General features: G+C 48.0%; 1 protein-coding gene across 1 annotated transcript; it reads left to right on the top strand.

Moving 5' to 3' along the window:
• Positions 1–16,254: 16,254 nt before the first annotated feature.
• LOC137359990 (probable G-protein coupled receptor 139) lies at positions 16,255–37,783 on the top strand. Its single transcript, XM_068025585.1, has 2 exons — positions 16,255–16,435; positions 36,885–37,783. The coding sequence occupies exons 1-2, from the start codon at positions 16,255–16,257 to the stop codon at positions 37,781–37,783; spliced, it is 1,080 nt and encodes a 359-aa protein (XP_067881686.1).
• Positions 37,784–72,089: the final 34,306 nt, after the last annotated feature.

Raw genomic sequence — 72,089 nt, 5'->3', positions numbered from 1 at the left:
TCTGACGAAGGGAGAACAGCATGTCAATAGTCGATCTCTCTGCACGAAAGCCACACTGTGCCTCAGGGTAGACGCGCTCGGCCAGCTTCTGGAGCCTGTTCAGAGTGACTCGAGCAAAGACTTTCCCCACTATGCTGAGCAGGGAGATTCCACGGTAGTTGTTGCAGTCACCGCGGTCACCTTTGTTTTTATAGAGGGTGATGATGTTGGCATCGCGCATGTCCTGGGGTACTGCTCCCTCGTCCCAGCACAGGCATAGCAGTTCATGTAGTGCTGAGAGTATAGCAGGCTTGGCACTCTTGATTATTTCAGGGGTAATGCTGTCCTTCCCAGGGGCTTTTCCGCTGGCTAGGGAATCAATGGCATCACTGAGTTCATATTTGGTTGGCTGTATGTCCAGCTCATCCATGACTGGTAGAGGCTGGGCTGCATTGAGGGCAGTCTCAGTGACAGCATTCTCCCTGGAGTACAGTTCTAGGTAGTGCTCAACCCAGCGGTCCATCTGTTTGCGTTGGTCACTGATTCATCACTAATACACAGGGGATAATCCGGTTAATTGTTACATTAGATGTCATCACTAATACACAGGGTATAATATACCAGTTTATTGCTAAATTAGATGTCATCGCTAACACACAGGGGACAATCTGGTTAATTGTTAAATTAGATGTCATCACTAATACACAAGGGATAATAGTCCGATCATTTTTTAAGTTAGATGTCATTACTAATACACCGGATATAATATTCCGGTTAATTGTTTAAATAGATGTAATCACTAATACACAGGGCATAATATTCCGTTTAATTGTTAATTTAGATGTCATCACAATAACACAGGGTGCAGTATTCTGGTTAATTGCTAAATTGGATGTCATCACTAATACACAGAGTATAATCTGTTTAATTGTTAAATTAGATGTCATCACTCATACACAAGGGTAATATTTTGGTTAATTGTTGCATTGGACATGATCACTAATACACAGGATATAATCTGTATAATTGTTAAATTACTGTAGGATTACTGCAAGGTTAGTATAAATGGGTAGTTCAAGATGGCTCCTGGGCTGGAAGCTCCCTCGGAAGCTCCCTTGCTGTTCAACTCTATCCATGGCCATCTGCTCCCATCCCTAACGTTTTCTCCCCCAATCTGCCCTCTTAAACTGTTTAAATTCCCCTGGCTCTTTAAATCAGTTCATTTTAGCCCGATCAAAAGGCTAACAGTTAGTTTAGTGTATGTTACCTGGGCCCACTGCCCTCCCCCAGCCACACCTGCTCTTTGTTTTCTCAATGAAATTGATCCGGATGAAACTGACGAGCACAGCTGTCGTTAGTTCAATCTCCGTTCCTGCTGTCTTCACCGCCCAGAGTGTCTGCAGCCACGGCGTGCGTTAAGTCCATTGAGGTGAAGAAGGAACAGCGGGACCCGAGAGAAGTCCTGAGAAAAGGTGCCCCGAACACCAAAAAAATCCACGAAAGGCCCCCCCGGCCGCAACCTCAAAGCGCCCGCAGGAGATGGCTCGGAGAGCATCTGCAGTGCACTGTCAGCAATGCTGCATGCCTTTATTTAAACCACTGCAAAAAAAAACCCTTAGCAAATGTAATCGCCTCTCAGTCTGCCAAATGATGCTTCACCTCCCGAAGGACGTGGATGAGCTTTCCGGACGTCGATGGAGGGCACCGAGGAAATGGCTTATTACCTGCACCAGCTTCCCCCCCTCCCCCCTTTACCCCTTTTCCACCCCCGTCCCCTTCACTGCTCCACCCTCTCAGCTCACCCCCTCACAACCCCGTCCCAGCCCGCCCCCCCTCGCACCATCTTCACCCTGCTTCCCCTTCCCCTGCATCCCCCCAAACCCTCCCTCCACCCCTCCCCCTTGCATCCCCTCCTCCCACCGGCACCATCCTACACCTGTGTAGGGACCCCAACAACCCCACTGCCTTGTGGGCGTCTCGGGAGAGACCAAGGCTAAGGGAGTAAACCCTAACAGATAATCCGGAGCGGAACCCCGTAGGCGGTCATGTGTCACCTTTGGCATGTTTCCGGCAGTTCCTGCAGCCAAACTGGTGCCAAACGTCGTGTCCTGCACTCCTTTGGACCCCACCAGAAAGGCCGAGAGGGGGGTTTTGACGACCGGGCAACTCTCAACCTCCATAAATTTGCCCAGGCATGCGCCATGGAGAGGTCACTCCTTAGTTGCCTCACAGCGACTAAAACAACATGGAAGGCAGCAGTTACGGGTTATAAGTCCAGATAAATTAGCGTAGAAACTGGGCGCCACGGGTTGCCTTTGTTGGTGGGAGAGGTCATTGCACCTCACTGGACAGCTACCGCCCGCCTCAAACCGGGCAGCACCCGGTCAATAAGGTTCTGTCCCGCCACAGTCTGCCTGCTTCAATGGGTGCTTGGAGCTCAGGGTCATTGCCCGAAAGGTGGACTGATACACCGCACCAAACAACATGAAAAAAGGAAAGAAGGTACCAGCCCTTCGCTTTGCAAGCTGGAACGTCAGAACTATGTGTCCTGGCCTGTCGGAAGACCTTACACAAATCAACGATTCTCGGAAGACCGCCATCATTAACAACGAGCTCAGTAGATTCAATGTGGACATTGCAGCACTTCAGGAGACTCGCCTCCCCGCGAGTGGCTCTCTAGCAGAGCAAGACTACACCTTCTTCTGGCAGGGCTGGGATCCTGAAGAACCAAGATAGCATGGAGTGGGCTTCGCCATCAGAAACTCCTTGCTCAGCATGATAGAGCCTCCATCAAATGGCTCGGAACGCATACTGTCCATCCGACTGCTCACCACCTCTGGTCCAGTACACCTACTCAGCATCTATGCTCCAACACTCTGCTCCCCACATGAAGCTAAAGACCAGTTCTATGAACAACTCCATAACATCATTAGCAGCATCCCCAACACCGAACACCTATTCCTGCTGGGGGACTTTAATGCCAGGGTTGGGGCCGACCATGACTCATGGCCCTCCTGCCTTGGGCGCTATGGCGTTGGAAGGATGAATGAGAACGGGCAGAGACTGCTTGAGTTGTGTACCTATCATAGCCTCTGCATCACCAACTCGTTCTTTCACACTAAACCTTGTCACCAGGTTTCATGGAGGCACCCAAGATCGCGTCGTTGGCACCAGCTAGACCTCATTGTCACAAGGCGAGCCGCCTTAAACAGTGTTCAAATCACACGCAGCTTCCACAGTGCGGACTGCGACACCGACCACTCCCTGGTGTGCAGCAAGGTTAGACTCAGACCAAAGCAGTTGCATCATTCCAAGCAGAAGGGCCACCCGTGCATCAACACGAGCAGAATTTCTCACCCACAGCTGTTACAAAAATTTCTAAATTCACTTGTAACAGCCCTTCAAAACACTCCCACAGGGGATGCTGAGACCAAGTGGGCCCACATCAGAGAAGCCATCTATGAGTCAGCTTTGACCACCTACGGCAAAAGTGCGAAGAGAAATGCAGACTGGTTTCAATCTCATTAATGAAGAGCTGGAACCTGTCATAGCCGCTAAGCGCATTGCAGTGTTGAACTACAAGAAAGCCCCCAGCGATTTAACATCCGCAGCACTTAAAGCAGCCAGAAGTAATGCACAAAAACAGCTGGGCGTTGCGCAAACGACTACTGGCAACACCTATGAAGTCATATTCAGCTGGCCTCAGACACCGGAAACATCAGAGGAATGTATGATGGCATGAAGAGAGCTCTTGGGCCAACCATCAAGAAGATCGCCCCTCTCAAATCGAAATCGGGGGACATAATCACTGACCAACGCAAACAGATGGATCGCAGGGTTGAGCTCTACCTGGAACTGTTCTCCAGGGAGAATGCTGTCACTGAGACTGCCCTCAATGCAGCCCAGCCTCTACCAGTCATGGATGAGCTGGACATACAGCCAACCAAATCGGAACTCAGTGATGCCATTGATTCTCTCGCCAGCGGAAAAGCCCCTGGGAAGGACAGCATTACCCCTGAAATAATCAAGAGTGCCAAGCCTGCTATACTCTCAGCACTCCATGAACTGCCATGCCTGTGCTGGGACGAGGGAGCAGTACCCCAGGTAATGCGCGATGCCAATATCATCACCCTCTATAAAAACAAATGTGACCGCGGTGACTGCAACAACTACCGTGGAATCTCCCTGCTCAGCATAGTGGGGAAAGTCTTTGCTCGAGTCGCTCTGAATAGGCTCCAGAAGCTGGCCGAGCGCGTCTACCCTGAGGCACAGTGTGGCTTTCGTGCAGAGAGATCGACCATTGACATGCTGTTCTCCCTTCGTCAGATACAGGAGAAATGCCATGAACAACAGATGCCCCTCTACATTGCTTTCATTGATCTCACCAAAGCTTTTGACCTCGTCAGCAGACGTGGTCTCTTCAGACTACTAGAAAAGATCGGATGTCCACCAAAGCTACTAAGTATCATCACCTCATTCCATGACAATATTAAAGGCACAATTCAACATGGTGGCTCCTCGTCAGAGCCCTTTGCTATCCTGAGTGGTGTGAAACAGGGCTGTGTTCTCGCACCCACACTTTTTGGGATTTTCTTCTCCCTGCTGCTTTCACATGCGTTCAAATACTCTGAAGAAGGAATTTTCCTCCACACAATATCAGGGGGCAGGTTGTTCAACCTTGCCCGTCTAAGAGCGAAGTCCAAAGTACGGAAGTCCGCATCAGAGAACTCCTCTTTGCTGACGATGCTGCTTTAACATCTCACACTGAAGAGTGCCTGCAGAGTCTCATCGACAGGTTTGCGGCTGCCTGCAATGCATTTGGCCTAACCATCAGCCTCAAGAAAACGAACATCATGCGGCAGGACGTCAGAAATGCTCCATCCATCAATATTGGCGACCACGATCTGGATTGGTTCAAGAGTTCACCTACCTAGGCTCAACTATCACCAGTAACCTGTTCTAGATGCAGAAATCAACAAGCGCATGGGTAAGGCTTCCACTGCTATGTCCAGACTGGCCAAGAGAGTGTGGGAAAATGGCGCACTGACACGGAACACAAAAGTCCGAGTGTATCAGGCCTGTGTCCTCAGTACCTTGCTCTATGGCAGCGAGGCCTGGACAACGTATGCCAGCCAAGAGCGACGTCTCAATTCATTCCATCTTCGCTGCCTTTGGAGAATACTTGGCATCAGGTGGCATGACTATATCTCCAACACAGAAGTCCTTGAAGCGGCCAACACCCCCAGCTTATACACACTACTGAGTCAGCGGCGCTTGAGATGGCTTGGCCATGTGAGCCGCATGGAAGATGGCAGGATCCCCAAAGACACATTGTACAGCGATCTCGCCACTGGTATCAGACCCACCGGCCGTCCATGTCTCCGCTATAAAGACGTCTGCAAACGCGACATGAAATCGTGTGACATCGATCACAAGTCGTGGGAGTCAGTTGCCAGCATTCGCCAGAGCTGGCGGGCAGCCATAAAGACAGGAATAAATTGTGGCGAGTCGAAGAGACTTAGTAGTTGGCAGGAAACAAGACAGAGGCGCAAGGGGAGAGCCAACTGTGCAACAGCTCCGACAAACAAATTTCTCTGCAGCACCTGTGGAAGAGCCTGTCACTCAAGAATTGGCCTTTGTAGCCACTCCAGGCGCTGCTTCACAAACCACTGACCACCTCCAGGCGCGTATCCATTGTCTCTCGAGATAAGGCAGCCCTAAAGAAAGAAAAAAAAGAAAGAATAACTGAAATATTAAAGGATCTTACAATCTACCCCTGGGTTTCCTTTGGGCAGAGAAGTAAGCCCCTAATTTGTGTTATTGAATGACATACTCAAAAGTCATTTTAAATAAAATTGCATTGGAAATGCAATTCATAAGAATTTCCAGGCTTAAAACCAGTCTGCAAAATAAAACATGTGCTCCCACAATTTAAAATGATTTATTTTAATCATAACATTGACAAGATGGTTTTAAAATGTCACACGTAAGTTTTAATGCACAGCAAGTATTTATATTAGGATTTTCACATAAGCAGACATGACAAGTGGCACCAAGACTGCCAAAGCTAAACAATACAATCCAGCCCGACCCCACCCAACCCAGAATGTATGACACAGAATATAGACCAGAACCGATCCGAAACCGACACATGTATTCGTGGTTGATTGGGTTCGGTTCGGCTAACAAGGCCGAAGCTGTCCAGAAAAAGCACATTTTGTGATGTTCCTGTGGGGTGAAATGTGTTCAGTGTATGACCCTGAGCTGTCCCAGTTAGGGGACAGTTTGTGATGTCCCTGTCAGGTGCAATTTGCTAACTGTCTGGGCCTGAGCTGCCCTGGGTAGGGTATAGTTTGTTATGTCCCTGTGGGGTGCAGTGTGTTGACTGTCTGACCCTGGGCTGTCCCAGGGAAAGGACTATTTGCGATGTACCTGTGCAGTGTAAAGTGTTCAATGACTGGCCGTGAGCTGTCCCAGCGAGAGTATAGTTTGTGATGTCCCTGAAGGGTGAAATGCATTCAGAAGATGAAGTTGAGCAGACCCAGCGATGGGACGAATTGTGATGTTCCTGTGGGGTGCAGTGTGTTCAGTGTCTGACCCTGAGCTATCCCCAAGGAGGAGAAGATTTGTGATGGCCCTCTGGGATGTAATGTGTTTAGTGTCTGATCCTGAGCAGCCCTGTGAGGGGACATTATGTGATAGCCATGTGATTCGCATTGTGTTCATCATCTGACCCTGAGCGGTCCCAGGGAGGTTGGAGTTTGTGGTTTCCCTGTGTGGTGCAGTCTGTTAACTGTCTGACTCTGAGCTACCCCAGGGAAGGGACAGTTTGTGGTGTCCCTGTGGGGTGCAGTCTGTTATCTGTCTGACTCTGAGCTATCCCAGGGAAGGGACAGTTTGTGATTTCCCTGTGGGTACAGTGTGTTCAGTATCTCAGCCAGAGCTGTCCCAGGGAGTGGCCAGTTTGTGATGCCCCTGTGGGGTACAGTGTCTTCAGTATCAGACACTGAGCTTTCCCAGGAAAGGGACAGTTTGTGATGCCCCTGTGGGGGACAGTGTCTTCAGTATCAGACACTGAGCTGTCCCAGGAAAGGGACAGTTTGTGATGTTCCTTTGGGATGCAATATATTCAGTACCTTACCGTGAGAAGACCCAAGGAGGGGGCATTTTGTGTTGTCACTATGAGGTGCAGTGCGTTCAGTATCTGACACTGAGCGCGCCTCCGAGGAGGGGGAAATGGCGATGTCGCTGTGGGGTGCACTGTTTTCCGTGTCTGTCCCTGAGCTGTCCCAGGGAGTGGACATATTATGAAGTCCCTTTGGGTTTGCAGTGTGTTCAGTGTGTGATTCTTAGATCTCCCATGGAGGGGACAGTTTGTAATGTCTCCGTGGGGTGCAGTGTGTTCAATGTCTGGCCCTGAGCTGTCGCAGAGAAGCTCTGTATGAGGTGTTCCTGTGTGGTGAAGTGTGTTCAGTGTCTGATCGTAAGCTGTGACAGGGACGGGGACAGCTTGTGATCTCCATGTGGAGTGCAGCGTGTTCAGTATCAGTTCCTGAGCAGTCCCGGGAGGGGTCAGTTAGTGATTTCCCTGCGTGGTTCAATGTGTTCACTGTCTGACCCTGAGCTGCATCGGGGAGGGGACATTTTGTCATGTCTCTCTGGGGTGCAGTGTGTTCAGTTTCGGGCACTGAAGTGCCCAAGGGAGGTGACAGATTATACGGTTTCTGTGGGGTGCAGTGTGTCTAATGACTGACCCTGTGCTTCCCCTGGGAGGGGACAGTTTTTGATGTTCCTGTGAGGTTCACTGTGTTCAGTGTCTGACCCTGAGCCGTACCAGTGAGGGGATAGTTTGTGATTTCCCTGTGGGCTGCAGTGACTTCAGTATCAGATCATGAGCTTTCCCTGGAAGTGGGCAGTTGGTGATGTCCCTGCGGGGTGCACTGTGCTCAATATCAGAACCTGAGATGTCCCAGGGAGGGCACATTTTGTGATTTCCCCGTGGCTTGCAGTGAGAGGTCAGATTGTGAGGTCCATGTGGGGTGCTGTGTGGTCAGTGTCTTACCTGGAGCTGTCCCTGGGAGGCGACAGTTTGTTATATCACTGTGGGTTGCAATGTGTTCAGTGTCTCATCCTGATCTGCCCCAGGGAGGGGACAGTTTGTGATATCCCTGTGAGGTACAGTGTGTTCAATGTCTGACCCTCAGCTGCCTCATGGAGGGGACAGATTGTGATGTCCCTGTGGGGTGCCCTGTGTTCAGGGTCTAACCATAAACTATCCCAGGGAGGGGACACATTGTGTTAAGCTTATGGGGTGCATTGTGTTCAGTGTCTGTCCCTGAGCTGCTCCAGGGAGGGGATAGTTTGTTTTAACCCTGTGGGGTGCTGTGTGTTCAGTGTCTGACCCTGAACAGCCCCAGGGAGGGGACAGTTTGTTTTAACCCTGCGGGGTGCAGTGTGTTCAGTGTCTGTCCCTGAGCTGCTCCAGGGAGGGGATAGTTTGTTTTAACCCTGTGGGGTGCTGTGTGTTCAGTGTCTGACCCTGAACAGCCCCAGGGAGTGGAAAGCTTGTTTTAACCCTGCGGGGTGCAGTGTGTTCAGTGTCTTATCCTGAGGCGTCAAGGAGGGGACATTTTGTGACGTCCCTGTGGAGTGTAGTGTGTTTCCCGTCTGACCCTGAGTTTTCCCAACAAGGGCACAATTGGTGATGTCCCTTTGCGGTGCATTGTGTTCAGTGTCTGACCAGGAGCTGTCCCAGGGAACAGACATATTGTGAGGTCCATGTGGGCTGCAGTGTGTTCCGTATCTGACAATGAGCTCTCCCAGGTCGGGGAGAGTTTGTGAGGCCCCTGTGGGGTGCAGTGAGTTCAATGTCTGACCCTCAGCTGTCTCAGGGAGGGTACAGATTGTGATGTCCCTGTGGGGTTCAGTGGGTTCAGTAACTGTCCCTGAGCTGTCCTAGGGAGGGGACAATTTGTGTTGTCCCCGTGGGGTGCAGCGTGCTCACTGTCTGACCCTAAGCTGTCCCGGTGAGGATGCGGTTTTTGAAGTCCCTGTGGCATGCAGCAGGTTTAGTATCTGTCCCTGAGCTGTCCCAGGAAGGGGAACGTTTGTGATGTCCCTGTAGGATGTAGTGTGTTCAGTGTTTGACCCTGAGTTGTCCCTCAGAAGGGACATTTCCCTGGGAGTGTTCGGTGTTGACACTGTGTCAAAATTGGAAGCACATTTTCTGGCTAATCCAGAGGGAGTGCTGTATTGTAGCTGCCTTGGGATTGCTCAGTGTTGAAGCTGGGTATTAAATGTAGGTACAGTGTCAGAGTAATGTGGAATGAGCTCACTGTTTTACCTTCCCTGGCAGTGATCTGAACTGTCGCAAATGTGGGGGTATGCCATTAGGTTACATAGGCCGACCTTTGTATTCTCACTGTCTTGCTTCTGTTTGATGCTGTCATTTTGTTCAATGTGGAGTCACACCGTTCAGCTTATTTTGAGGGAGCATTGCATTGTACCTGCCCTGGGGGAGCTCGATGCTAAAAGCGGGCATAAAGTGGATATATAGTGTTAAGTTTAGTTTAGTTCAGTTTAGAGATACAACACTGAAACAGGCCCTTCGGCCCACCGAGTCTGTGCCGACCATCAACCACCCACTTATACTAATCGTACACTAATTCCATATTCCTACCACATCTCCACCTATCCCTATATTTCCCTACCACCTACCTATACTAGGGGCAATTTATAATGGCCAATTAACCTATCAACCAGCAAGTCTTTGGCATGTGAGAGGAAACCGGAGCACCCGGAGGAAACCCACGCAGACACAGGGAGAACTTGCAAACTCCACACAGGCAGTACCCGGAATTGAACCCGGGTCGCTGGAGCTGTGAGGCTGCGGTGCTAACCACTGCACCACTGTGCCGCCCGTTAAGGTAATGTTGAGTGTGCTCTGTTCAGTACCTGCCCTGGGAGAGCTCGATACTGGCACTGCGTATCACGTTCAGGCAGGAACATAGGAACGGGAGAGGGCCATTCAACTCCTGGATACATTACACCACTCATTGAGTTCATGGCTGACTTGTATCCTAACTCCATTCACCTGTCTTGGCTGCATTGTACCCACTACTTTGTTTGGTGAAAATCTATCAGCAGCATATTTATATTATTTCTTGAGCTCGTTTCTACTGCTTTTGTGGGAGACAGTTCCACATTTAAAGCACAATTTGTGTGAAGGACTGTTTCCGATTTCCTCTCCTTCGTTGACTCGCTGTGATTATACGAATATGTCCCCTTATTTTTGACTCTCAGCACAGCTGATTAAAGTTTCTATCTGCAGTCTCAATACTTTCAAAGCCCTAAAACCTCACTCAGTTGGCATCACCTTTGCACCTTTGACATTCCAGAGAATACGAGCTACAAGGCTAATTTCTGTAGACTGGCCGCACAATTTAACCCTTGATGCCCTCATAATATTCGGGGGAATTAGCGTTGCACTCCTGTGATGGTCAATAAACATTTTCTAAGGTGCCCAGGATCTACACACAGGCCTCCAAGTGTGATCTAACCAGTGTTTTGTATTGCTGCAGGAAAATATCCTCACCTTTATATTTTCTTGCCATATGTAAATGTACTAGGGCAGAGAGAATGTAATTTCAAACAACTGACAGGAGGAGTTGGCGCCACAAATACCCCATCCTCAAAGATGGAGGAGCCCGGCGCATCAGTTCAAAAGATACGGCTCAAGCATTGGCAACAATCTTCAGTCAGAAATGCCGAGTGGATGATCCTTTTCGGCCTCCTCCTGGAATCTCCAGCAACACAGATGCCAGTTTCACCCAAATCGAGTCACTCCGTGTGACATCAAGAAACGACTGAAGGCATTGGATATTGCAAAGACTATGGACCCTGACAACATTCCAGTAAATGTACTGAAGACCTGTGCTCCAGAACTTGCTTCATCCCGAGCCAAGCTGTTCCAGTACAGCTGCAGTACACTGGCAGCGACTCGGCATTTTGGAAAATTACCCAGGTATATTCCTGTGCACAGAAATAAACAGGACAAATCCATGCTGGTCAATTACCACCCTATCAATCTACTGTCGATCATTAGTAAATTGATGGAAGGTGTCATCGAGAGTGCCATCAAGCGGTACTTGCTCAGCAATAAACTGCTCAGTGACACTCAGTTTGGGTTCCACCAGGGTCACTCAGCTCCTAATCTCATTCCAGCCTTGGTTCAAACATGGACAAAAGTGCTGAACTCCAAAGGTGAGGTGAGAGACACTGACCTCGAAATCAAGACAGCATTTGACCGAGTTGGCATCAAGGAGCCCGAGAAAAACTGGAGTCAATGGGAAAAAGGTAGAAAACTCTCTGCTGGTTGCAGTTGTGGTTGTTGGATGTCAGTCATCTCAGTCACAGGAAATCACTGCAGGAGTTACTCAAGCTAGTGTCTTAGACACAACCATCTTCAGCTGCTTCATCAATGAGCATTCCTCCGTTATAAGGTCAGAAGTGGGCATATTCCTTGATCATTGTGATATGTTCAGCACCATTCGTGACTCCTCAGTTACTGAAGCAGCTCAAGTCCCGATGCAGCAAGAGCTGGGCAGCATCCAGGTTTTGGTTGATTTTCAGCAATTAACATTTGCCCCACACAAATGCCAGGCAATGACTATTTCAAACAAGACAGAATCTAACCATCTGCTCTTGATGTTCAATGGTAGGATCAACACTATCAACATCCTGGCGATAACCATGGGCCAGAAAGGGAACTGGAGCAGCCACATAAATACTGTGACTGAAAGAAGAGGACAGAGTCTGGGAATTCTGTGGCGACTAACTCACCTCCTGACTCCCCAAAGCAAGTCCATCATCTACAAGGCACAAGTCAGGAGTGTGATGCAAGACTCTCCACTTGCTTGGACGGGTCCAGTTGCAGCAGCACTCAAAAATTTGACACCATCCAGGACATAGAAGCCCGCTTGATTGGCACCCCATTCACCACATTCAACATTTACTCACTTCAACACTGATGCACAGTGGCAGCAGTGTTTACCATCTAGAAGAAGCATGCAGCAACTTACCAAGGCTCCTTCGGTAGCAGTTTCCACACCTGCGACCTTTACCACATAGAAGGGCAAGGGCAGCAGATGTATGGGGACACCGACACCTGCAAGTTCTCCTCCAATTCACACACCATCCTGACTTGGAACTATATTGCAATTCTTCACTGTCACCAGGTCTAATTCCTGGAATTCCCTTACCAAAAATACTGTGAGCGGACCTAGACCCCACGGACAGCAGATGTTCCAGGAGGCAGCTCACCACAACCTTCTCAAAGCCAGTCAACCATGCTATCTGCATCAAACTTCGCTATTGCTTCATCAACAAAACTCAATCAAGGTTGCCTAACATTATTTGACATTACTACATCCATGCTGCTTGTCATTTTCCAAGCCACACAATTTTTGCCACAGATTATAGAATCTGAATTTTACAGCACGTGTCACCGAGATTAAACTAACAGACCTGTAACTACTGCGTTTAACTCCATCTCTTCTTGTTATGCAACATGTATAGCCAACCAGCTCTCTAAAACCATTCCTTTATCCAAGGTAGAATGACAGATTCTGTCCAGTGCTTTTGCTATTTGTATCTTTCCTTTCCTAAGCAACCCACATACATTCCATCTGGAGTAATTGGTGTACTGTAGTGAGGTGGAATGAGGCGGATAAGTAGTGGTATTATCACTGCACTAGTAACCCAGAGACACAGTGTGTTGATCTGGAGACATGGGTTCGAATCCCACGACAGCAGAAGGTGGAATTGGATTGTAATTAACAAACCTGGAATTAAAAGCTATTCTAATGATGGCCATGAAACCATTGTCGATTGTTGTGAAAACTCATCTGGTTCACTAACGTCCTTTCGGGAAGGCAATCTGCTGTCCTTACCTGGTCTGGCCTACATGTGAGTCCAGACCCACAGCTGTGTGGTTAAATCTTACATGCCCTCTGAAAAGGTACAGCAAGCCAATCAGTTGTACCGAACCACTACGAAGACAATAAAAAGGAATGAAATCGGGATGCCCCACCCAGCATCGACCAAGGCACAGGAAACGACAACGGCAAACCCAGCACTGACGACCTTGCAAAGTCCTCCTTACGAACATCTGGGGGCTTGTGCCAACGTTGCGAGAGCTGTCCCACAGACTAGTCAAACAACAGCCTGACATAGTCATACTCACGGAATCATACCTTACAGACAATGTCCCAGAAACTGCAATCACTGTCCCTGGGGATGCCTTGTCACACCGAAAGGTCAGACCCAGCAGAGGTGGTGGGACTGTGGTCAACAGTAGGGAGGAAGCTGTTCTTGGAGTCCTGAACATCGACTCTGGGCCCCATGAATTCTCATGGCATCAGGTCAAACATGGACAAGGTAACCTCCTACTGATTACCACCTACCGCCATCCCTCAGCTGATGGGTCTGTATTTCTGCATGTTGAACACCACTTGGAGGAGGCACTGAGGGTGGCAAGTGCACAAAATGTACTCTGTGTGGGGGACTTCAATGTCTATCACCAAGTGCAGGACCACTACTGTCCGAGCTGGCCGAGTCCTAAAGGTCATAGCTGCTAAACTGGCTCTGCAGCAGGTGGTGAGGGAACGAACTAAAGGGAAAAACATACTTGACCTTGTCCTCAACAATCTGCCTGCCGCAGATGCTTCTGTTCATGAATGTATTGGTAGGAGTGACCACCGCACAGTCCTTATGGAGACGAAGTCCCGCCTTCACATTGAGGATAGCGCCCATCGTGTTTGTGGCACTATCACCGTGCTAAATGGGATAGATTTCGAACAGATCTAGCAATGCAAAACTGGGCATCCATGAGGAGCTGTGGGCCATTATCAGCAGCTGAATTGTACTCAACGACGATCTGTAACCTCATGGCAAACTGGCATATCCCCCACTCCAGTATTACTATCACGCCAGGAGTACAACACTGGTTCAATGAAGATTGCAGAAGGGCATGCCAGGAGACACACCAGACATTCCTCAAAATGAGTTGTCAACTGGGTGAATCTACAACACAGGACGATTTGCGTGCCAAACTGCATAAGCAGCTTGCAGTAGTCACAGCTCAGCGATCCCATAATCAAAGGATCAGATCGAAGCTCTGCAGTCCTGCCAGATTCAGCCGTGAATGGTGGTGGACAATTAAACAACTAAATGGAGAAGGTTGCTCCACAAATATCCGCATCCACAATGATGGGGGAGCCCAGAACATCAGTGCGAAAGATAAGGCAGAAGCATTTGCAACAACTTTCAGCCAGAAGTGCCGAGTTGATTACCACCTACAGCATTGCAGATGTCAGACTTCAGCCAATTCGATTCACTCCGCATGATATCAAGAAATGACTGAAGGCAATGGATACTGCAAAAGGCTATGGGTCCTGACAATTTTCCAGTAATGGTACTGAGGACCTGTGCTCCAGAACTTGTCGCACTCTAGCCAAGCTATTCCAGTGTAGCTACAACACTGGCATCTACGCAGCAATGTTGAAAATTTCCCAGGTATGTCCTGCACACAAAAAGAAGGACAAGTCCAATCCAGCCAATTACCGCCCCATCAGTCTACACTCAATCATCAGCAAAGTGATGGAAGGTGTCATCTACAGTGCCATCAAGCATCACTTCCTTAGCAATAACCTACTCAGTGATACACAGTTTGGGTTCTGACAAGGCCACTCAGCACGTGATCTCATTACAGCCTTGGTTCAAACATGGACAAAAGTGCTGAACTCAAGAGGTGAGGTGAGAGTGCCTGCCCTTGACATCCAGGCATCATTTGACTGAGTATTCCATGAAGGAGCACTAGCTAAACTGGAGTCAATGGAAATCACGGAGAAAGGTCTCTGCTGTTTGGAGTCATTCCTAAAACAAAGAAAAATGGTTGTGGTTGTTCGAGATCAATCATCTGAGCTCCAGGACATCACTGCAGGAGTTCCTCAGGGTAGTGTCCTGGGCCCAAACATCTTCAGCTGCTTCATCAATGACCTTCTTTCAATCAACGTCAGAAGTCGGGATGTTCGCTGATGATTGCGCAATGTTCAGCACCATTCGTGACTCCTCAGATACTGAAACAGTCCGTGTAGAAATGCAGTAAGACTTGGACCCTATCCAGGCTTGGGCTGACAAGTGCCAAGTAACAATTGAGCCACACAAGTGCCAGGCAGTGACCATCTCCAACAAGAGAGAATCTAACCATCTCCCCTTGACATTCGATGGCATTATGATCATGGAATCCCCCACTATCAACATCCCAGGGGCTACCATTGACCAGAAACTGAACTGGATTAGCCATATAAATTCCGCAGGTGAAAAAGCAGGTCAGAGGCTCGGAATACCGAGGCGAGTAACTCACCTCCTGACTCCCCAAAGCCTGTCCACCATCTACAAGGCACAAGTTAGGTGTGTGAGGGAACGCTCTCCACTTGCCTGGATGGGTGCAGTTCCAACATCACTCAAGACGCTTGACACCACACAGGACAAAGCAGCCCAATTGATTGGCACCCCATCTACAAACATTCACTCCCTCCACCACAGATGCACAGTGGCAGCAATGTGTACCATCTGCAACATGCAGTGCAGCAACACACCAAGGCTCCTTAGACAGCACCTTCCAAACCCCGACCTCTACCAACTGGAAGGACAAGAGCAGCAGATGCAGGGGAACACCACCACCTGCAAGTTCCCCTCCAAGTCACACGCCATCCTGACTTGGAACTGTATCACCATTCCTTCAGTGTTGCAGGATCAAAATCCTGGAACTCCCTTCCTAAGAGCACTGGGGTGTAACTATCTCACATGGACAGCAGCGGTTCAAGATGGCAGTTAACCACCACCTTCTCAAGGGAAATTAGGGATGGGTAATAAATGCTGGTATAGCCAGTAACGCCCACATCCCATGAATGAATAAACGGTACATAATGCTTTGGATTAAAAGGGGTTAATTGAACCTGTTTGTTCAGTGACTGTGATTAATGTTAGTCTCAATGAAAACTAATTGTGTCACTAGAGAACCTTCATCTCATTTCAATAACTGACTGCTTTCAATGTGTCATCCCAAAGTGTCAGCGGGAGCATCACCGTCGGTACTAACAAGGATCAGCAGCTCCAGAGAGAGGAGTGGATCGGTCAGAATCTGAGAACATAGATTGGAACGCAACAACAATGGGTCAGAATTTAATAAGAATCGATTCGAATATTACAACAATGAGTCAGAATCTGAGAATAATAAATTGGAATGTTACTACATTGGACAGGAGTTTATCCGATTGGTTTGCCTTTTTTACTGCGCATTATGATTGGATAATATTACCTGATCAGATTTTTTGGGCACTGAAGATAATTCAATTCTTTTACTATCCCATCCTCGCTATTGTTGGTGTCACTGGTAAGTCTCTCTCACCGAATCTAATTATTACAGACTTTATGTCCTTTTAATTTCCTGTCTCATCTTTGCTGTTGTCAGGGTTCCTGTTCAGCCTATGTGTCCAGCTATTCAATGTAGTCGTGCTATTGTTATTTAAGTATTAGCAAGGTGGAAGTCATTGTTTTTAGTCCCCATCACAAATTCTCTTTCCACCGACTGCCATGCCCCTGTCATACCTGACACTGAAACAGACTGTTCATTACCTCACTTATGCCTTTGACCCCGAGCTGAGTTCCAATATGTATCCTGTCCTTCAAAAATCCTGCCAGCTGTCACCACCGGCATATCTTTCCCTGCCTTAGCAAATCTGCTTCTTAAACTACCATCCATGGCTTTGTTAAATCCAGACCCGACTATTCTAATGCTGCCCTGACAAGACTCCCGGTTACAAAACTTCATAAACCACAGCCAGTCGGAAACTCTGCTGCACATATCCCAACTTACACCAAATCCCACTCAGCCAACACTCATGTGCTCACTGACCTACGTTGGTTGCTGATCTGATAAAAGCACAGTATTAAAATTCTTATTCTTGGGTTAAAATCCCTGCATGACCCCACTCTTCCAAGTAGTTCCACTTCTGTTACCCATATTCCTGCAAAATGTTTCCCTCAAACAATTATCCTATTCACTTTTATAAGTGATTTATTTTCTCCCTCCGTATCTCTTGTTGACCTTAATTCTGGACTCCGTAGATCCACTGGTGCCAAGGCTATGACGATTATATATTTTTATATTGTGGGGATGCACTGACAGCCACTTATGACTTCTCGTGCATGCTGTTGCATGGTGCACTCGGCGTTCTGGCAGCATTGGCACACGTCTTTCAAACCTGGTCTGTGCATGTCCTCTGACCACCTGTGCTACTCACTTTCAGGCAAACATGTTTTCAGCAGCACAGGAACTCGCTCTAGTTTTATTCAAAATGACCAGTCATCCAAATTGCATGTGAGGGATTTTAAAAGACTTCTGCTAATGTAAAGTTATGGGCGGTGCTATGGATGGTTTTCTGGAGGTTGTGTTGTAAGTTGCTGCAGACATTCAGGGAGGGCAGGAGATTTGGTGACTCAACTCTGGGCGAGGTATGGGGACTATAGTTACAGTGTCTCTGAGTCTGTAACATGACCAAGAAATGGTGCAGAAGCTGCAGAGAAGAGAAGCTCTGTAAAGAGAGGGGACAGGTGGAGAGGGGTTGGGGATGTGCCATGCCACCCCGGGATTAGCAGCAACACCTTTCTTTTTTTATTTTCTTTATTCATTCAAGAGATGTTGCATCACACACCAGTAATGGCGCTAGCTGCCTGTGCACAGATGCTGAAGCCATTTTTTAAAAAGCTGCTAGCCCTACCAGCTTATTTAAATATTTAAATACAGAGTTAATAAAAGTAAAATAAATTCATTTCCTTTGTCCCTCTCCCAACACCAATGACAACTAAATAAATTATTTACCGCTTTTCTCCAAAACGGTTAACCATATAACCTTCCGCCCAACACCCCCCCCCACCGCCTCCCCTCCCCCAGCCCCATCATCCGCCAGTATGCACAAACCTGCATCTACAACCCCTCTCATCGTCATACGACATCCATGACGCTAATTTGGCACCGTACCCCCAATTTCACTCTGAGAAATTTGCCTCCTCCCCCCGCCCGACCAATGAGGCACCTCATCCTCTCAGACGGGGATCTAAAGGTGCGGGACTACAGGCCACTGGGCCGGAGATAGAGAGCTCAATCCAGATGAGATATAAGTATACGTAAATCTATTAAGTATTTTAGTTTGCATATGCTGATTGTGATCCCTTCACTGAGAGATGGAGAGGTGCCAGTGAGCCTTACTACAGCTGGGATAATCAGTCTGGGACCAGCTAGCGCCGAGGTCTGTGGTAGGTCTCATCTGGGGACATCTTCAGGCCCCACCTCATATCCACGCTATGGATAAGGAAATATAGGGCTCCTTGAAATTCAGCCGTTGTTTTCAGTTGCTGTTCCAAACTCCATTCTCTAGCTACCGATTCCATCCCTCTTCCTGGCATCTGTGTGTGACTGTTCATAACCTTGGTCTCATATTTGACCCCAAGATGAGTTTAGGACCACATATATGCACAGTCACTAAAATGGCCTATTTCTACCTCTGTAACATCGCCTGACTTCGCCTCTGTGCTCAAAACCTTCATTCATTCCTTCATTCCCTTTCGGCTTGACCATTCCAATGTCCTCCTGCTGATCTCCCACAGTCTACAGCCTGTAAACTGCAGGCCATCCAAAACTTTGCTGCTGACGTGTTAACTCACAGTAACTCCCGTTCCCCTATCACTCCTGTGCTTGCTGACCTACATTGGCCATCGATTAAGAAACAGTTTGATTTTAAAATTTGCATCACCATTTTTAAATTCCTCCATAGCTTCACCACTGGATTTTATGGTACCCCCGAAGTGAGGTCAGAGGCGGGACCGACGGGTGATTGTGGTGGAGGGCCGATGGTCACCCCATCGTCAAGTGATCTTTCTGGGGACGAGATAGGCCGACGATGACATTACCGCCCAGCGGCCAAATGAGGCACTTTAATGGCCACTAAAGGGCCGCTTTCTGCCATCGCTTGGATCTAACCTATGGAGGGGGTACCTCTGCTATGTGGGGAGGGTATCTTGAAAAGTGTGGAACCCTCCATCGGGCTTGGGGCCTTTCCCTCTCCATGGGCAAACTGTGGCCAACGCAGCACCCTGACTGTGAAACAATGAACCTCCCAGGACACCCCTCCACCTGGACTTTAGGACCACCAGTTCCCCTCAGCAGGAGCTTCCGGACCTGTACCGTTGACCCCGTCTCAATCACGTGGGTCCACATTCTAGTGCAGGGCCTAGGTCCATGATCTCTGCAGTGCTGACAGTGACCAGACCTCCTGGCGACACTGCCTCACTAACCTGGAGTCCAGGGTGCAGCGCTGGGCCTGGGTCGAGACCTCTGCAGTACTGAAAGAGACAACCCCTCCTGGTAACCCCACTGCACACAACTTAAGTCAAGATTCCAGCACAGTGACTGCACCCAAGGCCTCTGCAGTACTGACATTGTTCACTCCTCCAGGTGAACGCACTGCACTCACCTTGAGTCCAGGTTCCAGCACTGTGACTGGGTCCAAGACCTCAGCAGGACTGACAGTGACCATGCTTCCTGGTAACTCTGCCTCCCTCACTGCGGTCCCAGGTTCCAGTACTGTGACTGGGTCCAAGACCTCTGCAGTCCAGTCAGTGACCACCCCTCCCGGTGACCCCAATGCACTCACCTTGGGTCCAGGTTTCAGTGGTGTGACTGGCACAAAAACCTCAGCAGTACTGACAGTGACAGCCCCTCCCGGTGACCCCACTGCCCTCACCCTGTGTCCGCTGTGAGGGGGTCCAAGACCTCTGCAGTACTGACAGTGACCTCCCCTCCTGGTGATGCCAATGCACTCACCTTGGGCCCAGGTTCCAGTACTGTGAGTGAGTTCAAGACCTCTGTAGTACTGACAGTGACCACCACTCCCAATGAACCCACTGCACTCCCCTTGGGCCCAGGTTCCAGCACTGTGACTGGGTCCAAGACCTCTGTAGTACTGACAGTGACCACCACTCCCGGTGAACCCACTGCACTCACCTTGGGCCCGGGTTCCAGCACTGTGACAGGGTCCAAGACCTCTGCAGTACAGACAGTGACTAGCCTTCCGGATGATCCCACTGCACACACATTGGTCCCAGTTTCCAGCACTGTGACCGCGTCCAAGACCTCTGCAGAACTGAAATTGACCACCCCTTCCGGTGAAATTACCATTTCTGCTGATCTGCTGGCCCTCTGATTGGCCAGCAGCTCTAGGAGGCAGGAATGCCATCGTCAAAGGGAAAGGGATTCCAGGCTCAGGTCACTGAGACAGCGGGCTGAATCCTGAAGTCCTGAAATCAGGAACAGCCTCTGCGCACTGCGAATTGAGTCAATTGTTTATGGATAGGCATAGGTACTATATTTTAAAGCGGTTACCCGCTCAACTAAATCAAAATTGCATATTGTCCGACCACAACAATGCAAGTTGACACTTTTCCCTCCGCCTGCATTTCTTTGTAAATGCACTTTTTCACCTTTACCACCTTGGTGGCGCCAGTTTTCCCTGGACGGGAAAGTTGAGGCACGTGAGTTCCAACCATCACACTGAACATCTGAAACTGCAGTCATATCGCTACAGTTTTCATTTTAACTCAGGCAAACAATTTATTTAAATATGTGAAGTCGGGTCCTGTCACAGAGCGGTGGAGGGTTTGTCAACAAGGTTCGCCACCACTGTGAATATCGGGCCTGGTAAACCCGGCATTTCCTGGCGGGCTGCTGCCACACTAAACATCCATGCAATCTGCCACGGAGCACAATGTCGATAAAAGAACAAGATCCAAGTCAGAAAATCAACACAGGACTCTCTGGTGGACAGGCTGGATGGCACAAAAACGCCAAAGTGAGGATCCCCTCCTCTCTGGCCCGGTGCTGGGAATCCCGCCTCCTGCACATGTCCTTTTCCCATCTCTGTAATCTCCTCCTGCCTCACAATACACTAAGATATCTATTTTCATCTAATGGTGGCCTCTCGTACAACCCTAATTTTAGTGTCTTCGCCATTGGTGGCCATACCTTCAGTTGCCTGGGCCCTAAGATCTGTAATACCTTCTCCAAACGTCTCCAACTCGGTTTCCACATTTAAGCCATTCCTTAAATCCAGCTTTTCTCCATCTTACCTCCAATCTCCTTGTGTGACTTGGCGTCTTACTTTTGTTATATAATGCACCTGTGACGCATCTTGGGATCTTTTAATACATTAAAGGCGCAATATAAATGCATATTGTTGTTGCTTCGACACAGTCTACCCCCCTGTCTATGTCCTCTTGAATTCCATTGCCGTCTTCATCGCCCGTCACTATACTTCCACACTTCATGATTTCTGCAAATTTCAACATTGTGGTCTGATATCTGAAGTCTAAGTCATTAATGTATATCAGAAACATCAGTGATCCTCATACTGAAACCTGGGGAACAGCACAGTAAACATCCCTCCAGTCTGAAAAGCAGCAGCGTTCCTGGTACTGAACCCTCTAGAACAGCACTGTATACCTTCCCACAATCTGAAAAACAACAGCAGTGCTCCGAGTGCTGACCCCTGGGGAACAGCACTAGATACCTCGTTCCAGTCTGAAAAGGACAACAGTGATCCTCGTACTGAAACCTGGGGAACAGCACAGTAAACATCCCTCCAGTCTGAAAAGCAGCAGCGGTCCTGGGACTGAACCCTCCAGAACAGCGCGGTATACCTTCCCACAATCTGAAAAACAACAGCAGTGCTCCGAGTGCTGAACCCTGGGGAACAGCACTAGATACCTCATTCCAGTCTGAAAAGGACAACAGTGATCATAGTACTGAAACCTTGGGAACAGCACTGTGTACCTCCCTCCAGTCTGAAAAACAGCAGTGGTCCCAGTACTGAACCCTGGGGAACAGCACTGTATACCTCGCCCAAAGTGAAAAACAGCAGTGGTCCTTGTACAGAATTCTGGGGAACAGGACTGTAAACCTCACTCCAGTCTGAAAAACAGTATTGATCATAGCACTGAACCCTGGGATCAGCACTGTATACGTCCCTCCAATCGGAAAAACAGTAGTGATCCTAGTACTGAACCCTGGGGAACAGCACGGTATACCTCACTCCAGTCTGAAAAACAGCAGTTATGATAGTACTGAATCCTGGGGAATAGCAGTGTATACCTCACTCCAGTCTGAAAAACAGTAGTGATCCTAGTACTGAACCCTGGGGAACAGCAATGTAAACCTCCTTCCAGCCTGAAAAACAACAGTGGCCCGAGTAGTGAACCTTGGGGAACAGCACTGCATACCTCACTCCAGTCTGCAAAAAACAGCGCAGCTCCAAGTACTGAACACTGGGGAACAGCACTTTACATCTCACCCAGTGTCTGACAAACAGCATTTGGAACAGTATTGAGCACTGGGGAAGAGTGCTGTATACCTCCCTCCAGTCTGAAAAACAGCAGTGATCCGAGTACTGAAGCCTGGGGAACAGCACTGTCTACCTAACTCCAGTCTGAAAAACAGCAGTGATCCTGGTACTGAACCCTGGGGAACAGCACTATATACCTCCCTCTAGTCGAAAAACAGCGCTGGTCCTAGTACTGAACACTGGTAAACAGCACTGTACACCTCCCTCCAGTCCGAAAAACAGCAGTGATCCTAGTACTGTACCCTGGGGAACAGCAACGTGTACCTCCCTCCAGTCTGTAAAACAGCAGTGAACCTAGTACTGAACCCTGGGGAACAGCACAGTAAACCTCCCTCCAGTCTGAAAAACTGCAGTGAAGCAAGTGCTGAACCCTGGTGAATAGCACTGGATAGCGAACTCCATTCTGAAAGACAGCAGTGGTCCAAGTACTGAACCTTGGGGAACAGCACTGTACACTTACCACCGGTCCGAAAAACAACAGTGGCCCGAGTATTGAACCCTGGGGAACAGCACTGTATACCTCGTTCCAGTCTGCAAAAAACAGCGCTGGTCCTCGTACTGAACCCTGGGGAACAGCACTGTATACCTCACTCGAGTCTGAAAAACAGCAGTGATCCAAACACTGAAACCTGCGGAACAGCATTGGATAGCTCCCTCCAGTCTGAAAAGCAGCAGTGATCCTAGTACTGAACCCTGGGGAACAGCACTGTGTACCTCCCACCAGTCTGAAAAGGACAGCAGTGATCCTAGTACTGAAAACTGGGGAACAGCACTGTCTACCTCCCTCCAGTCTGGAAAACAGCAGTGATCAAAGTACTGAACACTGGGGAACAGCACTGTATACCTCCCTCCAGTGTGAAAAACAGCAGTGATCCTCGTAAAGAACCCTGGGGAACAGCACTGTATACCTCGACCAAACTGAAAAATAGCAGTGGTCCTTGTACCGAATTCTGGGGAACAGGCCTGTAAACCTCACTCCAGTCTGAAAAACTGTAATGATCCGAGTACTAAACCCTGGGGAACAGCACTGTATACTTCCCTCCGGTCCGAAAAACAGTAGTGATCCTAGTATTGAACCCTGGGGAACAGCACTGGATACCTCACTCCAGTCTGCAATAAACAGCGCTGGTCCTAGTACTGAACCGTGGGGAACTGCACGTTACACCTCCCTCCAGTCTGACAAACAGCAGTTGTAACAGTATTGAACCCTGGGGTAGAGTACCGTTTCCCTCCTTCTGGTCTGAAAAACAGCGCTGGTCCTACTACTGAACCCTGGGGAACAGCACTGTATACTTCACTCCGGTCCAATAAACAGTAGTGATCCTAGTACTGAACCCTGGGGAACAGCACTGCAAACCTACTTCCAGTCTGAAAAACAGAAGTGATCCCAGTACTGAAACCTGGGGAACAGCACTGTATACCTCCCTCCAGTCTGAAAAGGACAGCAGTGATCCTAGTACTGAAAACTGGGGAACAGCACTGTCTACCTCCCTCCAGTCTGGAAAACAGCAGTGATCAAAGTACTGAACACTGGGGAACAGCACTGTATACCTCCCTCCAGTGTGAAAAACAGCAGTGATCCTCGTAAAGAACCCTGGGGAACAGCACTGTATACCTCGACCAAACTGAAAAATAGCAGTGGTCCTTGTACCGAATTCTGGGGAACAGGCCTGTAAACCTCACTCCAGTCTGAAAAACTGTAATGATCCGAGTACTAAACCCTGGGGAACAGCACTGTATACTTCCCTCCGGTCCGAAAAACAGTAGTGATCCTAGTATTGAACCCTGGGGAACAGCACTGGATACCTCACTCCAGTCTGCAATAAACAGCGCTGGTCCTAGTACTGAACCGTGGGGAACTGCACGTTACACCTCCCTCCAGTCTGACAAACAGCAGTTGTAACAGTATTGAACCCTGGGGCAGAGTACCGTTTCCCTCCTTCTGGTCTGAAAAACAGCGCTGGTCCTACTACTGAACCCTGGGGAACAGCACTGTATACTTCACTCCGGTCCAATAAACAGTAGTGATCCTAGTACTGAACCCTGGGGAACAGCACTGCAAACCTACTTCCAGTCTGAAAAACAGAAGTGATCCCAGTACTGAAACCTGGGGAACAGCACTGTATACCTCCCTCCAGTCGGAAAACAACAGCAGTGATCCTAGCCACAACAAAAACAAGAAATGCTGGAATCACTCAGTAGGTCTGGCAGCATCTGTGGAAAGAGATGCTGCCAGACCTGCTGAGTGATCCCAGTACTGAACCCTGGGGAACAGCACAGGAAACCTACTTCCAGTCTGAAAAACAGCGGTGATACTGGTACAGAACCCTGCAGAACAACACTGTATACCCCGCTCCAGTCTGAAGAGCAGCAGCTGTCCTATTATTGCACGCTTGGGATCAACACTGTGTACCTTCCCGAAATCTAGGAAAAACAGCAGTGCTCCTCGTGCTGAACCCTGGGGAACAGCACTGGATACCACCCTCCACTCTGAAAAACAGCAGTGGTCATAGTACTCAAAACTGTGGAACAGCACTGTGTACCTCACTCCAGTCTGAAAAACAGCAGTGATTCTAGTGCTGAACCCTGGGGAACAGCACTGTATACCTCACTCCAGTCTGAAAAACAACAGTGAACCTAATACTGAACCCTGAAGAGAGCACTGTTTCCGTCACTCCAGTCCGAAAAACAGTCTTGATCCTAGTACTGAACCCTGGGGAAGAGTACTGTATACCTCCTCCAAAATGAAATACTGCAGTGAACCAAATACTGAACCCTGGGGAAGAGCACTGTATACCTCACACCAGTCCGAAAAACAGTATTGATCTAATTAGTGAACACTGGGGAACAGCACTGCATACCTGATTCCATTTAGAAAAAAAAACAGCAGTGTTCCAAACACTGAACATTGGGGTGCAACAATGTATACCTCCCTCCATTCTGAGAAATTAACAGCAGGGTTCCTTGTACTGAACAATGGGTGTTAGCACTGTATACCTCACCCCAGACAGAAAAGCAGCAGTGATCCGAGTACTGAACCCTGGGGAACAGCACTGTATACCTCCCTCCAGTCTGAATAACAGCAGTGATCCTAGTACTGAAACCGGGGGAACAGCACTATATACCTCCCTCCAGTCTGAAAAACAGTAGTGATCCTCGTACAGAACCCTCGGGAACAGCACTGTATACCTGATTCCATTCTGAAAAAAAACAGCAGTGTTCCAAACACTGAACATTGGGGTGCAACAATGTATACCTCCCTCCATTCTGAGAAATTAACAGCAGGGTTCCTTGTACTGAACAATGGGTGTTAGCACTGTATACCTCACCCCAGACAGAAAAACAGCAGTGATCCGAGTACTGAACCCTGGGGAACAGCACTGTATACCTCCCTCCAGTCTGAATAACAGCAGTGATCCTAGTACTGAAACCGGGGGAACAGCACTATATACCTCCCTCCAGTCTGAAAAACTGGAGGGAGGTATATAGTGGATATATCAAGATGGCTCCTGGGCTGGAAGCTCCCTCGGAAGCTCCCTTGCTGTTCAACTCTATCCATGGCCATCTGCTCCCATCCCTAACGTTTTCTCCCCCAATCTGCCCTCTTAAACTGTTTAAATTCCCCTGGCTCTTTAAATCAGTTCATTTTAGCCCTATCTAAAAGTTAACAGTTAGTTTAGTGTATGTTACCTGGGCCCACTGCCCTCCCCCAGCCACACCTGCTCTTTGTTTTCTCAATGAAATTGATCCGGATGAAACTGACGAGCACAGCTGTCGATACTTTAATCTCCGATCCTGCTGTCTTCACAGTCCAGAGTGTCTGCAGCCACGGCATGCGGTAAGTCCATTGAGGTGAAGAAGGAGCTGCGGGACCCGAGAGAAGTCCTGTGAAAAGGTGCCCCGAACACCCAAAACATCCACGAACGGCCCCCCCGGCCGCAACTTCAAAGCGCCCGCGGGAGATGGCTCGGAGAGCATCTGCAGCGCACTGTCGGCAATGCTGCATGCCTTTATTTAAACCACTGCAAAAAAAAAACCCTTAGCAAATGTAATCACCTCTAAGTCTGCCAAATGATGCTTCACCTCCCGAAGGACGTGGATGAGCTTTCCGGACGTCGATGGTGGGCACTGAGGAAATGGCTTATTACCTGCACCAGATTCCACCACCCCTCCCCCCCTTTACCCCCCTTCCACCCCCCCACCCCCGTCCCCTTCCCTGCTCCACCCTCTCAGCTCACCCCCTCACAACCCGTCCCAGCCCGCCCCCCCCTCGCACCATCTTCACCCCGCAACCCCTTCCCCTGCACCCCCCCCACTCCCTCCCTCTACCCCTCCCCCTTGCATCCCCTCCTCCCACCGGCACCATCCTACACCTGTGTAGGGGCCCCAACAACCCCACTGCCTTGTGGGCGTCTCGGGAGAGACCAAGGCTAAGGGAGTAAACCCTAACAGAAAATCCGGAGCGGAACCCCGTAGGCGCTCATGTGTCACCTTTGGCATGTTTCCGGCAGTTCCTGCAGCCATACTGGTGCCAAACGTCGTGTCCTGCACTCCTTTGGACCCCACCAGAAAGGCCGAGAGGGGGGTTTTGACGACTGGGCAACTCTCAACCTCCATAAATTTGCCCAGGCATGCGCCATGGAGAGGTCACTCCATAGTTGCCTCACAGCGACTAAAACAACACGGAAGGCAGCAGTTACGGGTTATAAGTCCAGATAAATTGGCGTAGAAACTGGGCGCCACGGGTTGCCTTTGTCGGTGGGAGAGGTCATTGCACCTCACTGGACAGCTACCGCCCGCCTCAAACCGGGCAGCCCCCGGTCAATAAGGTTCTGTCCCGCCACAGTCTGCCTGCTTCAATGGGTGCTTGGAGCTCAGGGTCATTGCCCGAAAGGTGGACTGATACACCGCACCACATGAATAAAGGAAAGAAGGTACCAGCCCTTCGCTTTGCAAGCTGGAACGTCAGAACTATGTGTCCTGGCCTGTCGGAAGACCTTACACAAATCAACGATTCTCGGAAGACCGCCATCATTAACAACGAGCTCAGTAGATTCAATGTGGACATTGCAGCACTTCAGGAGACTCGCCTCCCCGCGAGTGGCTCTCTAGCAGAGCAAGACTACACCTTCTTCTGGCAGGGCAGGGATCCTGAAGAACCAAGACAGCATGGAGTGGGCTTCGCCATCAGAAACTCCTTGCTCAGCATGATAGAGCCTCCATCAAATGGCTCGGAACGCATACTGTCCATCCGACTGCTCACCACGTCTGGTCCAGTACACCTACTCAGCATCTATGCTCCAACACTCTGCTCCGCACATGAAGCTAAAGACCAGTTCTATGAACAACTCCATAACATCATTAGCAGCATCCCCAACACCGAACACCTATTCCTGCTGGGGGACTTTAATGTCAGGTTTGGGGCCGACCATGACTCATGGCCCTCCTGCCTTGGGCGCTATGGCGTTGGAAGGATGAATGAGAACGGGCAGAGACTGCTTGAGTTGTGTACCTATCATAACCTCTGCATCACCAACTCGTTCTTTCACACTAAACCCTGTCACCAGGTTTCATGGAGGCACCCAAGATCACGTCGTTGGCACCAGCTAGACCTCATTGTCACAAGGCGAGCCGCCTTAAACAGTGTTCAAATCACACGCAGCTTCCACAGTGCGGACTGCGACACCGACCACTCCCTGGTGTGCAGCAAGGTTAGACTCAGACCAAAGAAGTTGCATCATTCCAAGCAGAAGGGCCACCTGCGCATCAACACGAGCAGAATTTCTCACCCACAGCTGTTACAAAAATTTCTAAATTCACTTGTAACAGCCCTTCAAAACACTCCCACAGGGGATGCTGAGACCAAGTGGGCCCACATCAGAGACGCCATCTATGAGTCAGCTTTGACCACCTACGGCAAAAGTGCGAAGAGAAATGCAGACTGGTTTCAATCTCATAATGAAGAGCTGGAACCTGTCATAGCCGCTAAGCGCATTGCACTTTTGAACTACAAGAAAGCCCCCAGCGATTTAACATCCGCAGCACTTAAAGCAGCCAGAAGTACTGCACAAAGAACAGCTAGGCGTTGCGCAAACGACTACTGGCAACACCTATGCAGTCATATTCAGCTGGCCTCAGACACCGGAAACATCAGAGGAATGTATGATGGCATGAAGAGAGCTCTTGGGCCAACCATCAAGAAGATCGCCCCCCTCAAGTCTAAATCAGGGGACATAATCACTGACCAACGCAAACAGATGGACCGCTGGGTTGAGCACTACCTCGAACTGTACTCCAGGGAGAATGCTGTCACTGAGACTGCCCTCAATGCAGCCCAGCCTCTACCAGTCATGGATGAGCTGGACATACAGCCAACCAAATCGGAACTCAGTGATGCCATTGATTCCCTAGCCAGCGGAAAAGCCCCTGGGAAGGACAGCATTACCCCTGAAATAATCAAGAGTGCCAAGCCTGCTATACTCTCAGCACTACATGAACTGCTATGCCTGTGCTGGGACGAGGGAGCAGTACCCCAGGACATGCGCGATGCCAACATCATCACCCTCTATAAAAACAAAGGTGACCGCGGTGACTGCAACAACTACCGTGGAATCTCCCTGCTCAGCATAGTGGGGAAAGTCTTTGCTCGAGTCGCTCTGAACAGGCTCCAGAAGCTGGCCGAGCGCGTCTACCCTGAGGCACAGTGTGGCTTTCGTGCAGAGAGATCGACTATTGACATGCTGTTCTCCCTTCGTCAGATACAGGAGAAATGCCGTGAACAACAGATGCCCCTCTACATTGCTTTCATTGATCTCACCAAAGCCTTTGACCTCGTCAGCAGACGTGGTCTCTTCAGACTACTAGAAAAGATCGGATGTCCACCAAAGCTACTAAGTATCATCACCTCATTCCATGACAATATGAAAGGCACAATTCAACATGGTGGCTCCTCATCAGAGCCCTTTCCTATCCTGAGTGGTGTGAAACAGGGCTGTGTTCTCGCACCCACACTTTTTGGGATTTTCTTCTCCCTGCTGCTTTCACATGCGTTCAAATCCTCTGAAGAAGGAATTTTCCTCCACACAAGATCAGGGGGCAGGTTGTTCAACCTTGCCCGTCTAAGAGCGAAGTCCAAAGTACAGAAGTCCGCATCAGAGAACTCCTCTTTGCTGACGATGCTGCTTTAACATCTCACACTGAAGAGTGCCTGCAGAGTCTCATCGACAGGTTTGCGGCTGCCTGCAATGCATTTGGCCTAACCATCAGCCTCAAGAAAACGAACATCATGGGGCAGGATGTCAGAAAAGCTCCATCCATCAATATTGGCGACCACGCTCTGGAAGTGGTTCAAGAGTTCACCTACCTCGGCTCAACTATCACCAGTAACCTGTCTCTAGATGCAGAAATCAACAAGCGCATGGGTAAGGCTTCCACTGCTATGTCCAGACTGGCCAAGAGAGTGTGGGAAAATGGCGCACTGACACGGAACACAAAATCCGAGTGTATCAGGCCTGTGTCCTCAGTAACTTGCTCTACGGCAGCGAGGCCTGGACAAAGTATGCCAGCCAAGAGCGACGTCTCAATTCATTCCATCTTCGCTGCCTTCGGAGAATACTTGGCATCAGGTGGCAGGACTATATCTCCAACACAGAAGTCCTTGAAGCGGCCAATACCCCCAGCTTATACACACTACTGAGTCAGCGGCGCTTGAGATGGCTTGGCCATGTGAGCCGCATGGAAGATGGCAGGATCCCCAAAGACACATTGTACAGCGAGCTCGCCACTGGTATCAGACCCACCGGCCGTCCATGTCTCCGTTATAAAGACGTCTGCAAACGCGACATGAAATCGTGTGACATTGATCACAAGTCGTGGGAGTCAGTTGCCAGCATTCGTCAGAGCTGGCGGGCAGCCATAAAGACAGGGCTAAATTGTGGCGAGTCGAAGAGACTTAGTAGTTGGCAGGAAAAAAGACAGAGGCGCAAGGGGAGAGCCAACTGTGCAACAGCCCCAACAAACAAATTTCTCTGCAGCACCTGTGGAAGAGCCTGTCACTCCAGAATTGGCCTTTATAGCCACTCCAGGCGCTGCTTCACAAACCACTGACCACCTCCAGGCGCGTATCCATTGTCTCTCGAGATAAGGAGGCCCAAAAGAAAGAAGAAGTCTGAAAAACAGTAGTGATCCTCGTACGGAACCCTCGGGAACAGCACTGTATACCTAACTCCAGTTGGAAAAGCAGCAGTGGTCCATTTACTGAACCATGGGGATCAGCACTGTATACCTCCCTCCAGTCTGAAAAGAACAGCAGTGATCCCAGTACTGAATCCTGGGGAACAGCTCAGTAAACCTACTTCCAGTCTGAAAAACAGTGGTGATACTTGCACAGAACCCTCCAATACAATACTGTCTTCCGCCCTCCAGTCTGAAAAGCAGCAGCTGTCCTATTATTGAACCCAGGGGATCAGCACTGTATACCTTCCCGCAAACCAGAAAAAACAGCAGTGCTCCAAGTGCTGAACACTGCGGAACAGCACTGGATAACACCCTCCAGTCTGATAAACAGCAGTGCTCATAGTACTGTAACCTGGTGAACAGCACTGCATACTTCCCTCGAATTTGAAAAAAACGGCACTGGTCCTGGTAATGAACACTGGGGCAAAGCACTTTTCCCTCCCTCCTGTCTAAAAAAAACAACAGTTGTCCCTCTATTGAATTGTGGGGAAGAATGCAGTATACCTCCCTCCAGTCTGAATAACAGCAGTGAACCTAGTACTGAATCCTGGGGAACAGCACTGTATACCTCCCTCCAGTCCAAAAAACTATAGTGATCCGAGTACTGAAACCTGGGGAAAAGCACTGTATACCTCACTCCAGTCTGAAAAAACAGTAGTGATCCTGGTACTGAAACCTGGAGAACAGCACTGTATACCGCTCTCCAGTCTGAAAAACAGTCGTGATCCTAGTACTGAAACCTGGGGAAAAGCAGCGCATACCTCACTCCAGTCTTAAAAACAGTAGTTATCCGAGTACTGAACCCTGGGGAACAGCACAGTAAACCGCCTTCCAGTCTGCAAAGCAGCGGTGATCCTTTCATTGAACCCTGGGGAACAGCACTGTATCCCTCTCTACGGTCCGAAACACTGTAGTGATCCTCGTACTGAACGCTGGGGAACAGCACTGTCTACCTCACTCCAGTCTGATAAACAGCAGTGATTCTAATACTGAACCATGGGGAACAGCACTGTAAACCTCACTCCAGTCTGATAAACAACAGTGAACCTAAAACTGTACCCTGAGGAAGAGTGTATACAGCACTGTATACCTGATTCCAGTCTGAAAAAAACAGCAGTGTTCCAAACATTGAACCTTGGGGTGCAACAATGTATACCTCCCTCCAGTCTGAGAAAAAAAACAGCAGGGTTCCTTGTACTGAACAATGGGTGTTAGCACTGTATACCGCAACCCACTCAGAAAAACAGCAGTGATCCTAGTACTTTAACCTGGGGAACAGCACTGCATACTTCCCTCGAATTTGACAAAACGGCACTGGACCTCGTACTGAACACTGGGGCACAGTACCTTTCCCTCCCTCCTGTCTAAAAAACAACAGTTGTCCCAGTATTGAACTGTGGGGAAGAGTGCAGTGTACCTCCCTCCAGTCTGAAAAACAGCAGTGATCTTGGTACTGAAACCTGGGGAACAGCAATGTTAACATCTCTCCAGTCTGAAAAGCAGCAGTGATCCTAGTACTGAACACTGGGGAACAGCACTGAATACCTCCCTCCAGTCTTAAAAACAGCAGTGATCCTGGTACTGAAACCTGGGGAACAGCACTGTATACTTCTCTCCGGTCCGAAAAACAGTCGTGATCCTAGTACTGAACCATGGGGAACAGCACTGTATACTTCCCTCCGGTCCGAAAAACAGTAGTGATCCTCGTACTGAAACATGGGGAACAGCACTGTATACCTCCCTGGAGTCTGAGAAGCAGCAGTGGTCCCAGTACTGAGCCCTGGGGAACATCACAGTAAATCTCCTTCCAGTCTGAAAACCAGAGGTGATACTGGTACAGAACCCTCTGGAACAACACTGTATGCCGCCCTCCAGTCTGAAAAGCAGCAGCTGTCCTATTATTGAACCCAGGGGATCAGCACTGTATACCTTCCCGCAATCGAGAAAAAACAGCAGTGCTCCCAGTGCTGAACCCTGGGAACAGCAATGGATACCTCCATCCAGTCTGAAAAGGACAGCAGTGATCAAAGTACTGAAACCTGGGGAACAGCACTGTGTACCTCCCTCCAGTCTGACAAACAGCAGTGATCCGAGTACTGAACCCTGGGGAACAGTACTGTAAACCTCCCCCAAACTGAAAAACTGCAGTGAACCTAATACTGAACACTGGGGAACAGTACTGTACACCTCCCCCAAACTGAAAAACTGCAGTGAACCTAATACTGAACCCTGGGGAACAGTAATGTAAACCTCCCCCAAACTGGAAAAACTGCAGTGAACCTAATACTGAACCCTGGGGAACAGTACTGTAAACCTCCCCCAAACTGAAAACTGCAGTGAACCTAATACTGAACACTGGGGAACAGCACTGTATCCCTCCCTCTGGTCCGAAAAACAGCAGTGATCCCAGTACTGAACACCAGGGAACTGCACTTTACACCTCCCTCCAGTCTGACAAACAGCAGTTGCAACAGTACTGAACCCTGGGGAAGAGTACTGTATCCCTCCCTCTCGTCTGAGAAACAGCGCTGGTCCTAGTGTTGAACCCTGGGTTGCAGCACTGTATACCTCCCTCCAGTCTGAAATACAGCAGTGGTCCTGGTACTGAACCCTGGGGAACAGCAGTGTATACCTCACTCCTGTCTGAAAATTAGCAGTGAACCTCGTACTGAACCCTGGGAAACAGCACTGTCTACCAACCGCCAGTCTGAAAAACAGCAGTGAAACGAGTACTGAACAATGGGGAACAGCACTGGATACCCCTCCAGTCTGAAAATCAGCAGTGGTCCAATTACTGAACCCTGGGGAACAGCACTGTATACCTCACTCCAGTCTGAAAAACTGCAGTGAACCTAATACTGAACCCTGGGGAACAGTACTGTATACCTCCCTGTAGTCGGAAAAGCAGCAGTGGTCCATTTACTGAACCAAGGGGATCAGCACTGTATACCACCCTCCAGTCTGAAAAGAACAGCAGTGATCCTAGTACTGAACCCTGGGGAACAGCACAGTAAACCTACTTCCAGTCTGAAAAACAGCGGTGATCCTAGTACAGAACCCTCTAGAACAACACTGTATACCTCCCTCCAGTCTGGAAAGCAGCAGCTGTCCTATTAATGAACCCTTGGTATCAGCACAGTATACCTTCCCGCAATCTAGAATAAACAGCAGTGCTCCGAGTGCAGAACCCTGGGGAAGTGCACTGGATACTTCCCTCCAGTCTGAAATACAGCAGCGGTCATAGTACTGAAACCTGGGGAACAGCACTGTTCACCTCACTCCAGTCTGAAAAACAGTATTGATCCTGGTACTGAACCCTGGGGAACAGTGCTGTAAACCTCCCCCAAACTGAAAAGCTGCAGTGAACCTAATGCTGAACCCTGGGGAACAGCACTGTATACCGCCCTCCAGTCCGAAAAACAGCAGTGATCCCAGTACTGAAACCTGGGGAACAGCACTGTATACCTCACTCCAGTCTGAATAAAACAGCCGTGTTCCAAACACTGAACCTTGGGTTGCAACAATGTATACCTCCGTCCAGTCTGAGAAAAAAGCAGCAGGGTTCCTTGGACTGAACAACGGGTGTTAGCACTGTATACCGCACCCCAGACAGAAAAACAGCAGTGATCCTGGTACTGAACCCTGGGTAACAGTACTGCATACTTCCCTCGAATTTGATAAAACGTCACTGGTCCTAGTACTGAACACTGGGGCACAGCATTTTTCCCTTTCTCCTCTCTAAAAAACAACAGTTGTCCCAGAATTGAATCCTGGGGAACAGCACTGTATACCTCTCTCCAGTCTGAAAAACAGCAGTGAACCGTGACCTGAACACTGGGGAACAGCACTGAACACCTCAGTCCAGTCTGAAAAAAACCAGCAGTGTGCCTAAGACTGAACCCTGGGGAAAAACATTGTATACCTCCCTCCATTCTGGAAAAATACAGAAGTGTTCCTAGTACTGAATCCTGGGAAACAGCACTTTATACCTCTCTGCAGTCTGAAAAGCAGCCATGATCCTGGTACTGAACCCTGGGGAAAAGCACTGTATAGCTCCCTCCAATCCGAAAAACAGTATTGATCCGAATACTGAAACCTGGGGAACAGCACTGTACACTTCTCTCCGGTCCGAAAAACTGCAGTGATGCGAGTACTGAACCGTGGTGAACAGCACTGTATCCGTGCTTCCGGTCCGAGAAACAGGAGTGATCCTGGTACTGAACCCTGGGGAACAGCACTGTATCTCTCCCTCTGGTCCGAATAGCAGCAGTGATCCTAGTACTGAACACTGGGGAACTGCACTTTACACCTCCCTTCAGTCTGACAAACAGCAGTTGCAACAGTACTGAACCCTGGGGAAGAGTACTGTATCCCTCCCTCTCGTCTGAGAAACAGCGCTGGTCCTAGTACTGAACCCTTGGTTGCAGCACTGTATACCTCCCTCCAGTCTGGAAAACAGCAGTGAAGCTAGTACTGAACAATGGGGAACAGCACTGGATACCCCTCCAGTCTGAAAATCAGCAGTGGTCCAATTACTGAACCCTGGGAACAGCACTGTATACCTCACTCCAGTCTGAAAAGTAGCAGTGATCCAATTACTGAACCCTGGGGAACAGCACTGTATACCTCCCTCCGGTCTGAAAAGCAGTAGTGAATCTCGTACTGAACCCTGGGGAACAGCACTGCAAACCTCCTTCCAGTCTGAGAAACAGTAGTGATCCTAGTACTGAATCCTGGGGAACAGCACTGTATACCTCCCTGCCGTCTGAAAAACAGTACTGATCGTAGTACTGAAACCTGAGGAACAGCACTGTATACTTCCCTCCGGTCCGAAAAACAGTAGTGATCCTAGTACTGAATCCTGGGAAACAGCACTGAATACCTCCCTGGAGTCTGAAAAGCAGCAGTGGTCCATTTATTGATCCGTGGGGATCAGCACTGCATACCTCACTCCAGTCTGAAAAGAAAAGCAATGATCCTAGTGCTGGACCCTGGGGAACAGCACAGTAAACCTCCTTCCAATCTGAAAAACTGCGTTGATACTGGTCCAGAACCCTCCAGAACAACACTGTATACCGCCCTCCAGTCTGAAAAGCAGCAGCTGTCCTATTATTGAACAATGGGGATCAGCACTGCATACCTTCCCCTATCTCGAAAAAGCAGCAGTGCTCCTCGTGCTGAACCCTGGGGAACAGCACTGGATACCTCCCTAAAGTCTGAAAAACAACAGTGATCCCAGTACTGAATCCGGGGGAACAACACTGGATACCTCTCTCCAGTCTGAGAAGGACAGCAGTGATCATAGTACTGAAACCTGGGGAATAGCACTGTCTACCTCCCTCCAGTCTGAAAAACAGCAGTGATCCAGTACTGAACCCTGGGGAACAGCAGTGTATAACTCCCTCCAGTCAGTAAAACAGCAGTGGTACCAGTATTGAGTCCTGGGAAACAGTACTATATACCGCACTCCAGTCTGAAAAACAGCAGTGGTACCAGTATTGCGTCCTGGGAAACAGTACTATATACCGCACTCCAGTCTGAAAAACAGCAGTGGTACCAGTATTGAGTCCTGGGAAACAGTACTATATACCGCACTCCAGTCTGAAAAACAGCAGTGGTCCAAGGACTGAAACCTGAGGAACAGCACTTTATACCTATTATTGCTTTGAAATAATTGAATTCCGTGCTGCCTGTCACAAGTGAGGGAATCTCTCAGTCAGTCCAACATCTAACTTTTTATACAAGAGCAAAGTGCTGCAGCTGCTGCAAATCTGAAATAAAAACAGAAAAAGCTGGAAATAGTCAGCAGGTCTGGCATCATCTCTGGAGAGAGAAACCGAGATAATATTTCATTTAAGTGACCCTTAATCAGAACTGGGACAGATTAGATATGGAATCAATTTTTAAACTAAACAGCGAAAGGAGGGAGAGGGAGGATTATGTTTAACAATTTCGGTATCATCCTTTTGTTACTTAATCTCTCCTGCCTTCCACCATATCGTAGACCATCCCGTTTGTTCTTTCACTCTCAATCATGTTAATACATTACTGGATACAGGAACATATTTGTTAAACTCAATAAGTCCTCAATCGAACTGTTAACTTTGCTCCAGCCTGATGTATAATTTCTCTGTTTATTTCCCTTCCTCACAGTTAACTTGCTGACGATTGGGATCCTGTCTCGGGGAAAGTGCGGTCTATCCAAATGTGTCACTTGTTACCTGGTGGCCATGTCAGCGGCGGATCTACTGGTCATTATCCTGGACCTGATTTTGAGGCACATTCCGATTGTTTATAAGGAACAGTTTCAGTTCCTGCGGTCCATCCCCGTGTGTAATATTCACGCCATCCTGCTTTATGCAGCCACAGACGGTTCTGTCTGGTTCACCGTCACTTTCACCTTTGATCGATTTGTGGCCATTTGTTGCCAGAAGCTGAGCAGTAGATATTGCAGTGAGAAAATGGCGTCTGTGGTACTTGGAGCCGTGACTGTGCTGAGCTGTTTAAAGAACATCATCTGGTATTTTATGTTAACAGGTCCTTATGGACTGATTAACATGCCCTGGTTTTGTGATGCAACACCGGATGTTCTGCTTTCTCGGGTTTGGGGAACAATCCGGTTGCTCCACAACATTCTAACTCCTGGGCTCCCATTTGTGTTGATCCTGCTGCTCAATGCTCTCACCGTCAGACACATTTCAGTGAGCAGCAGAGGACGCAGGAGACTCCGAGATCACAGCACTGGGAAGAGTCGAAGAGATCCAGAGATGGAGAGTCGAAGGAAATCCATCATTTTACTGTTAGTTATCTCGCTGAATTTCATCCTGTTATGGGCAGCGTTAATGGTGTATTCAATATGGTTCCGGATGTGGTTTTTGGACACTACATTTGCTTATCCACATGTTTTCCTGCAGGAATTGGGCTTCATGCTGCAGCTCCTGAGTTGCTGCACAAACACTACTATTTATGCGGTGACCCAAACTCGGTTCAGAGAGCAGTTGAAGAATGTGCTGAAATATCCCTTTACTGCAATTGTTCAATTCATTGGATGATGAAAGAAACTGATTGACCATTTCCAGCAGCCGGGGGGTCGACAGTCGCTGTGGTGAGGGGAGAGTTCGGCTGGGCCTGTCGTGATGGCGAAAGGCTGTGACCGTACCTGTAGTACTGATGCCACAGGGATTGGGGCCTAGCTTGTTGCTATGGTGACAAAGCAGCGCGGGGTCTGCCGCTGTGGTGTGAAAGTGGGGCAGGGCCCACCACTATGGTGACAAAGCGGGGCGGGGCCTATCACTGTGGTGACAAAGCTGGACGGGCCGATCAATATGGTGAACAAGGGAGGCGGGCCCTATCGCTATGGTGAATGATGCTGGTGGGGCCTGAGCCCATTCGTAAAGTTGAGTATTCGCTATTTTGGTGGGGAGGTGGGTGTCGGGCCTCATTCACATGGGGACGGGCAGACGGGGCGAGTGCGGTTCCCCGTGGTTATCAGACATGGGGTTTTAGCCTGTTCCCATGGTGACACTACACTGGAAAGATCGAAGTGCCTGACCACTGGCGGCCCCACCCACCACGATCAGCATCAGCAGCGGCCCCACCCTTCACCCTCAGCATCAGCAGCGACCCCGCCCAGCACCCGCAGCATCAGCAGCGACCCCGCCCAGCACCCTCAGCATCGGCCGCGGCCCCACCCGCGACCCTTCAGCAATGGCAGCCGCCCAACCCACCACCTCTGCATTGGTAGTGGTCCCACCCTCCACCTACTGATTGGCAGCGGCCCCACCCTCCACCCTCAGCATCTGCATCGGCCCCACCCACCACCCTCAGCATCGACAGCGGCCCCACCCACCACCCTCAGCATCGGCAGCGACTCCACCCACCACCCTCAGCATCGGCAGCGGCCCCACCCACCACCCTCAGCATCAGCAGCGGCCCCACCAACCACCCTCTGCATTGGTAGTGGTCCCACCCTCCACCCTCAGCATCGGCATCGGCCCCACCCACCATCCTCAGCATCGACAGCGGCCCCACCCACCACCCTCAGCATCGGCAGCGACTCCACCCACCACTCTCAGGATAGGCAGCGGCCCCGCCCAGCACCCTCAGCATCGGCAGCGGCTCCGCCCACCACCCTCAGCATAAGCAGCGGCCCTACCCTCAGCATCGGCAACGGCCCCGCCCACCACCCTCACCAACAGCAACGGCCCCGCCCACCACCCTCAGCATCAGCGGTCGCACCGCCCAGTACCCTCAGCAGAGTCAGCAGCGGCACCGCACTGGACCCTCAGCATGAGGAGCGGCCGCGCCCACCATCCTCAGCATGAGGAGCGGCCCCGCCCACCACCCTCAGCATGAGGAGCGGCCGCGCCCACTACCCTCAGCATGAGTAGCGGCCCCGCCCACCACCCTCAGCATGAGGAGCGGCCGCGCCCACTACCCTCAGCATGAGTAGAGGCCCCGCCCACCACCCTCAGCAGCATTAGCTGCCGCCCCGCCCTCCGGCCGCAGCCTCAGTAGCGGGCCCGCCCACCACCCTCAGCATCAGCAACGGTCCCGCCCACCGTACTCAACATCAGCAATTGCCCCGCCCACCACGATCAGCATCAACAGCGGTCCCGCCTACCACCATTAGCGTCAGCAGCAGCCCCCGCCCACCACCCTCATCATCAGCAGCCGTCCGGTCCACCACCCTCATTATTAACAGCGTCCCCGCCCACCACCCTCATCAGCAGCAGCGGCATGAGGAGCGGCCCCGCCCACCACCCTCAGCATGAGGAGCGGCCGCGCCCACTACCCTCAGCATGAGTAGAGGCCCCGCCCACCACCCTCAGCATCGGCAGGAACCCCGCCCACCAACCTCAGCATGAGGAGCGGCACCGTTCACCACCCTCAGTTTGAGGTGCGGCCCCGCCCACGAACCTCAGCATGGGCAGCGACACCGCCCACCACCTTACGCGAACCTTATCTCAGTGGTAGGGAAACTATTAGAGAGGATTCTTCGGGACAGGATTTACTCCCATTTGGAAACAAATGAACTTATTAGACAGAGACAGCATGTTTTTGTGATGGTGAGGTCGTGTCTTACTAATTTTTGGGGAAGTGACGAAGATGATTGATAAAGGAAGGGAAGTGGATGTTGTCTATGTGGACTTTAGTAAAGCCTTTGACAAGGTCCTGCATGGCAGACTGGTACAAAAGGTGAAGTCACATGGGATCAGAGGTGAGCTGGCAAGATGGATACAGAACTGGCTCAGTCACAGAAGACAGAGGGCAACAGTGGAAGGGTGTTTTTCTGAATGGAGGGATGTGACTAGTGGTGTTTCGCAGGGACCAGTGCTGGGACCTTTGCTGTTTGTAGTATATATAAATGATTTGGAGGAAAATGTAGCGGGTCTGATTAGTAAGTTTTCGGACAACACAAAGGTTGGTGGAGTTGCGGGCAGTGATGAGAATTGTCAGAGGATACAGCACGATATAGATCGGTTGGAGATTTGGGCAGAGAGATGGCAGATGAAGTTTAATCCAGACAAATGTGAGGTAATGCATTTTGGAAGGTCTAATGCAGCTGGGAAGTAGACAGTAAACGGCAGAACCCCTCGGGGTATTGAAAGGCAGAGAGATCTGGACGTACAGGTTAACAGGTCACTGAAAGAGGCAATGCAGGTGGATAAGGTAGTTAAGAAGGCATTCGGCATGCTTGCCTGCATCGGCTGGGGCATAGAGTATAAAAATTGGCAATTCATGCTGCAGCTGTATAGAACTTTAATTTGGCCACACTTAGATTATTGCGTGCACTTCTGGTCACCACACTACCAGAAGGACGTGGAGGTTTTGGAGAGGGTACAGAGGAGGTTTACCAGTATGTTACCTGGTCTAGAGCGGATTAGCTATGAGGAGAGGTTGCAAAAACTTTGATTGTTTTAACTGGAACGACTGAGGTGGAGGGGCGACAAGACAGAGGTTTACAAAGTTATGAGCGAATGGACAGAGTGGAGAGCCAGAAGCTTTTTCCGAGGGTGGAAGAGTCAGTTACTAGGTCACATACGTTTAAGAGTGAAGGGTAAAGTTTAGAGGGGATGTGTGAGGCAATTTCTTTACACAGATGGCGATGAGTGCCTGGAACCTGCTGCCGGCGGAGGTGGTGGAAGCAGATACAATATCGACGTTTCAGGGGCATCTTGACAAATGCATGAATAGGAAGGGAATAGAGGGATATGGGTCCCGGAGGTGCAGAAGGTTTTAGGTTAGGCAGGCATCAAGATCGGCGCAGGCTTGGAGGGCCGAATGGCCTGTTCCTGTGCTGTACTGTTCTTTGTTCTCGTTCTTTGTTCACGCTCAGCATCAGCAGCGGCCTAGCCCAACAACCTCAGCATCAGCAGCGGCGTGGCCCACCTTCCGCAGCATTAGCTGCCGCCCCGCCCTCCGGCCGCAGCATCAGTAGCGGGCCCGCCCACCACCCTCAGCATCAGCAACGGTCCCGCCCACCGCACTCAACATCAGCAATTGCCCCGCCCACCACCATCAGCATCAACAGCGGTCCCGCCTACCACCATTAGCGTCAGCTGCAGCCCCCGCCCACCACCCTCATCATCAGCAGCCGTCCGGTCCACCACCCTCATCATTAACAGCGGCCCCGCCCACCACCCTCATCATCAGCAGCAGCGCTGCCCACCACCCTCATCAAAAGCCGCGGCCCCGCCCACCATCCTCAGCATCAGCAGCAGCCCCGCCCACCACCCACAGAAGCAGCGGCGCTGCCCTCCACACTCCGCATCAGCAGCGGCCCCGCCCACCACTCTCCGCATCATCAGCGGCCCCGCCCACCACCCTCCGCATCAACAGCAGACCCGCCCACCACGCTCGTCAAAACAGCGGCTCCGCCCACCACCCTTCGCATCAGCAGCGGCCTCGCCCACCACCTTCAGCATGAGCAGCGGCCCCGCCCACCACCCTCATCATCAACAGCGGCCCCGCCCACCTCCCTCATTATAACATCGGCCCCGCCCACCACCTTCAGCATCAGAAGCAGCCTCGTCCACTTGCGTTTCCAGCACAACCAGAATAACAACTGTCCGAGAAAATCTGGTTTGAGCTCAGCCTGACTTTTTCATGACAATTGATAAAATTTTAATGCTTTATTTTCCTTTATAAATCTTTACATTTTTATAACACGTTGCAATAATTTATAACTTTGTAATGCGTTATTATCCATTATACATCTGTATATTCCTTTATTGCACTTGGTAATGTAGAACCATTTACAATACTTTATAATGGTTTATCTACTTTACTGACATTTGTAATGCTCCTTACCTCTTTAAACAACTACATAACAATGTTGAATCCTACACCAATATTTAGATACCTAGATAATCCTTTATATCCCATTACAGTAATTTATCACCTTTTATAATACTTGATGAACCTATCTTATTTTTTATATTCATTTATATTGCTTTACAACAGTTTATAACCCTTTACAATTCTTCATAATACTTTAAAGCCTGCGAAACAAAACCGTTTCTAATGCTTCAGAATCTGACATAAAGATTAATATCCATTTATCATCCTTTATGTCCCTTGAAAACATTCACAATATTTCCTAACTCTTTAGAATGTTCAGTAATCCTTTATAACGCTTCCTGACATATTAACCGGGATTTCCTTGCCCTCCTGCTCTTTGGCAGTGACACAAGATCGCACTGGCATCAGCCCGACATGGAGCATTCGGCCTGGCAGAATCCTCTGGCTGCAGCAGCCCGACATGGAGCATTCCGCCTGGCCCAATCCTCCGGCTGCAGCAGCCCGACATGGAGCATTCCACCTGGCCCAATCCTCTGGCTGCAGCAGCCCGACATGGAGCATTCCGCCTGGCCCAATCCTCCGGCTGCAGCAGCCCGACATGGAGCATGCAGACCCTCAAATTAATGCAGACCCTCAAAGTAAGGCAGTTTCTCAAACTTATGCAATACCTCAAATTAATGCAGCCGCTCTTAATAATGCAGACCCTCGAACTATGGCAGTCTCTCAAACGTATGCAGTACTTCAAATTAAAGCAGCCCACAAAATAATGCAGCCCCTCAAACTAAGGTGGCCTCTCAAACTTATGCAGCCACTCAAACTAAGGCAGACTCTCAAACAAACGGCAGACCCTCAAACTTCTGCAGGACCGCAAACTAATGCAGAAACTCAAACTAAGGCAGCAACTCAAACTAAGGCAGACCCTCAAACTAATGCAGACCCTCAAACTAATGCAGACCCTCAAACTAAGGCTGACCTTCAAACTTATGCAGCCTCTCAAACTAATGCATCCACTCAAATAAATAACTTCAGTCAAACGAATGACTTCACTCAAACTAATGCAGCCCCTCAAACTAATGCAGCCGCTCAAATAAAAAACTTCAGTCAAACTAACGACTTCACTCAAACTAATGCAGCTCCTCAAAGCAATACAGCCCCTCAAACTAATGCAGCCACTCAAGCTAATGCAGCTCCTCAAACTAATGCAGACCCTCAAACTAACGCAGACCCTCAAACTAACGCAGACCCTCAAACTAAGGCAGCCTCTCAAACTAAGGCAGCCCCTCAAACTAATGCAGCAACTCAAACTAAGGAAACCCCTCACTCTAAGGCAGACCCTCAAACTAATGGAGCCCCTCAAACTAATGCAGCCCCACAAACCTATGCAGCCCCTCAAACTTATGCAGACCCTTAAACTATTGCAGACCCTTAAACTAAGGCAGAGCCTTAAACTAAGGCAGCCCCTGAAACTTATGCAGCCCCTCAAACTAATGCAGCCCCTCACACTAATGCAGCCGCTCAAACTAACGCAGCCCCTCAAATAAATAACTTCAGTCAAACTAATGACTTCATTCATACTAATGCAGCTCCTCAAAGTAATGCAGATCATCAAAATAAGGGAGCTCCTCAAACTAAGACAGCCCCTCGAAATAAGGCAGACTCTCAAACTTTAGTTCAGTGATACAGCACTGAAACAGGCCCTTGGGCCCACCCTGTCTCTGCCAAGCATCAACCACCCATTGATACTAATCCTACACCAATCCCATATCCCCACCTGTCCCTATGTTTCCCGACCACCTGGCTATACTAGGGGCAATTGATAATGGCCACTTAACCTATCAACCTGCAAGTCATTGGCATGTGGGAGGAAACCGGAGCACGAGGAGGAAACCCATGCAGACACAGGGAAAAGTTGCAAACTCCACACAGGCAGTACCCAGAATTGAACCCGGCTGGCTGGAGTTGTGAGGCAGCGGTGCTAACCACTGCGCCACTGTGCCACCCCGTTATTTGGCCCCTCAAACATATGCAGCCCCTCAAACTAAGGCAGACACTCAAACTGAGGCAGCCCCTCAATCTAAGAAAGCCTCTCAAACTATTGCAGTCCCTGAAACATATGCAGCCCCTCAAACTAAGGAAATCCCTCACTCTAAGGCAGACCCTCAAACTAATGGAGCCCCTCAAACTAAGGCAGCACCTCAAACCGAGGCAGCTCCTCAAACTGAGGCAGCCCCTCAAACTAATGCAGACCCTCAAACTAATGCAGACCCTCAAACTAAGGCAGCACATCAAACTAAGGCCAACTCTCAATCTAATGCAGCTCCTCAAGCTAAGGCAGCCCATCAAGCTGAGGCAGCCCCTCAATCTAAGGCAGCCCCTCAATCAAAGGGAGACCCTCAATCAAAGGGAGACCCTCAAACTAATCCAGCTCCTCAAACTAAAGCAGCCCCTCAAACTAATGCAGACCCTCAAACTAATGCAGCCCCTCAAATTAATGCAGCCCCTCAAATTAATAACTTCAGCCAAACTAATGACTTCACTCAAAGTAATGCAGCCCCGCAAACTAATGCAGCCCCTCAAACTAATGCAGACCCTCAAACTAATGCAGACCCTCAAACTAATGCAGCACCTCAAACTAATGCAGCACCTCAAACTAATGCAGCACCTCAAATAAATAACTTCAGTCAAACTACTGAATTCACTCAAACAAATGCAGCTCCTCAAACTAATGAAGCGCCTCAAACTAATGCAGATCATCAAACTTATGCAGATCATCAAACTTATGCAGATCATCAAACTACGGCAGCCCCTCAAACTGAGGTAGCCCCTCAATCTAAGGCAGTCCCTCAGTCTAAGGCAGCACCTCAAACCAACGAAGAACCTCATTCTAAGTCAGCCCCTCAATCCAAGGCAGCCCCTCAACCAAAGGCAGCCTCTCAACTTAAGGCAGCCCCTCAAACTTATGCAGCCCCTCAAACAAAGGTACCCTCTCAAACTTCTGCAGCACCTCAAATTAAGGCAGCCCCTCAATCTGAGGCAGCCCATCAATCTAAGGCAGCCCCTCAATCGAAGACAGTCCCTCAATCTGGGCATCCCCTCAATCTAAGACAGAACCTCAAACCAAGGAAGACCCTCATTCTAAGTCAGCCCCTCAATCTAAGGCAGCCCCTCAACCAAAGGCAGCCTCTCAACCTAAGGCAGCCCCTCAAACTTATGCAGCCCCTCAAACTAAGGCACCCGTTCAAACATCTGCAGCACCTCAAATTAAGGCATCCCCTCAGTCCAAGGCAGTCCCTCAGTCTAAGGCAGCCCCACAATCCAAGACAGTCCCTCAATCTAAGGCAGCACCTAAAACCAAGGAAGACCCTCATTCTAAGTCAGCCCCTCAAACTAATGCAGACCCTCAAACTAATGCAGCCCCTCAAATCTCTGCAGCCCCTCAAACCTCTGCATCCCCTCAAACGAAGACAGACCCTCAATCAAAGGCAGGCCCTCAATCAAAGGCAGCACCTCAAACCAAGGAAGACCCTCAATCGAAGGCAGCGCCTCAAACTAATGCAGATCTTCAAACTAATGCAGCCCCTTAAACTTATGCAGACCTTCAAACAAATGCAGCCCCTCAAACAAAGGCAGACCCTCAAACTAATGCAGCCTCTTAAACTAAAGCAGGCCCTGAATCTAATACAGCCCCTCAAACTAATGCAGCCCCGCAATCTAAGGCAGCCCCTCTTACCAAGTTAGACCCTGAAAGTAATGCAGACCCTCAAACTCATGCAGATCGTCAAACTAAGGCAGCCACTCAAACTAAGCCAGCCCCTCAAACTAAGCCAGCCCCTCAAACTACAGCAGCCCCTCAAACGAATGCAGCCATTCAATCTAAAGCAGCCCCTCAAACTAATGCAGAACCTCAAACTAATGCAGAACCTCAAACTAATGCAGATCCTCAAACTAATGCAGACCCTCAAACTAATGCAGACCCTCAAACTAATGCAGTATCTCAAACTAACGCAGCCCCTCAAACTACGGCAGACCCTCAAATTAAGGCAGACCCTGAAATGAAGGCAGACCCTCAAACTAAGGCAGCCTGTCAAATTTCGGTAGACCCTCAATCGAATGCAGCTTCTCAAACTAATGCAGCCCCTCAAATTAATAACTTCATTCAAACTAATGACTTCAAACCAAGGAAGACCCTCATTCTAAGTCAGCCCCTCAAACTAATGCAGCTTCTCAAAGTAATGCAACCCCTCAAACAAAGGCAGCCCCTCAAATTAAGACAGACCCCCAATCGAATGCAGCTTCTCAAACTAATGCATCCCCTCAAAGTAATGCAGCCCCTGAAACTAAGACAGCCCCTCAAACTAATGCAGCCCCTCAATCCAAGGCATCCCCTCACACTAAGGAAGACTCTCAAACAAAGGCAGACCCTTAAACTAAGGCTGCCCCTCAATCTAAGGCAGCCACTCAAACCTGTGCAGCCCCTCAACCGAAGGCAGCCCTTCACAAACTATGCAGCCCTTCAAACTAAGCCAGCCCCTCAAACTAAAGCAGCCCGTCAAACTAATGCAGCCCCTCAAACCAAGGCAGCCCCTCATACTAAGGAAGACCCTCAAACAAAGGCAGACCCTCAAACAAAGGCAGACCGTCAAACAAAGCCTGCCCCTCTACTAAGGCACCCATTCAAACCTATGCAGCACCTCAACCTAAGGCAGCCCCTCAAACTTATGCAGCCCCTCAAACTGAGGCAGCCCCTCAAACATTTGCAGCCCCTCAAACAAATGCAGCCCCTTAATCTAATGCAGCTCCTCAAATAAAGAGCTTCAGTCAAACTAATGACTTCACCCAAACCAATGCAGCCCCCCAAACTAATGCAGCCGCTGAAATAAATAATTTCAGTCAGACTAATGACTTCACTCAAACTACTGCAGCTCCTCAAACTAATGCAGCCCCTCAAATAAATAACTTCATTCAAACTAATGACTTCACTCAAACTAATGCAGCTCCTCAAAGTAATGCAGCCCCCAAAACTAATGCAGCCCCTCAAATTAATAACTTCAGTCAAACCATTGACTTCACTCGAACTAATGCAGCCCCTCAAACTAATGCAGCCCCTCAAACTAAGGCAGTCCCTCAAACTAAGGCTGACCCTCAATCTAATGCAGCTTCTCAATCTAAAGTAGCCCCTCAAACTAAAGTAGCCCCTCAAACTAAAGTAGCATCTCAAACTAAGGCAGCCCCTCAAACTAAGGCAGCCCCTCAATCGAATGCAGCCCCTCAAATAAATAACTTCAGTCAAACTAATGACTTCACTCAAACCAATGCAGCTCCTCAAAGTAATGCAGCCCCTCAAACTAATGCAGCCCCTCAAATAAATAACTTCAGTCAAACCATTGACTTCACTCGAACTAATGCAGCCCCTCAAAGTAATGCAGCCCCTCAATCTAAGGCTGACCATCAAACTAAGGCAGCCCCTCAATCGAATGCAGCCCCTCAAATAAATAACTTCAGTCAAACTAATGACTTCACCCAAACTAATGCAGCTCTTCAAATAAATAACTTCAGTCAAACTACTGACTTCACTCAAACCAATGCAGCTCCTCAAAGTAATGCAGCCGCCCAAATTAATGCAGCCCTTCAAATAAATAACTTCAGTCAAACTAATGACTTCACTCAAACTAATGCAGCCCTTCAAATAAATAACTTCAGTCAAACTACTGACTTCACTCAAACCAATGCAGCTCCTCAAAGTAATGCAGCCGCCCAAACTAATGCAGCCCTTCAAATAAATAACTTCAGTCAAACTAATGACTTCACCCAAACTAATGCAGCCCTTCAAATAAATAACTTCAGTCAAACTACTGACTTCACTCAAACTAATGCAGCTCCTCAAAGTAATGCAGCCCCTCAATCTAATGCAGACCATCAAACTAATGCATCCCATCAATCTAAGGCAGACGCTCAAACTAATGCAGACCCTCAAAGTAATACAGCCCCTCAAACTAATGCAGCCCCCAAAAATAAATAACTTCATTCAAACTAATGACTTCACTCAAACTAATGCAGCTCCTCAAAGTAATACAGCCCCTCAAACTAATGCAGCCCCCAAAAATAAATAACTTCAGTCAAACCATTGACTTCACTCAAACTAATGCAGCCCTTCAAACTAATTCAGCCCCTCAAACTGAGGCAGTCCCTCAAACTGAAGCAGCCCCTCAAACTGAGGCAGCCCCTCAAACTATTACAGTACCTGAATCTAAGGCAGCCCCTCAATCTAAGGCAGCCCATCCATCTAAGGCAGCTCCTCAAACTTATGCAGCCCCTCAACTTTTGCAGCCCCTCAAAGTAAGTCTGACCCTCAAACTAAGGCAGCCCCTCAAACTAAGGCTGTCCCTCAATCTAATGCAGCTTCTCAAACTAAGGTAGCCCCTCAAACTGAGGCAGCCCCTCAAACTAAGGCAGCCCCTTAATCTAATGCACCTCCTCAAAGTAATGCAGCCCCTCAAATTAATAAATTCACTCCAACTAATGCAGCTCCTCAAAGTAATGCAGCCCCTCAAACTAAGTCAGCCCCTCAAATAAATACCTTCATTCAAACTACTGACTTCACTCAAATTAATGCAGCCCCTCAAACTAAGGCAGCCCCTCAAACTATGTTAAGACCTCAAACTAAGGCAGTCCCTCAAACAAAAGCAGCCCCTCAAACTAAGGCAGCCCCTCAAACTAAGCCAGCCCCTCAAACTAAGCCAGCCCCTCAAACTAAGCCAGCCCCTCAAACTACAGCAGCCCCTCAAACGAATGCAGCCATTCAATCTAAAGCAGCCCCTCAAACTAATGCAGAACCTCAAACTAATGCAGAACCTCAAACTAATGCAGATCTTCAAACTAATGCAGACCCTCAAACTAATGCAGACCCTCAAACTAATGCAGTATCTCAAACTAATGCAGACCCTCAAACTATGGCAGACCCTCAAATTAAGGCAGACCCTGAAATGAAGGCAGACCCTCACACTAAGGCAGCCTGTCAAACTTCGGTAGACCCTCAATCGAATGCAGCTTCTCAAACTAATGCAGCCCCTCAAATTAATAACTTCATTCAAACTAATGACTTCAAACCAAGGAAGACCCTCATTCTAAGTCAGCCCCTCAAACTAATGCAGCTTCTCAAACTAATGCATCCCCTCAAAGTAATGCAACCCCTCAAACAAAAGCAGCCCCTCAAATTAAGGCAGACCCTCAATCGAATGCAGCTTCTCAAACTAATGCATCCCCTCAAAGTAATGCAGCCCCTGAAACTAAGACAGCCCCTCAAACTAATGCAGCCCCTCAATCCAAGGCATCCCCTCATACTAAGGAAGACCCTCAAACAAAGGCAGACCCTTAAACTAAGGCTGCCCCTCAATCTAAGGCAGCCACTCAAACCTGTGCAGCCCCTCAACCGAAGGCAGCCCTTCACAACTTATGCAGCCCTTCAAACTAAGCCAGCCCCTCAAACTAAAGCAGCCCGTCAAACTAATGCAGCCCCTCAATCCAAGGCAGACCCTCATACTAAGGAAGACCCTCAAACAAAGGCAGACCCTCAAACAAAGGCAGGCCGTCAAACAAAGCCTGCCCCTCTACTAAGGCAGCCCCTCAAACTTATGCAGCCCCTCAACCTAAGGCAGCCCCTCAAACTTATGCAGCCCCTCAAACTAATGCAGCCCCTTAATCTAATGCAGCTCCTCAATTAAATAGCTTCAGTCAAACTAATGACTTCACTCAAACCAATGCAGCCCCCAAACTAATGCAGCCGCTGAAATAAATAATTTCAGTCAGACTAATGACTTCACTCAAACTACTGCAGCTCCTCAAAGTAATGCAGCTCCTCAAACTAATGCAGCCCCTCAAATAAATAACTTCATTCAAACTAATGACTTCACTCAAACTAATGCAGCTCCTCAAAGTAATGCAGCCCCCAAAACTAATGCAGCCCCTCAAATTAATAACTTCAGTCAAACCATTAACTTCACTCGAACTAATGCAGCCCCTCAAACTAATGCAGCCCCTCAAACTAAGGCAGTCCCTCAAACTCAGGCTGACCCTCAATCTAATGCAGCTTCTCAATCTAAAGTAGCCCCTCAAACTAAAGTAGCCCCTCAAACTAAGGCAGCCCCTCAAACTAAGGCAGCCCCTCAATCGAATGCAGGCCCTCAAATAAATAACGTCAGTCAAACTAATGACTTCACTCAAACCAATGCAGCTCCTCAAAGTAATGCAGCCGCCCAAACTAATGCAGCCCTTCAAATAAATAACTTCAGTCAAACGACTGACTTCACCCAAACTAATGCAGCCCTTCAAATAAATAACTTCAGTCAAACTAATGACTTCACTCAAACCAATGCAGCTCCTCAAAGTAATGCAGCCGCCCAAACTAATGCAGCCCTTCAAATAAATAACTTCAGTCAAACTAATGACTTCACTCAAACTAATGCAGCTCCTCAAAGTAATGCAGCCCCTCAAACTAATGCAGCCCCTCAAATAAATAACTTCAGTCAAACCATTGACTTCACTCGAACTAATGCAGCCCCTCAAAGTAATGCAGCCCCTCAATCTAAGGCAGACCGTCAAACTAAGGCAGCCCCTCAATCGAATGCAGCCCCTCAAATAAATAACTTCAGTCAAACTACTGACTTCACCCAAACTAATGCAGCCCTTCAAATTAATAACTTCAGTCAAACTAATGACTTCACCCAAACTAATGCAGCCCTTCAAATAAATAACTTCAGTCAAACTACTGACTTCACTCAAACCAATGCAGCTCCTCAAAGTAATGCAGCCGCCCAAACTAATGCAGCCCTACAAATAAATAACTTCAGTCAAACTAATGACTTCACCCAAACTAATGCAGCCCTTCAAATAAATAACTTCAGTCAAACTACTGACTTCACTCATACCAATGCAGCTCCTCAAAGTAATGCAGCCCCTCAATCTAAGGCAGACCGTCAAACTAATGCATCCCCTCAATCTAAGGCAGACGCTCAAACTAATGCAGACCCTCAAACTAAGGCAGACCCTCACACGAAGGCAGACCCTCAATCGAAGTCTGCTTCTCAAACTAATGCAGCCCCTCAAATTAATAACTTCATTCAAACTAATGACTTCACTCAAACTAATGCAGCTCCTCAAAGTAATACAGCCCCTCAAACTAATGCAGCCCCCAAAAATAAATATCTTCAGTCAAACCATTGACTTCACTCAAACTAATGCAGCCCTTCAAACTAATTCAGCCCCTCAAACTGAGGCAGTCCCTCTAACTGAGGCAGCCCCTCAAACTATTACAGTACCTGAATCTAAGGCAGCCCCTCAATCTAAGGCAGCCCGTCCATCTAAGGCAGCTCCTCAAACATATGCAGTCCCTCAACTTTTGCAGCCCCTCAAAGTAAGTCTGACCCTCAAACTAAGGCAGCTCCTCAAACTAAGGCTGTCCCTCAATCTAATGCAGCTTCTCAAACTAAGGTAGCCCCTCAAACTAAGGCAGCCCCTCAAACTAAGGCAGCCCCTTAATCTAATGCACCTCCTCAAAGTAATGCAGCCCCTCAAATTAATAACTTCACTCAAACTAATGCAGCTCCTCAAAGTAATGCAGCCACTCAAACTAATGACTTCACCCAAACTAAGTCAGCCCCTCAAATAAATACCTTCATTCAAACTACTGACTTCACTCAAATTAATGCAGCCCCTCAAACTAAGGCTGCCCCTCAAACTATGTTAAGACCTCAAACTAAGGCAGCCCCTCAAACAAAGGCAGCCCCTCAAACAAAGGCAGTCCCTCAAACTAATGCAGCGCTCAAACTATTGCAGCACTCAAACTAATGCAGCACCTCAAACTAATGCAGTACCTCAAACTAATGCAGCTCCTCAATCTAAGGCAGCCCCTCAGTCTAAGGCAGCCCCTCAAAATAATTCAGCCCCTTAAACTAATGCAGCTCCTCAAATTAATGCAGCCCCTCAAATTAATAACTTCACTCAAACTAATGCTGCTCCTCAAAGTAATGCAGCCCCTCAAATTAATGCAGCCCCTCAAGTAAATAACTTAATTCAAACTAATGACTTCACTCAAACTAATGCAGCTCCTCAAACTAATGCAGCCCCTCAAACTAATACAGCCCCTCAAACTAATGCAGCCACTCAAATATATACCTTCATTCAAACTACTGACTTCACTCAAATTAATGCAGCTCCTCAAACTAAGGCAGAGCCTCAAACTAAGGCAGAGCCTCAAACTAAGGCAGCTCCTCAATCTGAGGCAGCCCCTCATACGAAGGCAGCCCCTCAAACGAAGGCAGAGCCTCAAACTAATACAGCCCCTCAAACTAATGCAGCCACTCAAATATATACCTTCATTCAAACTACTGACTTCACTCAAATTAATGCAGCCCCTCAAACTAAGGCAGCCCCTCAAACTAAGTCAGGACCTCAAACTAAGGCAGCCCGTCAAACAAAGACAGCCTCTCAAACAAAGTCAGCCCCTCAAACAAAGGCAGCCCCTCAAACAAAGGCAGCACTCAAACTAATGCAGTACCTCAAACTAATGCAGCCCCTCAAATTAAGGCTGTCCCTTAAACTAAAGCAGCCCCTCAATCTAAGGCAGCCCTTCAGTCTAAGGCAGCCCCTCAAAATAATGCAGCCCCTCAAAATAATGCAGCCCCTCAAAGGAAGGCAGCCCCTCAAACTAAGGCAGCCCCTCAAACTAAGGCAGCCCCTCAAACTAAGGCACCCCTTCAAACTCATGCAGCCCCTCAAACGTATGCAGCGCCTAAACTTATGCAGCCCCTCAAACGAGGGCAGCCTCACAAACTAATGCAGACCCTTAATCTAATGCAGCTCCTCAAATTAAAGCAGCCCCTCAAATTAATGCAGCCTCTCAATCGAATGCATCCCCTCAAACTAATGCATCCCCTCAAACTGAAGCAGCGCCTCAAACTAAGGCAGCCCCTCATACTAAGGCAGCCCCTCAAACTAAGGCAGAGCCTCAAACTAAGGCAGAGCCTCAAACTAAGGCAGCTCCTCAATCTAAGGCTGCACCTCAAACTGAGGCAGACCCTCAATCTAAGGCAGGCTCTCAATTTAAAGCAGCCCCTCAAATTAATGCAGCCTCTCAATCGAATGCATCCCCTCAAACTAATGCATCCTCTCAATCTAAAGCAGCGCCTCAAACTAAGGCAGCCCCTCATACTAAGGCAGCTCCTCAAACTAAGGCAGAGTCTCAAACTAAGGCGGAGCCTCAAACTCAGGCAGCTCCTCAATCTGAGGCAGCACCTCAAACGAAGGCTGGCCCTCAATCTAAGGCAGCACCTCAAACTGAGGCAGACCATCAATCTAAGGCAGGCCCTCAAACTAAGGCAGCCCCTCAAACTAAGGCAGCCTCTCAAACAAAGGCAGCCCCGCAAACTAATGCAGACCCTCAATCTAAGGCAGCCTCTCACACTTATGCATCCCCTAAAGTTATGCAGCCCCTAAAATTATAAAGCCACTCAAATTTATGCAGCCCCTCAAACGAAGGCAGCCTCTCAAACTAGTGCAGACCCTTAATCTAATGCAGCTCCTCAAATTAAAGCAGCCCCTCAAAATAATGCAGCCTCTCAAATAAATTATTTCAGTCAAACTAATGACTTCACTCAAACTAATGTCTTCACTCAAACTAATGCAGCTCCTCAAAGTAATGCAGCCCCACAAACTAATGCAGTCCCTCAAATGAATAACTTCACTCAAACTACTGACTTCACTCAAATTAATGCAGCCACTCAAACTAATGCAACCCCTCGAAATAATGCAGATCCGCAAACTAAGGTAGCCCCTCAAACTAAGGCAGCCCCTCAAACTAATTCAGGGCCTCGAACTGAGGCAGCCCCTCAAACAAAGGCAGCCCCCCCAAACTAATGCAGCCACTCAAACTAATGCAGTACCTCAAACTAATGCAGCCCCTCAAATTAAGGCAGTCCCTTAAACTAAAGCAGCCCCTCAATCTAAGGTAGCCCCTCAATCTAAGGCATCCCCTCAATCTAATGCAGCCCCTCAAACTAATGCAGTCCTTCAAATGAATAACCTCATTCAAACTACTGACTTCACTCAAATTAATGCAGCCACTCAAACTAATGCAACCCCTCGAAATAATGCAGATCCGCAAACTAAGGCAGCCCCTCAAAATAATGCATCCCCTCAAACTAAGGCACCCCTTCAAACTTATGCAGCCCCTCAAACTAAGGCACCCCTCAAACTAATGCAGCCCCTCAAACGTATGCCGCGCCCAAACTAATGCAACCCCTCAAAGGAAGGCAGCCTCTCAAACTAATGCAGACCCTTAATCTAATGCAGCTCCTCAAATTAAAGCATCCCCTCAAATTAATGCAGCCTCTCAAATAAATAACTTCAGTCAAACTAATGACTTCACTCAAACTAATGCAGCTCCTCAAAATAATGCAGCCCCTCAATCTGATGCATCCCCTCAAACTAATGCATCCCCTCAAACTATAGCAGCGCCTCAAACAAAGACAGCCCCTCATACTAAGGCAGCCCCTCAAACTATGGCTGAGCCTCAAACTAAGGCAGCTCCTCAATCTAAGGCAGCACCTCAAAATAAGGCTGGCCCTCAAACTAATGCAGCGTCTCAAACTGAGGCAGCCCCTCAAACTAATACAGACCCTCAAACTGAGGCAGCCTCTCAAACAAAGGCAGCCCCGCAAACTAATGCAGACCCACAATCTAATGCAGCCTCTCAAACATATGCAGTCCCTAAACTTATGCAGCCCCTAAACTTATAAAGCCCCTCAAATTTATGCAGCCCCTCAAAGGAAGGCAGCCTCTCAAACTAATGCAGACCCTTAATCTAATGCAGCTCCTCAAATTTAAGCAGCCCCTCAAATTAATGCAGCCTCTCAAATAAATTACTTCAGTCAAACTAAAGACTTCACTCAAACTAATGCAGCTCCTCAAACTAATGCAGCCCCTCAAACTATTGCAGCCACTCAAACTAGTCATAAGATCATAAGATCATAAGAAGTAGGAGCGGGAGTAGGCCGTCCGGCCCCTTGAGCCTGCTCTACCATTCAATAAGATCATGTCTGATCTTTTCGTGGACTCAGATTCATGTACCCGCGTTCTCACCGTATCCCTTAATTCCTTTATTATTCAAAAAGATATCTACCTCAGCTTTAAAAACGTTTCCTGAAGTTGCATCAACTACTTCACTGGGCATGGAATTCCACAGATTAACAATCCTCTTGGTGAAGAAGTTCCTTCTGAATTCAGTCCTAAATCTGCTCCCTCTAATCTTGAGGCTATGCCCTCTTGTCCTAGCTTCACCTGCCAGTGGAAACATCCTCTCTACTTGTATCTTATCTATTCCCTTCATAATTGTATATGTTTCTGTAAGATCTCCCTTCATTATTCTAAATTCCAATGAATAAAATCCCAATCAACTCAGTCTCTCCTAATAAGCCAACCCCCTCAACTACGGAATCAACATAGTGAGCCTCCTCTGCACCCCCTCCAGTGCCAGTACTTCCTTTCTCAAGTAAGGAGACCAAAACTGCACACAGTACTCCAGGTGCGGCCTCACCAGTACCTTATGCAGCTGCAACATAACCTCTCTGCTTTTGAACTCAATCCCTTTAGCAATGAAGGACAAAATTCCATTTGCTTTCCTAATTACTTGCTGTACCTGCAGACCAACCTTCTGCGATTCATGCACAAGGACACCCAGGTCCCTCTGCATAGCAGCATGCTGCAACTTTTTACCAATCAAGAAATAATCCTTTTTACTGTTACTCCTACCGAAATGAATGACTTCACATTTATTAACATTGTATTCCATCTGCCAGTCCTTTGCCCACTCACTCAATGTACCTATGTTCCTCTGCAAAGTTTCACAGTCATCTGCACACTTTGCTCTGCCACTCATCGTAGTGTCATCTGCAAACTTTGACTCCCTACAAGTGGTCCCCAACTCCAAATCATCTATATAAATTGTAAATAATTGCGGACCCAACACCGGTCCCTGAGGCACACCACTAGTGACTGATTGCCAACCATATTAGCACTCATTTTATCCCCACTCTCTGCTTCCTGTCAGTCAACCAATCCTCTATCCATGCTAATACTTTACCCCGAACTCCATGCATCCTTATTTTATACAGCAGCCTCTTGTGTGGCACCTTGTCGAAGGCTTTTTGGAAATTTAGGTACACCACAGGTAAGGCAGATGAGCTCAGAGCATGGACCGCTACATGGGATTGTGACATTATAGCTATTGTGGAAACGTGGTTGAGGGATGGGCAGGACTGGCAGCTCATTGTTCCGTAGTCCCGATCCTTCTGGCTCGACAGAGGTGGAAGTAAGAGAGGACGGGGATTTGCACTATTGATTTGGGAGGACATCACGGCAATACTTAGAGAGGATATCCCGGGGGGAATGTCCAGCGAGGCCATATGGGTAGAGCATCGAAATAGGAATGGGGTTGATCACTTTTATGGGATTATACTATAGGCCCCCCAATAGTCAGAGGGAAGTGGAGGAGTATATATGTAGGAAAATCACAGATAGGTGTAGGAATTATAGGGTTGTAAAAGTAGGTGCCTTCAACTTCCCTAATATTGACTGGGACTGCTTTAGTGCTAAGGGATCAGATGGGGAAGAATTTGTTAAGTCTGTCCAGGACAGTTTTCTGAAGCAGTATGTGCATGGCCTTACTGGAGAAGGGGCTACACTCGACCTCCTCTTCGGAAATCAGGATGTGCAGGTGGTTGATGTGTCAGTGGGGGAGCACTTTGGGATCAATGACCATAACTCTATTAGCTTCAAGATAGTTATGGAAAAGGATAGGACTGGTCCTCAGGTTGAAGTCCTAAATTGGGGGAAGGCTAATTTCGATGGCATCATACAGGAACTCTCAAAAGTTAAAGGGGAGAGGCTATTTACAGTTAAAGGGATGTCTGGCAAGTGGGAGGCTTTCAAAAGTGAGATAGTAAGAGTTCAGGGCCGGAATGCTCCTGTTAGATGGAAGGGCAAGGCTGGCAGGTTTAGGGAACCTTGGGTGGTGAGGGATTTTGAGGGTCTGGTCAGGACAAAGAAGGAGTCATATGTCAGGTATAGGCAGCTGAGAATGAACGAATCCCTCGAGGAGTTTAGGGGATGGAGGACTACACTCAAGAAGGCCATTAGGAGGGCGAAAAGGGGCCATGAGATTTCTCTGGCAGATAAGATAACGGAGAATCCTAAAAGATTGTATATTAAGAGTAAAAGGGTAGCTCGGGAAAGAGTAGGTCCCCTTAAGGATCAGTGTGGCAATCTATGTGTGGAGCCACAGGAAATGGGCGACGTCTTAAATGAAAATTTCTCGTCCGTATTTACCATGGAGAAGGTCAGTGGAAGCTACTGACTTCAAGGGAGGGAACACCGATATCCTGGAGCATATCAACGTTACAAAGGAGGATATGTTGTTGGTTTTGAAGCGCATTGAGGTTGATAAATCCCCAGGGCCTGACCAGGTTTATCCTAGAATGCTATGGGAAGCAAGGGAGGAGATTGCTGGGACCCTGACAGAGATTTTGTATCATTGTTAGCCATGGGTGAGGTACCAGAAGACAGGAGGATCGTTAATTGTGTGCCTTTATCGAAGAAGGGCAGCAGGGATAAGCCAGGGAACTGCAGGCCGGTGTGCCTTACATCAGTGGTGGGAAAGTTATTGGAAGGGAATCTGAAAGACAGGATTTATATGCATCTGGAAATGCATGGTCTGAATAGGGATAGTCAGCATGGCGTTGTGCGTGGGAAATCATGTCTCACGAATTTGATTGAGTTTTTCGAGGAGGTGACCAAGAGGATTGACGAGGGCAGGGCGATGGACTTTGTACACATGTACCTTAGCAAGGCCTTTGACAAGATCCCGCATGGTAGGCTGGTCCAGAACGTTCAATCATATGGGATCAAGTGTGAGCTGGCAAATTGGATCAAGATTGGCTTGGTGATAGGAGGCAGAGGGTAGTAGTGGAGGGTTGTTTTTCAGATTGGAGGCCGGTGACCAGTGGTGTGCTGCAGGGATTGGTGCTGGACGCTCTGTTGTTTGTCATTTCAATTAATGACTTGGATGCGAATGCAAGGGGCATGATTAGTAAGTTTGCAAATGACACCAAAATTGGTGGTATAGTGGACAGTGAAGAAGGTTGTCTAAGGTTACAACAAGATATAGATCAACAGGGAAAGTGGGCAAGGGAGTGGCAAATGGAATTTAATGCAGACAAGTGTGACGTGATTCATTTTGGGAACTTAAACCAGGGCAGGAAAATACACAGTGAATGGCAGGGCCCTTGAGAGTGTTGTTGAGCAGAGAGACCTTGGGGTGCAAGTACGTAGTTCCCTGAAAGTGGCAACACAGGTAAATAGGCTGGTGAAGAAAGCGTATGGCATGCTAGCCTTCATCAGCCGAGGCATTGTGTACAAGAGTTGCGACATCATGTTGCAGTTGTACATAACGTTGGTTCGGCCGTATTTTGAGTACTGTGTGCAGTTCTGGTCGCCACACTACAGGAAAGATGTGATTAAGCTAGATAGGGTGCAGAAAAGATTCACAAGGATGTTGCCTGGTTTGGAGGGCTTGAATTATAAAGAGAGATTGGATAGGCTGGATCTGTTTTCCCTGGAGCGAAGGAGGCTGACAGGAGACATGACAGAGGTATGTAAAATTATGAAAGGCATAGATAGGCTCGATAGCCAGAGTCTGGTTCCCATGGTCGGGGTGACTAAATCTGGAGGGCATAGATTCAAGGTGAGAGTTAGGAGGTTTAAAGGGGATCAAAGGGATACATTTTTCACACAAAGAATAGTGGGGAACTGGAATGAGATTTCTGAGGAGGTGGTGGACAGGAACAGTAGGGACATTTAAGAGGCATCTGGACAGGTACGTGAATGAGCAAGGCATAGAGGGATATGGAATTAATGCTTGCAGGTGGGATTAGTATCGATAGGCATTATGGTCGGCATGGACCCAGTGCACCGAAGGGCCTGTTTATCTGCTGTACGACTCTGTGACACAAGAACGCAATTCACTCTACATTAAATCAATAAATGGCCCTAAGCAAAGCAAAGGCTTTGAGCTCTGACAACATCCTGGATATAATACTGAAGATATGTGCTCCAGACCGAGCCAAGCCCCTAAAGAAGGGACAATATCTGAAAATGTGGAAAATTTCACAGGTATTCCCTGTCAACAAAAGCAGGCCAAATCCAACCTGGCCAATTATCCCTCCATTAATCTAATCTCAATCATCACCAAGGTCAAGGATTTTGTCGTTGACAGGATTACCTTTGACACGTGCACTTACACCAGCTTACCGTTGCTCAGTTTGGGTTCTGCCAGACCTCGGCTTAAGACCTCATTACAGCCTTGGTCAAACATGGACGAAAGAGCTAACTTTCATAGGTGAGGTGAGAGTAACTGCCTTTAACTTTAAGGCAGTGTTTAACCCAGTGTGACATTACGAAGCCCTATCAAATTGAAATAAATGGGAAGCAAGGGGAAAACTCTTCACTTGTTGGAGTCATACCAAGCACAAAGGACGATGAATGTTCTTGCTGGAGGCCAATAATTACGGCAAGAGTTCCTCGGGGTTGTGTCCTCGGTCCAACCATCTACAGCTGCTTCATCAATGACCTTCCTTTCGACAAAATGTCTCAGCATGGATGTTCCACTGACGATTGTACGGAGTTCAATACCAATTGCAACTCGTCAGGTGCTGAAGCTAACTGTTCGTGCATGCAACAAGACCTGGACAACATTCAGCATTGGGATGATCAGGAGCAAGTAGCAGGGCATGACAGAGAATAGGATATTTCCTCTGGCTGCTGGGTCTAGAACAAGGGCACACAGTCTCAAAATAAGGGAATGTCTATATAAGACTGAGGTGACGAGGAATGTATTTACTCATAGGGTGGTGAATCAGTGGAAATATGCACCTCAGAGTGCTGTGGAAGCTCAACCATTGAGCATGTTCAAGACAGAAGTCGATAGATTGCTGGATACTGGTGACATCAAGTGATTTGGGGATAGTGCAGAAAAATGGCATAGAGGTGGATGCCCATTCTGTTTGAATGACAGAGCAGGCAGCTCAGTGGGTCGAATGGACTACTCCTGCTTATATTTCTCGTGACCCTATGATACTAGACTGCTTACAGTAACTACAACACGAATCTCATCTCCTGTGGACTTTATTCATCATTCACAGGCTAGGCAACCAGCTACAAAACAACAACAGCTGTCTCACAGGCAAAGTTATGACTTATACAAAGAAGGTTTCCACTGTTGCAGTGTTTACCCACACTGCATAAAGTGTTCGGCTTCTGGTAAACAGAGTAAAGCCTACGGAAAACCTGCACTTTACTCGTTTTTGTCGCTCATCAGGAAAATCAACTATTAATCCCAATATCAACAGAAGGGTGCCACGTATGCGTACCAGAGCACAAAGGTGACAGAATGTACCTAACATAGAGCCGGACGACCCTGAACACACTTTTGGGTTCTCCTCAGACACAGCACACAGTCACGTGTGAAAGTAACCACTGGCTGCTCGGATGTCGGCGCTCTCATCGATAAGGAGCGTCTGGCAGTGTCTGGGAGGCAATATATTAAACAAACTTCAATATTGCTGCCTTCTCTGCAAACCAGGGAACATGAAAATCTTCCCTTACAACAGTGACAAACCATTAAAAATTGTTGGAAGTTTTGAAATATCTGTCTCATTCAAAGCCACTACAATGAAAGCATTCTCTGGAGCATGTGACATGATTATCATTTTCCACACAGCAACATATCTGTAAATCCTTGCAGTCACATATGCACTTCCTTCACATAACAAAAACATTCTGAACATATGCCACTGATCACTTCACTGGTATCAGATAGCTGAAAGGTGTCACATGCAAGCTGCATGTAGATCCTAATGTGCCCCAGTTGCACATCAATGGCGAGGAATACCATTTCATGTTAGGAAACAGGCAGAGAAGCAACTTCAACACGAACTTGACCTTGACTTTATTGAGAAAGTTGAGGATGAGCCTATCCCTTCAGTCTCACCCACACAAGTCATCAAGGCACCCAAACGCAAGAACCAGATTAGAGGCCACATTGATATGCGATCACCAAACCAAGTGTACAACGAGAAAGACACAACACCGACAATTAAGTACATCATAGGAAAAGTGATGGTGCAAAGCACTTGGCTAACCTTGAGCTCATTGCAGCCTACTATCAAATCGAGCTTGCACAAGAATCAAGATATCTTACGGTATTAGCTATTCACATCGAACTTCTCCAATCCAAGAGGTTCAACTTTACAGTCAGCTCAACAGCTGAGGTATTTCACCACTGGATTCAGTCTGCACTCCAAGGACTTGAAGGCAGGCTGAACATCAGTGATGACATTCTCATATATGGTCGCACTGAAAGGGAACTTGAGATGTGACTGCATACATGTCGACAATGTCTCAGAGAATGTAACCCCACCTTGAAGAAAGACAATTATGTATTTAATGAAAGGAGAATTGAATTCTTCTGTCACGTGTTCAGTGTTGAAGGAGTATCACCAGATCCACGGAAATGTGAAGCCATTGCAAACTTTGAAGATCCTACAAATGTAGAAGAAGTCCTGAGTCTGCAAGGACTCATTACATACTGTAGTCACTTCATTCCTCACCTCGCTACGCTATCTGTCCCCAAGGCAATCTGCCAAAAGAGACAACCAACTGGGAATGGACTAAATGATACAAACAGGAGGTACACCAGATCAAACGACGTTTGTCTGCAAGTCCCACAAGCGCCTATTTGGACACTGAAAACATACTCAGCTAAACGTGGATGCAACCGGGCTAGCAAAGGTGCAGTCCTCGCGTAGAAAGACAAGACAGGTAACATCAATCATCGCGATGGAAAGCCGATTGCTAACGCCTGTAGAGCAACATTATTCACAAAAAGAAAGAAGCTCTCTCAGTCACATGGGATATCTTCCACTTTCTTCTCTTTCTATATGCAAGTGAGTTTAAAGTGATAACCAATCATAGACCGCTGGTAAGCTTGTTCAACAATCTACATTGCAAACCACTTACTCCGATAGATTGTTGGATACTCAAACTATAAGAGTACAGGTGGCATGTTGAATATCAGCCAGATGAGTTCAACCCAGTGCATTACCTTTCACAACCTCCATTACCTACATTCAGTCCTCCTAGTTGGGAGGAAAAGTTTGCTGAACAACATCATATGATGTAAGCATAAATGCGGTGCCAAACTCGCTAAAACTAGTGAACAGAAAAGCAGCCACAAAATAAGATGAGTCTTTGTAATTATGTCTGGAAGCTATAGAATCATGAAGCAGGAAAGACGTGATAGGGTAAACATTTAAAAAAGAAATCGCTCCCACAGTACCAAGTTTGCACAATTTTCGAAATGACCTCACTGTTACAACCGCATCTGATCTAATATTATGCAACAATTGTATTGCCATTCCACACTCAATGAGGGAATATGGTATCGATATAGCACACGCAGGCATGTCATGTTTCCAGCAAATATCGTGGGGCCTGAGGATTCCGAAGGGACAGTTGCCTCTGTCACACTCTGCTTCACTCCTCAATCACCCACAACAATCCCTCCCCTTGCCAGGTTAACCCAGGTTAATAGCACATTTCCGTGCAAGCACACGTGTTTCAAAACCTACCCTTTTCCATCCTCTCTTCTCACCTTCCAGGGCCCCAAACAATCCTTTCAGGTGAAACAGCATTTTACATGGTCTTCTTTCCGCTTAGTATACTTGTTACGAACAGGTGAGAAAGGGGACTAAGGGTTCCCTCTCAGCTTTCACCTGGTCTTACTGTAATCGGGTTTAATTTAAAAACACGGTGTTTTTAGCTCCCCCTTGGTGAATCCTGGTTTACTGCTTTCCAAGTGCAAGGCAAAGAAACCAGCCAAACATGCTTGTTTAGGTTTAAAGAAGAAAGGCTGAACGTTATTAAACTTAAATTCTATTTCGTTAACGCATACAGATATGCAACCTTCCCCCTCGAACATGCAGATACAATACACATATGCAGATAGAGAAAGAAAAGAGCAAAAGGCGTTTGATAAGGTTCCCCACGGTAGGCTATTGCAGAAAATACGGAAGTATTGGATTGAAGGTGATTTAGAGCTTTGGATCAGAAATTGGCAAGCTGAAAGAAGACAGAGGGTGGTGGTTGATGGCAAATGTTCATCCCAGAGTTTAATTACTAGTGGTGTACCGCAAGGATCTGTTTTGGGGCCACTGCTGTTTGTCATTTTTATAAATGACCTGGATGAGGGTGCAGAAGGGTGGGTTAGTAAATTTGCGGATGACACGAAGGTCGGTGGAGTTGTGGATAGTGCCGAAGGATGTTGTAGGTTACAGAGGGACATAGATAGGCTGCAGAGCTGGGCTGAGAGATGGCAAATGGAGTTTAATGCGGAAAAGTGTGAGGTGATTCATTTTGGAAGGAGTAGCAGGAATGCAGAGTACTGGGCTAATGGGAAGATTCTTGGTAGTGTAGATGAGCAGAGAGATCTTGGTGTCCAAGTACATAAATCCCTGAAAGTTGCCACCCAGGTTAATAGGGCTGTTAAGAAGGCATATGGTGTGTTAGCTTTTAGTAATAGGTGGATCGAGTTTCGGAGCCACGAGGTCATGCTGCAGCTGTACAAAACTCTGGTGCGGCCGCACCTGGAGTATTGCGTGTAGTTCTGGGCACCGCATTGTAGGAAGGATGTGGAAGCTTTGGAAAGGGTGCAAAGGAGATTTACTAGGATGTTGCGTGGTATGGAGGGAAGGTCTTACGAAGAAAGGCTGAGGGACTTGAGGTTGTTTTCGTTGGAGAGAAGGAGGAGGAGAGGTGACATAATAGAGACATATAAGATAATGAGAGGGTTAGATAGGGTGGATAGTGAGAGTCATTTTCCTCGGATGGTGATGGCAAACACGAGGGGACATAGCTTTAAGTTGAGGGGTGATCGATATAGGGCAGATGTCAGAGGTAGTTTCTTTGCTCAGAGAGTAGTTGGGGCATGGAACGCCCTGCCTGCAACAGTAGTAGACTCGCCAACTTTAAGGGCATTTAAGTGGTCATTGGATAGACATATGGATGAAATTGGAATAGTTTAGGTCAGATGGTTTCACAGGTCGGCGGAACATCGAGGGCCGATGGGCCTGTACTGCGCTGTAATGTTCTATGTTCTTTGTTCTGAAACAAATAAAGTGGAAACGTTTGATGTAATATCTGAAGATGGTTTTGATTGCTGTTCTCCGAGCTCACTGTAGGGTCCTTAATTGTGGGTAGGTATTGCTTTTCATTGGGGGCCAGTATTCTTCTTAAACCTTGTTCGATCTAGGAGACTTTTCTCTCGAGGTTCACGTGTCTTCAGTGGGTCCAGAGGCTTGTGAGAAAAAGATGGGATTGGACAGGTCTTCTCAGTCGAGGAGCAAACAGTCTCTCAGTTCACTCTGTCTGTACAACTCAAAAAACTCCCTAAGTTGTCCTGCAGGTTAGTTACGTGACCAACTGGTGTAACCACCTCTGTGTTTGAGGATTCTCTTGTCCTGGCAGACTCTGGAATGTATCCTCTTGCACACAATACCTTTGGTGATCAAAGCCAATTTTACAATAAGTGGGTAAGGGAAATAACCTCTCTTGTCCCTCAGAGCAGCTGCAGGACATTGTGAAGGGCAATCATGAACTGCCAGTAGTTGCGGTACATGGCTGTACCAACGACATAGGTGGAAAACGGGACGAGGTCCTGCAAGATGGATTTAAGCAGTTCGGAGCTAAATTAAAAATCATGACCTCAAAGGTAGTAATCTCAAGATTACTTCCTGTGCCACGTGTTAGTGAGTATAGGCAGAGAATAGACTAGATGAATGCGTGGCTGGAGAAATGGTGCAGGAGGGAGGGATTTAGATTCTGCGGACATCGGGACTGGTTCTTTCGTTTTAGTTTTAGAGATACAGCACTGAAACAGGCCCTTCGGCCCACCGAGTCTGTGCCGACCATCAACCACCCATTTATACTAATCCTACACTAATTCCATATTCATACCACATCCCCACCTGTCCCGATATTTCCCTACCTATACTAGGGGCAATTGCTAATGGCCAATTTACCTATCAACCGGCAAGTCTTTGGTCTGTGGGAGGAAACCGGAGCACCCGGAGGAAACCCACGCAGACACAGGGAGAACTTGCAAACTCCACCCAGGCAGGTTCTGGGGAAGATGGGACATGTACATGCGGGACGGGTTGCCTCCAGGCCAGACTGGAACCGATGTCCTTGCAGGGGCATTTGCTAGTGCTGTTGGGGAGGATTTAAACTAGAATGGCAGGGGATGGGAACCTGAGCGGGGCGTCTGAATAGGAGGAAACAAGTATAGAAACGAAAAACAGGAAACAAAAAGGCAAAAGTGGAAAGCATAGAAATAAAGGGAAAGAAACAAATTGGGTCAAAGTGTGAAATAATGCTAAGATAACTAAGAATGTTAAAAGGACAAGCCTAAAGGCATTGTGTCTCAATGCATGGAGTATTTGCAATAAGGTAGGTGAATAAATGGCGAAAATAGATGTAAATGGATACGATATAGTTGCGATGATGGAGACATGAATGCAGGGTGACCAAGGATGGGAACTGAACATCCAGGTGTGTTCAATATTGCAGAAGGAAAGGCAAAAAGGGAAAAGAGGTGGAGTAGTATTTTTAGTAAAAGATAAAATCAGTACAATAGTGAGTAAAGATATTAGCTCAGAGAATCCTGATGTGGAATCTGTATGGGTGGATCTAAGAAACACCAAGTGGCAGAAAAAGGTTGGTGGGGGCTGTATATAGTCACCCAAACAGCAGTGGTTATGTAGAGGATGGCATTAAACAGGAAATTAGAGAAACATGCAATAAAGGTGCAACTGCAAATTTGGGTGTCTTTAATCTGCATATAGATTGGACAAACCAAACTAGCAATAATACTGTAGAGGAGGAATTCGTGGAGTGCGTATGTGATGGCTTTTTGGACCAATACATTGAGGAACCAACCAGAGAACAGGCTATCCTAGATTGGGTATTGTGTAATGAGAAATATTTTTTTAACAATCTTGTAGTGCAGGGTCCCTTGGGAAAGAGCGGCCATAACATGATAGAATTCTTCATGAAGATGGAGAGTGAGAGAGTTGATTCCAAGACTAGCGACCTGAATATACATAAAGGAAACTATGAAGGGCTTGTTTCAGTGCTATATGACTCTATGACTATACCTTCATAGTTTCCTATAAATGCTATTAGCATCTCTGGTGGGGTGCTTCTTGTATCTACATTTAGGGGAGGCGGTGGCGGACTGGTATTGGCACTGGACTAGTCACCCAGAGACCCAGGTATTGCTCTGGGGACATGGGTTCGAATCACACCAAAGCAGAAGGTGGAATTTAAATTCAAATAATAAAACTGGAATTTAAAAGCTAGTCTAATGATGGCCATGAGACCATTGTCAATTGTTGTAAAAACCCATCTGGTTCACTAATGTCCTTTAGGGAAGGAAATCTTCTGTCCTTACCTGGTCTGGCTTACATGTGACTCCAGATCCACAGCAATGTGGTTGACTCTTACATGCCCTCAAAATGGCCGAGCAAGCCACTCAATTCAAGGGAAATGAGGGATGGGCAATAAATGCTGGCCTGGCCTGCGACGCCAACATCCCATGAAATAATTTTTTTTAAGAATTACATAGGAGGATATAGGTTTAAACTTTTTAGGGTTGGTGGACCAGAAAGTAAGGCTTTTCATGTGACATTCCTCCCAGACTTCCTTTAATCTGCCCGCTTGGTCGCTTTTTCCCCTTCCCATTCTAAACTTTTGTGAGCCTTGTACCTGCCTGTCCCCTTTTGTTCTCAGCAGAGGTCCCTTCCAGTTGTATAAGCAACCGCTCCTGTCAAATCCCCCAATCAAAAGATACAATTCTGATTGGAGCGGGAGCAACACACTGTTAAATCAATCCCGTTGCTCCACAGATTGGCTAACACATCATTTAAAACTTTCCAAATTAAACAGACCCAACCAAATTGTACCATCTATCAACCCCCGAATGAGGTTAGCCAAACCAGGTGTCTTTAAATCAATAAATTAACATTTTATTTGGAAGAACTAAATTCTTGTAAACTATGAAGATATAAACATTTAAAATAGAAAAGTTAGAGTCTTTGAAAATTTGCAGCCCAATTTTGCTTGAAGTCCTCACAGGATGTTGCTCGAAGTCCTCGAAGGATGTTGCTCAAAGTCATCACAGGATATTGCTTTCCTTCTCCAGCAAATTTCAAGAATTAACAACTTGCAAACACTTTCAGCAGAATCAATCTGACTTGAGAGTTTTTAAGGGATAAAATATTGTCACAGCCTAACTTCCCTTTCTTCAATGTCAATTACCAGAGACCACTGTCTTGGCTTGAGTTTTTTAACACTTTGAGAGATAATAATTAAACAGACTAAATTCCTATTACTTCAATTTAAATGGTAACGAGCTCATTCTCCAGGTGCTAACACCAGCTGTCCTCTATGTCTGTGTGTTCTGTTGGAATAAACTGTCTTCGACTCAAAAACCAGTTCAAAACAGAGTTGAAAGAAATCAGAAAGCATCAGAAACACTCCCAGTGGCTATATCTATGGAAACGAGAATGCGTACTTTGAATCGCCGTCTCCAAATGGCTGTTTCGAAGGCAATGAAAATACATCTTCCGAAAACTCGTAAGGCTTGCTGGCTCTTACAGCAATACTGGTCCCTTGCAAGCCTTAAAGGCAAAATGCATATTCCAAAAAGAAAGGCACATGAGCGCTCTTAGCGGAATTAAGCGCAATTTCTGAAATGCGTTTCATCACAATTGGTAAAAAAAATACAAATTGAAAAAACGCTAACTCACTTTTCACGCATTTACAGATATACACATTTCTAAAAAAAAGCAAATGTTTAGACTGCAGCAAGAAGTTCCACGAGAACATTTCTGCTTTAAATTTTCAAAAGGTTGTTCCAATTAAGCCACATCAAATTTACAAGCATAGTCTTGCAATTGTTTCGTGTCTTCCTTCCAAGTGTCCCTATTGTTCATCACCTCAGCCAGGTGAGCTGCACAGCTGGGAGCAATGACCACTACAAGGCTCGTTATTCTCTGAGACGTTTGTTGAGCACCCCTTGACCTCTGTGGCTTCACTTGATACCGGAAAACCCTGTCCTGTGCAATAGAAACTGATGTTTTCTTACTCTGGGGTGTCAAAGGAATTTGACAGTATCCTTCCAACACATTGGTCTCTTTAAAAAACATTATGTTGCCCACTCTGTCCATCCATTCCTTTAAATGAGAATTCGGGTAGGAGTCTGCCTTCTTTACCACAGTGACTTTTCTAGAGTCAATGCCAGTTTGAGCTGTCCTACTAGGTTTAGTCATCAGGTCCATCTGCGAATTCCAGCTCTCCTGACTCGGTGCATCTAAGCTCCCCTCCAGCATGCATTGTACCTCTGCTTCCACTTAGGCTTGTCTGTCTGTTCGAAAGCAACAAGGATGTGAATTTAAAGGAAAGGCTCCCCCGATACCCACATCATGTGTGGCTAAGGTTATATATCCTGGCTTATTCCTACAAACTTCTTGAAACTTTGCGAAACCCTGGTTCGTACTTCACTCTGTTTTCCTCTAAGTGTAAAAGCCTATTGTTTAATTTTCCTAGCTATTCTACATTTGCTAATGGGATAGTTAGAGGTTAAATCTGAGAATTTCCTGGGCCTACTTCTGCCTCATCCTCACTATCCCTTTCCTTCTCCAAAGTCCCGATTACCTGACATACCTGCACTGGCTTATCCTTCTCCCTGTGGTAATATGGTTTGAGCAAATTACTATGACACAACTGGTTCTTCCTCCGGCAATCAGGGCTGTCAATCAAGTAATCTCCCTTACCCGCTCTTTTGATCACACTACATGGGCCACTTTTTTTTTTTGCAGCGGCGACAAGGAGAGCGAGGTGGTAGCTGGCGGCGACAGGGACAGCGAGGTGGCAGCTGGCGGCGACAGGGAGAGCAAGGTGGCAGCTGGGTAAGTGAGTTTTCAACTTATATAAACTTAGCTTGTTGTTTTGGCGGTTTCTTTTTGCAGCGGCGACAGGGAGAGCGAGGTGTCAGCTGGGTAAGTGAGTTTACAACTTATATAAACTTACCTTGTTGTTTTGGCGGTTTCTTTTTGCAGCGGCGACCGGGAGAGCGAGGTGGCAGCTGGGTAAGTAATTCCTATATATTTGGGCAGCAGCTGAACCCGAGACACTACAGCTGTAGTGTCTCCCACCCGCCCTCCTCCTCAAATCAAAAAATAAGGACTCGGTTGTGTGCAGATAAGGAAAGGCTTTTTCTACTTGTTTTTTCATGTGATTGGTGAAAAGTTTTCGTTACATTTTCGTTTATCTAAGTTAAGACTAACTTAAGCTTAAGATTGAAAATGGCAGGAGATCTCAGACCAGTGTTATGCTCCTCTTGCTCAAAGTGGGAGCTCAGGGACAGGGCTGATGTCCCTGACTCCTTCACGCGCTGGAAGTGTGTCCAGCCACAGCTCTTGTTAGACCGCATGATGGCTCTGGAGCTGCGGATGGACTCACTTTGGAGCATCCGCGATGCTGAGGAGGTCGTGGACAGCACGTTTAGCGAATTGGGCACACCGCAGATTAGGATTCATGAGGGTGAAATGGAATGGGTGACCAAAAGGCAGAGAAAGAGCAGGAAGGCAGCGCAGGTGTCCCCTGCGGTCATCTCCCTCCAAAACAGGTATACCGTTTTGGATACTGTTGAGGGAGATGGCTCACCAGGGGAAGGCAGCAGTAGCCAGGTTCATGGCACCATGGCTGGCTCTGCTGTTCGGAAGGGTGGGAAAAAGTGTGGAAGGGATATAGTCATCGGGGATTCGATTGTAAGGGGAGTAGATAGGCGGTTCTGTGGTCGAAAACGAGACTTCCGAATGGTATGTTGCCTCCCAGGTGCACGGTTCAGGGATTTCTCAGATCGGCTGCAGAACATTCTGAAAGGGGATGGTGAACAGCCAGTTGTCGTTGTGCACATAGGCACCAATGATATAGGTAAAAAACGGGATGAGGTCCTACAAGCAGAATTTAGGGAGTTAGGAGCCAAGTTAAAAAGTAGGACCTCAGAGGTAGTAATCTCAGGATTGTTACCAGTGCCACGTGATAGTCAGAGTAGAAATGAAAGAATAGTCAGGATGAATGCGTGGCTTGAGAGTTGGTGCAGGAGGGAGGGGTTCAGATTTTTGGTACATTGGTACCGGTTCTGGGGGAGGTGGGGCGATTACAAATTGGACGGTCTACACCTGGGCCGGACTGGAACCAATGTCCTTGGGGGTGCTTTTGCTAACGCTGTTGGGGAGGGTTTAAACTAATGTGGCAGGGGGATGGGAACAAAATGAGGAGGTCAGTGGACAGTAAGGAGGTAGTAACTAAAGCCTGGAAGGAACTAGATAATGAAATCAGCGTGACTAAGGGAAAGAGTAGACAGGGAGCAGATGTTGAATGCAAAGGGACTGGTGGTCTGAGGTGCATTTGTTTGAATGCAAGAAGTGTAGTAGGTAAGGCAGATGAACTTAGGGCCTGCATTAGTACCTGGGAGTATGATGTTTTTGCTATTACTGAGACTTGGTTGAGGGAAGGGCATGATTGGCAATTAAATATCCCAGGACATCGATGCTTCTGGCTGGATAGAGTGGGAGTAAAGGGGTGGAGGAGTTGCAGTACTGGTCAAAGAGGATATCACAGCTGTGCTGAAGGAGGGCACGATGGAGGACTCGAGCAGTGAGGCAATATGGGCAGAACTCAGAAATAAGAAGGGTGCGGTAACAATGTTGGGGCTGTACTACAGACCTCCCAACAGCGAGCGTGAGATAGAGGTACAAATATGTAAACAGATTATGGAAAGATGTAGGAGCAACAGGGTGGTGGTGATAGGAGATTTTAATTTTCCAACATTGACTTGGATTCACATAGTGTTAGAGGTCCAGATGGAGCAGAATTTGTAATGAGCATCCAGGAGGGTTTGCGAGAGCAGTATGCACATAGTCCAACTCGGGAAGGGGCCATACTGGACCTCGTGTTGGGGAATGAGCACGGCCAGTGGTTGAAGTTTCAGTAGGGGACTACTTTGTGAATAAGGATCACAATTCCGTAAGTTTTAGAATACTCATGGACAAAGACGAGAGTGGTCCCAAAGGAAGAGTGCAAAATTGGGGGAAGGCCAACAATACCAAAATTCGGCAGGAGCTGGGGAATGTAGATTGGGAGCAGCTGTTTGAAGGTAAATCCACATTTGATATGTGGGAGGCTTTTAAAGAGAGGTTGATTCGCGTGCAGGAGAGAAATGTTCCTGTGAAAATGAGGGATAGAAATGGCAAGATTAGGGAACCATGGTTGACAGGTGAAATTGTGAGACTAGCTCAGAGGAAAAAGGCAGCATGCATAAGGTCTAGGAGGCTGAAGAAAGACGAACTTTGAAAGAATATCGGGAATGTAGGACCAATCTGAAACGAGGAATTCTTTTGGGCCTCCTTATCTCGAGAGACAATGGATACGCGCCTGGAGGTGGTCAGTGGTTTGTGAAGCAGCGCCTGGAGTGGCTATAAAGGCCAATTCTGGAGTGACAGGCTCTTCCACAGGTGCTGCAGAGAAATTTGTTTGTTGGGGCTGTTGCACAGTTGGCTCTCCCCTTGCGCCTCTGTCTTTCTTCCTGCCAACTACTAAGTCTCTTCGACTCGCCACAATTTAGCCCTGTCTTTATGGCTGCCCGCCAGCTCTGGCGAATGCTGGCAACTGACTCCCACGACTTGTGATCAATGTCACACGATTTCATGTCGCGTTTGCAGACGTCTTTATAACGGAGACATGGACGGCCGGTGGGTCTGATACCAGTGGCGAGCTCGCTGTACAATGTGTCTTTGGGGATCCTGCCATCTTCCATGCGGCTCACAT

The sequence above is a fragment of the Heterodontus francisci genome, unplaced genomic scaffold (genome assembly GCF_036365525.1).
Source record: "Heterodontus francisci isolate sHetFra1 unplaced genomic scaffold, sHetFra1.hap1 HAP1_SCAFFOLD_510, whole genome shotgun sequence".
In the NCBI taxonomy this organism is placed as follows: domain Eukaryota; kingdom Metazoa; phylum Chordata; class Chondrichthyes; order Heterodontiformes; family Heterodontidae; genus Heterodontus; species Heterodontus francisci.
The sequence above is the reverse complement of the archived record's forward strand: the minus strand, read 5'-3'. Positions and strand labels throughout refer to the sequence as shown.

Excerpts from the sequence above, each read along its gene's own strand:
- LOC137359990 (XM_068025585.1), top strand. The coding sequence starts at position 16,255 with ATGAGTCAGAATCTGAGAATAATAAATTGGAATGTTACTACATTGGAC. Across the intron at positions 16,436-36,884 it reads CGCTATTGTTGGTGTCACTG|TTAACTTGCTGACGATTGGG; the intron begins GTAAGTCTCTCT and ends CCTTCCTCACAG.